Below are 64,616 nucleotides of genomic sequence, written 5' to 3'. Positions count from 1 at the left end.
AAAAGTGATAAATTGTAACCAATATTACCCACAATTTTCCCTCAAATTCTTCAAAACCACACCACCAATACAAAACATAATATTGGTGGTATGTAAATGAATAAATACATAAATAAATGAAGAATGATTTTCTTGTTCTTAGATAGAAATCTGTTGAACAAACAGGGAAAAAAGGATCCCTGACTGGAAGTGCTAGAGACTGTCCTAGCTAAACGTGCTGATAGTTAATCAGCAACATTTGTGATGACTATGAACATCATACGGCTTTAAATGTTTATTTTGTTCACATCATGTTAACATGTTTGATAGTCTGTACTCTGTTGAATGAAAAATTATATGACACGATGTCATTCTCCATAGACATGGGAAGGTTGGATTTATCAACAGCCTTTCCTGATTAATTAAGTTACAGTAACTTCTACATGTACATGTACATGTACATGTACATGTACATGTTAACTTTGATCAAGCCTGACAACACAGAGAATACCTGATGGAGAATAAATCCTTTACTGGTGCCTCTACTGTCAAGAAGGGAATGAAAATGCACCTTTTTTGCTGTGACATCTACACCATTTATTTTTATTTAGTTTTTTTAATCGCCCATTCTTGGCACGTGCCAGTTTGGCCGGCTCAAACCGTCCTGGAGTGTGGAGGACTAGAGGACTGTTCTTATGATGCTGAGATTAAATACAAAATATAAAATCAATTTTATAATATAAATCTCTATAGGCCTATAGTGAAGTTTTTACGTGATATCTATTTTTGGAATTTGAACCATTGCTATTTTTTGTTATTGTTTTTTTCAAATCTCATGCACCCCCTGGAGTAGGTCTATTGCTACGTACTCCCATGGGTATTCTGCTCCAACAGCATAGACTTGTAAACAAGTAGTGGCTTGATGGTTGACTGTTTTATTTAAAACAAACCAATAAAACGTCAAAATTCTGTTTTATTTTCAGGCCTTTTTGTTTTATTTCGTCACATCAATGACTGCTTTTATTATACAGTTTTCTTTCTTAGTTTAATGTGATTTAAAGTATTCTCCAATCTCATTGCTGCTGTACAAACTAAAATATCCCTTATTTAATCAAAAAGGGCTTATTTAGTAGGGGTGTAACGATACACTAATCTCACGATACGGTACAATACACGATATTGAGGTCAAGATAACGATACGATACGATATTATAGCAGTATTTTTTTAACAACCTTGAATAAGGAACATATGACTGGAAAAAATTGTCTTTTATTTGAAAGACACAAAATACAAAACAATACTGTGCATTTGCCCTATTGTTACAGTTTGTAATGCTTTATAACTGTTTAAGTTTTAAAGAGCAAGCCAGGTCAACCATTTTCCACAAACTGAACTAAAAGTACATGTCAGGTTTGCATTTTGCATCTTCAGTTTCATACAAGTAAAAATATTTTGCCACAAACTGAATAGTTTTTCTCATGTATTTAGCTTGCTAAACAGTACCATAATTCCCTTCATTAGGAATGGTAGACCTTACAAATCAAGCCCTCCAGAGACCTAAAATCGTTGCAGGCCTTTAATTGACCAAATTCACTTTTTTTAGATACCTCCAACTTCTACATTTTGTACGGAAAAACTTTTGTACAGATTTCCCAAACACCAACGTAATTGACCGTGTCTTATAATTATCTCAGTTCAACAAAAGGGATTATTTCCACGGTTCCACCCTCGATAAATGTGTATCTGATGTTATCCTGCACTCTCTTGTGGATGCTAGGAGGCTGTGGGATTAACTGTGACAGACGATCAGGGGGAAACTGTGTTGAACTTAATTCTGTGTTAGACACAGTCTGATAGGGCTCAACGTTGTCCTGACGGCACATCTGACCAGGGCATTTATCCAGGCTCAGACAGGAAGGGTTTCAATGCAGGAGCCAACCTGCAGATTATGTGCGTACGTTTTGGTTTTGTCCGAGACTTTCCCACACTCTGTCAATATTTTTCAAGCATACTCTGAGATGTTTAACCCTTGTGCTGTCTTTGGCTCAAAATGACCCAATTCTTCTATCCTTCTTTCCTCCTGCCATGCTCTCTCCTTCCTTCTTCCTTTACTCTTTTCCTCCTTTTTTACCCTCCTTTACTCCTTTTTCTTCCTACCTCCCTTTCGTCATTTGTTCCTTTATTACCTTCTTTGCTTTTCCTTCCTTCTTTCCTTATTTTCCCCATTCCTTCCTTCATCCCTCCCTTCTTTCCTTCCTTTCTCCCTTCCTTCAATCTTTTTTCTCCCTTCTTTCCTCCCTTCCATCTTTTCTCCCTTCCTTACTCCCTTTCCTACTTCCTTCCATCTTTTCTCCCTTCTTTCCTTCCTTCCTTCCATTTTTTCTCCCTTTCCTACTCCCTTTCTTCTTTGCTTCCTTTCTCCCTTCCTTCCATCCTTTCTCCCTTCCTTACTCCCTTTCCTACTTCCTTCCATCTTTTCTCCCTTCTTTCCTTCCTTCCTTCCATTTTTTCTCCCTTTCCTACTCCCTTTCTTCTTTGCTTCCTTTCTCCCTTCCTTCCATCTTTTCTCCCTTCCTTACTCCCTTTCCTACTTCCTTCCTTACTCCCTTTCCTACTTCCTTCCTTCTTTTCTCCTTTCTCCCTTCCTTCCATCTTTTCTCCCTTCCTTCATTTCTCCCTTCCTTACTCCCTTTCCTACTTCCTTCCTTACTCCCTTTCCTACTTCCTCCCTTCTTTCCTTCCTTTCTCCCTTCCTTCCATTTTTTATCCCTTTCCTACTTCCTTCCTTCTTTGCTTCCTTTCTCCCTTCCTTCCATCTTTTCTCCCTTCCTTACTCCCTTTCCTACTTCCTTCCTTCTTTTCTCCTTTCTCCCTTCCTTCCATCTTTTCTCCCTTCCTTACTCCCTTTCCTACTTCCTTCCTTCTTTTCTCCTTTCTTCCTTCTTTCCTTCCTTCCTCCTTTCTTCCTTCTTTCCTTCCTTCCATCTTTTCTCCCTTCCATCTTTTCTCCCTTCCTTACTCCCTTTCCTACTTCCTTCCTTCCTCCCTTTCCTACTTCCTTCCTTCTTTGCTTCCTTTCTCCCTTCCTTCCTTCTTTTCTCCTTTCTCCCTTCCTTCCATCTTTTCTCCCTTCCTTACTCCCTTTCCTACTTCCTTCCTTCTTTTCTCCTTTCTTCCTTCTTTCCTTCCTTGCTCCTTTCTTCCTTCTTTCCTTCCTTCCATCTTTTCTCCCTTCCTTACTCCCTTTCCTACTTCCTCCCTTCTTTGCTTCCTTTCTCCCTTCCTTCCATCTTTTCTCCCTTCTTTCCTCCTTTCCATCTTTTCTCCCTTCCTTACTCCCTTTCCTACTTCCTTCCTTACTCCCTTTCCTACTTCCTTCCTCCTTTCTTCCTTCTTTCCTTACTTCCTTCTCTTCTCCCTTCACCCTCCCGTGACCCAAAGACAGCACAAGGGTTAATACAAACATTTCCCCTCATCCAAAAGGGCTGATCTCTGACACTCCTGCCCTCCCTGGAGAAATGTTGTGATGGTCACATTCTTTACCTTATTGATTACAACGTGCTGCTGGAAGGATCAAAACCTCCCTCTTTTCAACAGTGGATCAGAGATGTTATGTATTTTCTAAAATTTGATAAAAATCAGATATATCCTTAGAAACACCTCCCATAAATTCAAAAGGATCTGATAATGAAATTGATAAGACCATCTTTTTTACCTCTATCGAGTCGTCTTTGTTAGGAAATGGTAGTTGTTCGGACCTAGAAGTAGGAGAGAGCAGGAGGCAGGAGTTCTCAAAAATTATTTATTGTAAACTAACAATAAGCGATGCTTGACAGGATACAAAAAACTAGAACTAAACACAAGAATCAAAAATTGCCAAGCCGGGTTTGGGAAAAACACAGAGGAAGGAAACAATACGGACCAGCCGGGAGCGAAAGGGAAAGACAAGAGCAGATACACACTAGGGATAACGAGACACAGGTGCAGACGATCAGGGCTGATAACAAACAGGAAGGTCAAACAGAACTTAACCCTTGTACTGTCTTTGGGTCAAAATGACCTAATTCTCCTTCCTTCTTCCCTTCTGCTCTCTCCTTCCTTCCTTCCTTCCTTCCTTCCTTCCTTCCTTCCTTCCTTCCTTCCTTCCTTCCTTCCTTCCTTCCTTCCTTCCTTCCTTCCTTCCTTCCTTCCTTCCTTCCTTCCTTCCTTCCTTCCTTCCTTCTTTTTTCCCTTCCTTCCTTCTTTCCTCCTGCTGTCTCCTTCCTTCCCTTCCTTCCTTCCTTCCTTCCTTCCTTCCTTCCTTCCTTCCTTCCTTCCTTCCTTCCTTCCTTCCTTCCTTCCTTCCTTCCTTCCTTCCTTCCTTCCTTCCTTCCTTCCTTCCTTCCTTCCTTCCTTCCTTCTTTTTTCCCTTCCTTCCTTCTTTCATCCTGCTCTCTCCTTCCTTCTTCCCTTCCTCTTTTCTCCCTTCCTTCCTTCCTTCCTTCCTTCCTTCCTTCCTTCCTTCCTTCCTTCCTTCCTTCCTTCCTTCCTTCCTTCCTTCCTTCCTTCCTTCCTTCCTTCCTTCCTTCCTTCCTTCCTTCCTTCCTTCTTTTTTCCCTTCCTTCCTTCTTCCCTTCTGCTCTCTCCTTCCTTCCTTCCTTCCTTCCTTCCTTCCTTCCTTCCTCCCTTCCTTCCTTCCTTCCTTCCTTCCTTCCTTCCTTCCTTCCTTCCTTCCTTCCTTCCTTCTTTTTTCCCTTCCTTCCTTCTTTCCTCCTGCTGTCTCCTTCCTTCCCTTCCTTCCTTCTTTCCTTCTGCTCTCTCCTTCCTTCCTTCCTTCCTTCCTTCCTTCCTTCCTTCCTTCCTTCCTTCCTTCCTTCCTTCCTTCCTTCCTTCCTTCCTTCCTTCCTTCCTTCTTTTTTCCCTTCCTTCCTTCTTTCCTCCTGCTGTCTCCTTCCTTCCCTTCCTTCCTTCTTTCCTCCTGCTGTCTCCTTCCTTCCTTCCTTCCTTCCTTCCTTCCTTCCTTCCTTCCTTCCTTCCTTCCTTCCTTCCTTCCTTCCTTCCTTCCTTCCTTCCTTCCTTCCTTCCTTCCTTCCTTCTTTTTTCCCTTCCTTCCTTCTTTCATCCTGCTCTCTCCTTCCTTCTTCCCTTCCTCTTTTCTCCCTTCCTTCCTTCCTTCCTTCCTTCCTTCCTTCCTTCCTTCCTTCCTTCCTTCCTTCCTTCCTTCCTTCCTTCCTTCCTTCCTTCCTTCCTTCCTTCCTTCCTTCCTTCCTTCCTTCCTTCCTCCCTTCCTTCCATCCTTCTTCTCTTCCTCCTTCTTTGACCTGAAGACAGCACAATGGTTAAACACACGGGCTTAGTTCAGACCATTCTGATGTTACTCATTCTGATGTGTCACAGTCTCTGTGACGTCCACGACGTCGTACATTTGTTTTTTCTAGATGACAACAAAATATGATCTGTGGTTATCTCTCAGATTAGTTTAGTTCTTTTTTTTCACACCCCTTTATCAAATGGGTCATCTTGTTTTTATTTAGAGACTGTTAAGAGTTGACGTTTGTTGTCTGTATCTTTGCGTTCGTCGAGTTCTGAAGATAAAGTGTCTGTCGAGTATTTTATGAAATGAGGTCAAAGAAACAGTTTTTGAGCAGCCAAGCTTTGATTCTAGTATTGTCCAGTATCGTTTGATTTTAGTATATTGTTCTGACTTGTTTTTATCTCATTCATCCATTATCCATCCATCCATCCATCCATCCATCCATCCATCCATGAATTACCGTATCTTTATGCATGATCAATCACAATAAAATGCTTTTGGAGGATATTTCGCAATGTATTTAAAGAATCTAACAATTTTGTTACAAAAAAAGTGATAAATTGTAACCAATATTACCCACAATTTTCCCTCAAAGTCTTTAAAACCACACCACCAATACAAAAAGTAATATTGGTGGTATGTAAATGAATAAATACATAAATAAATCAAGGATGATTTTCTTGTTCTTAGACAGAAATCTGTTGAACAAACAGGGAAAAAAGGATCCCTGACTGGAAGTGCTAGAGACTGTCCTGGCTAAACGTTCTGATAGTTAATCAGCAACATTTGTGATGACTATGAACATCATACGGCTTTAAATGTTTTGTTTTGTTCACACCATGTTAATATGTTTGATAGTCTGTACTCTGTTGAATGAAAAATGATGTGACACGGTGTAATTCTCCATAGACATGGGAAGGTTGGTTTTATCAACGGCCTTTTCTGATTAATTAAGTTACAGTAACTTCTACATGTACACGTACATGTTAACTTTGATAAATCCTGACAACACAGAGAGTACCTGATGGAGAATAAACCCTTTACTGGTGCCTCTACTGTCAAGAGAATGAAAATGCACCTTTTTTGCTGTGACATCTACACCTTTTGTCATAAAAGCTTACTGGAGCAGTTTCTCATTTATTTAGTTTTTTTAATTGACCATTTTAATCCCAGGGGCCGTTATCCAGAAACCAACAATAGTACTGCATACGTTTGGCTTTTTAAGCCAAGTAAATTTGGAGCACTTTCCCCTATATGTTTGATTCAACAGCCAAGTTTCAAGATAGCTGAATCCATTGAGCCCTGGACATTTTTCTTGAAGCGCAGAGTTTGATTAAATTAAACTGGCATCCTAATCACAAATATTGCTTGAGACGTTAAACAGAAACTGAATGGCTTGTTTATCCAGTCCAGTGCAGTGAGGATGGCACAAACCTTTTTTTTTGTGGCCCGCCTGCATTTAAAAAATAAAGTACACACTTCTCGTTTTGGAAAGAGAAGACAAATGGTTTGAAAGACGAGTCAAAGAAGCCCTCTTTGCCAAGCAAAAAAAAACAACTTTAAGTCGAGGAGGAGAACTCAGATTTTATCTATCAAACACTTCAAATGTGACTTTGAATCTCCTACTGTACGTGTTTTCACAACCGCCTTGATTCATGTAGACCAAGGGTCGGCAACCCGCGGCCCTTTAGCGTCGCCCTAGTGGCTCCCTGGAGCTTTTTAAAAAGTGTTTTACCTTTTTTACCTTTTTTTGTCCTTTTTTTTCGTCTTTTTTCTCTTTTTTCCTTTTCTTTCTTCTTTTTTTCTATTTTTTTCTTCTTTTTTCCTTTTTTTCTTACTTTTTCCTTTCCTTTTTAATCTCGATATTTCGACTTTTTTCTCAACATTTTGACTTTTTCTCAACATTTCAACTTTTTTCTCAACATTTCGACTTTTTTCTCGACATTTCGACTTTTGTCTCAAGATTGTACTTCAACATTTATCTTGACATTTCTACTTTTTTCTCGAAATTTCGACTTTTTTCTCAATATTTCAACTTTTTTCTCAATATTTTGACTTTTTTTCTCGACATTTCTACTTTTTTCTCGACATTTTGACTTTTTTCTCGACATTTCGACTTTTTTCTCGACATTTCGACTTTTGTCTCAAGATTGTACTTCAACATTAATCTTGACATTTCTACTTTTTTCTCGAAATTTCGACTTTTTTCTCGACATTTCGACTTTTTTCTCGAAGTGCATAATGAAAAAAAAATCTTCCCCCAGTTATAACTAATATAGAAACATGCAGCATGTGTTTCCTTCATTTTTTGCGGCTTCTGACATATTTGTTTTTTGTGTTTTTGGTCCAATATGGCTCTTTCAACATTTTGGGTTGCTGACCCCTGATGTAGACTAAACCAGGTAAGCAAGTGACATGGGACTGAAGGGGATCAATGATTTGCATATGACTTCTGCAGCTTACACGTATAAGCCTAAAACGCCACACCTACTGTATTTGGATTGACAAAGTCTCTTCTGGAGAGAAGGTGAAACTTCTTCAAGAACAAAATGAAAAGCAAATCAAATTGCCTTGTTTCAGGTCTTAAAGAGCGTGACCTGGATGAGTCTGAATGTACACCAGTGTATTTTATTTTGCTGACTCCTATACATCTGCATTACTGCATTGTCATTTCCATCAGTACAGTATATGCTCTATACTGAGATCTTCACTGTTGTTTGTCATCCGTGTTATTTTTCTCTGTGCAAACTCTTGTCATCTTCCTGTTCATGCAGCAAAACTTGGCCACCCAGAACTTTGTGAGGGAAGGAGAAATCTCATAACTATCTAAATAGGATGCTGTGAAAAAAACAAAACAACTGTTACTGATAGGCTGAAATTACATTGTGTACTTTTTTCTCTGCTTTGGTAATAAATGTTTTCTTCCTTACATAACATGGCAATCCTCTTCATCATCTCGCTCACCCTTCACTCTAACAACACCTTTGTTACCAAAGCACATGCCACTTAAGAAAATAATGGAGTTTAGCAGAATTACTGAGCGTTAACTCATGGAGGAAAACTTTTTTCTCTGCCGAATGTCTCATAAAGCTCGAACACCCAAATACGGCTTAAGAGATTTTTAAATAATGTGGAAAAACATGGTATTCATATCAGAAAGTAATCATGAGCCACAATTAATTTAGAAACACTTTTGTTCAAAGCTTATTCAGTCACTCAATATAACAATACCGCACCTGACCACATGGGGGCGTGTGGGCCTTCTGTTTGAACAAAAGACTCTCATAACAAGTTAAAGTGCACAGTAAAAGTAGAAAAATTCATACAGAAAACACCACGCCAGAATAGTTCAGGAGATTGATGGAACTATATTGTTTTTCGGTCCGTGTACTGAAGATATTCAATTCTGAACACCACAACAAAACATTCAAAACAAAGTATATCTATGTGTCCATATCAAGTCATATCAGCATCATTGTAATCTTAGCAGACACAATTGGAGAAACAAAGCGTGAAGTAATAGTTAAATGATCTCTTCACCGCCGTGGCAATAGAACATGGTAAAGGCTTTCTGGAAGGTGAAAGATGTATTTTACTTTAATAACAAGTCTGCAGAGGTGGGTAGAGTAGCCAAAAATTGTACTCAAGTAAAAGTACTGTTACTTCAGAATAATATGACTCAAATAGAAGTAAAAAGTAGTCATCCAAATAATTACTTGAGTAAAAGTAAAAAACTACTCGAGTACTGAGTAACTGTTGAGTAACTCCTGATTTATTTTTTTAACACAACCATTCAAGCAGACAAAAGTACAAAATAATCATCTTCAGGCAAATTAAATCAATAAAATAATAAACATAAATTAAAATTAATAAAAAATAAAAAATAGCTTAAATTAAAATAATCTTAAAGTAAATTCAAGTACTTTGATAAATAATAAAATAAATAAAATAACAGAATAAAAAAAATAAATTAAGCACAAGTAGCACAAAATGTCAAGCCTTTGTACTTTTCTTTTTTAACCAGGCAAAACTAGAACAAGCCCATGAACCCATATAAACTGTGTGTGTGTGTGTGTGTGTGTGTGTGTGTGTGTGTGTGTGTGTGTGTGTGTGTGTGTGTGTGTGTGTGTGTGTGTGTGTGTTTGAGTCTGTGTAAATGTGACAAAACATGCAAAAACAAACATTTTTCCCAGAGAATCACTCAGTGATGTCATGAGATTGATGCGTACGCGGAGGGGATAAAAGAAAAGTAACGAGTTCAATGTAGCCTAATGTACTCAAGTAAAAGTAAAAAGTATACTGATTCAAAACTACTCCTAAAAGTACAAAATTTCCCAAAACTTACTCAAGTAAATGTAACGGAGTAAATGTAACTCGTTACTACCCACCTCTGCAAGTCTGCTCTGTCACTAGGAAATCTGGTCATGTGGCTGGAGGAAAGCAACCATCAATATGCAGAGAAAAAAAGTCTTCAATGGTCTTCATGAAAGGAGGTGTAAGTTATTTGACCATAACTTGTTGATGCCAGTGAACGTAGTTTTGTAATAGCGGTTGATAGATAGCTACACCCCAAAACAACAAGGTATGTTATCTTGTCCATTTGGTTTGCTGCTGAGTCATCTGGTTTTAAACCAGGTTCAAATATGTGTCTCCAGCTGGTCTGTCCACAGATGGTGGCCCTGCTTGTGTTTGCCGCTATGGACTCTGGATGTGCTCTACATGATATAGAAGGGACAGAACTGGTTCATCCAGTACTGGAGTTGAGGGGGGATGAGGGGGGATGGCATCCCCCCTGAAATAAAAACGGTCAAAATAATCCCCCCTGTAAAACTGCCATCCCTCCTTTCCATCCCTTATGTCATTTCATCAATGGATGTGGTTTTACTGCTATTTCAACATTTAGAGTCATCACCAGAAAAATAAAACCAGAAAAATAACTTATCTGACCATTCTTACCCGTTTCAAGTAATTTTTCCCTTGAAATAAGTAGAAAAATCTGCCAGTGGGACAAAATGTATCTTCTCATTACAAGCAAAAAAATCTTGTTCCACTGGCAGATTTTTCTACTTACCGGTATTTTAAGTCAAAATCTACTTGAAACAGGTGAAAATTGTTGTTTTTTCCAGTGATGAGTCTTGCTTTAAGTGTAATGAGATTTTTTTTACTAAAATGAGACATTATAAGACAAATATTCTTGTTAAGATTTTGAGTTTTTGCAGTGATCCATTTTACTTATCCAGTGAAGGACAGAGGCATATTGATAAGTTCAGAGAACTGTTTTTTAATTGTTGTGTTTTGATGTATTTGATGTAAGCCCAGTGGATATTTAAAGCTTACAGAAGGCTGCATTTAACTGCTGCTATGTCATTCCTGCAGTATTTCTGCAGGTGTTTTGGTCACTGCTATTATTTGTAATATATTATATTATTTGTAATCAGCACAAATTATCCGTCCCCATATGATAAAATCCACCCCCCCCCCCCTGATTTTTTTTTACAACTTGAGTACTGGGTTCATCGGTTAACTGGGGACGACTAAATGGGACTGATGTAATATCCCTAGTTTTTCCATGTTTTAGCCCATTTACGCTCTTGTGTCTTCCTTTTCTTCTGACTTCTGTAAGGTTAGACCCAGCCTCAGCAAAGTACATGTAAATTGCAACATTCTTTGAACTACAGGTCATTCCTGTGTTCATATGGGTGTTACATCATATTCTGTGATGTAGGGAAGTTCAGCATGACAGATTTGTTTTGATGTTTCTTTCCAGTTCCAGCTGGTCTGCCAACAACCGTCCTATCTTTGCGTTGGACTGGGACTACATCTTAGATAACACTATCTTTATCATTTCAATTACCGCTCTTTCTGTCAAGCTCTTATAATGCCAGAACAGTCCCTTATGATGTGTACGTTCAAAGAAATGGACAAAAAGTCAAACACTGATTTCCAGTATCACTTTTATCTTCTTGGAGACCTTTGTTTAATGTCCATGATTTCTACGAGGCCATAAAATAACATGCAAACAGTAAAGGATGCCACTACAGTAAAGTGACAAATGCCTTCTCTCTGAATTTCTTTCAAATCAATAAAACTGTATGAACTTTTGCGCTCATTGATTCACAACCTTTTGCCTCATAGATGTACTATTATTGGTCGAATCCATGTTTATTACTGTCCTTTCTTGGCATTTTAATCAATCCTATGTAGACTAAGCACAGAACATGCAGCAGACGGAGAGATATCGCAGGAAATGCTGTGAAAACTGCTGGCGTAGTGCATTCAGTGAGAAAACTGATTTACTACAGACCGAAGATGCTTAAGCCTTGTGTTTTTGCCAGAATATCTTAACCAATGATAAAATTGTGTATCTCGCGTTGATATAACTGAACTCTCAGTTTGTTTAAATCAAGTGTGGTTCATCACATGGTTTGCTTATACTCGTGTGGCATGGATTTCATTTCAGTTCATCCTAAACTTGATGGCTTTGTCCAAAGTGTGTGTATCCACACCAGCCTATATTTAGCCAATGGGTTCATAGGTGGTGATAAGAGTAGTGTCCACACTATCCTATGCCCAGGATAGTGTAAATAAAACAAATACAATTGTTACATAGGTAGGAGAGGTGGAGGCCCATTTGATTGTAATGCTGATACTTGTCCTGTAGATGTCACTAGAGTCTCCACTCCAAGTTCACTTCAAAAAAGAAAGAGTTTCGTCTGGCTTTGTGCTTCATGGCCAGTTCAGTACAGAAAGTTAGATATGCATGCATTCCTGTCTTTTTTTATCTTGATATAGCAACTTTCTTTTGTTTCTTTTGTTCAGTTTTAATACGTAGCACTGTAGGGTCCAAACTCATTTGACTTTCCATCTGCATGTCCATTTTTCTGACCCTCTACGGCGCCTCTCTCTTTGTCTTTTCTCACACACGGACATAGACGTGACCACCGCGATTCTTCACGGGAGAGTTCTGCCATGCTCTGTAGATTGGATGTCCCAGGGCGATAAACTATTGATACGGGGCTCAGGTAACACACCTGATATCTGGGTGAAGAGGGGAATGAAGCACGGGGAAGAAAGACAATAGCATCGGAAGAGTATAGGGGGGATGAGACAAAGAAAGAAAAGAGAAAATGGTGCACAGAGGCGCTTGAGCAATGAGCAAACGCATATACGCTCGACATCCACATCCAGGCCACTTTTTGGGAGTGGAGGGTAACGGTAATGTTCACGCCAAGTTACCGATTGCTGAGTTGCATATTGTGATGACTCAGGACATTGCTGAGGAAATGGGATAGAGAAGGAAGTGAATGTATTGAAAGAGACTGGCAGTATGTGTATGTGCCTGTGCAGAGAAGATAACAAATGGATCACTGTTCGAGAAGAAACATCCATTTGTCTTTAACCACACGCATCATGGCCCTGCTTTGCAATGCAGACCCCCCTCACCCCCACCACCACCACCAAAATTACTTTGCATTGCCCTTTGTTTTAGTGTGCTTGCATATATGTGTTTACCATATAAACAGAATTACCACTTTGTGTGACGGTTGAATTCCACCTTCAGTACAATGACAAAGAACTCACTCCTTAATTCCTCCTCTCCATGTCCTTTCTGCGTGATAAGCATCTGTTTATCCTCAACCGCTTGCAGGTGGGGTAACTCATCCCCTTTTCCCCATCTGTTAAAATATAGCAGCTTTCACTGCTTCTAATAGTATAGGCACTATATGGTGCCATATTGCTGAAAATGGACAATTTGATTACAAATTATAATATAAACATCAATAATTCATGTACTACGGGTGTTCATTCAGCCACTTACATCGAAGGACAAAGAAGTGTAGTCTGCTATGATTAGGAACTTTACTCTTCAGGAAGAATTACACACTAAAGTGGTTAAAATTGATATTCACTGATAATAAATGGCTCAAAGCTACCAGCACTGGGGTCGTTACTAAAAAAAAAAAAGGAATATTTTCTTCTTTACCCATTACCTTTTACAAAAGTAATATTAGTTTCTGAAGAGGTTTTAAAGCCTCCTAAAGTGCACCACCATGCCCAGGATGCCTATGGAACCAGGCTCACCGCATGCCAAGTCAAAGTTAGTTCTGGCTACCAGCTCCTTCAGCTGATCCCTGCCGAATATCTGCTGAGCTGCCGGCTCAAAGATTATCCTTTTTCACATGATGATTTGATGGTGACACCAAAAATTACAGCTGCATTTAGCAGATACTGGCTTAGCACAAACTGCCGATTGCTTCGGTACCCTTGGTGGCATGATAATTACAGATGAAGAAGTGAAAATGGCAAGTTATTGGCAGAACATTTTTTTTGCTTTATATAAATTCACCCCTCGGTGTGGTGATGGATGTAAAATTAAACGATTGAGACCAAAACAGCTTTTTGAACCAGGTTGTAAATATGTTTATTTCTGCTGTAAAGTTGGACATTTTAACTTAGAAGTCAATGGAGATTCACTTTAGGAGCCGGCCTCCGGCAGCCAATCCAGGACCAGCAACGAAACGAAACGAGTTCCACATGGGATGTAACCTAGAAGCGTGCTGCTAACATGTAGAAAGAAGTAGGTTGTTCAACTACCAAGACGTGCCTATTCCCTTGAGGCGTTGGGCTGACTGACCACGGGGCCGAACTTACACTAGTCCTCTAGCAGCACTTGTTGTTTCAACGATGTCATCTGAAATTCACATGTGTGCGGATGAATATCCTGCGTCTTAAGGCCGAAATATGGTTCTGCGTCAAAACTGCGCCGTGCCTACGGCGTGTGGTTTGGGTCCACGCAGACCACACGCCGTCACCTGTGCCGTCACCTGTGCCGTCACCTTTGCCGTCACCTGTGCCGTCACCTGTGCCGTCACCTGTGCCGTCACCTGTGCCGTCACTGACGTGCACCTCCCGAAAATTGTAACTACGCGTCGAGCGACGCAGACCACACGCAGACGGAGAGGGCTGTGATTGGTTCACTTGGAAGCAACGCATTTCCGGTTTCCGGTTTGAAGCAGTCGTGAACTTTCAGGGCTCTTTTCTTCGTTTGTGTGATTTTTTTTATTTTGGTTTTTTGCACAATAGTTGTCCTTATCTCTTTGATTCACTGTGACTGGAAAAAGTTGGATAAACCATTCAGAAAAAGATCGCTAACTAGCGGCCGCGGGGGGTACTGCACTGCGACCAAATGGAGAGACGGAGAAATCCGAAGGGTTCAATACGGCGTCACGGCTGCGGCGTGTGCTCTGCGTTGGTGTGACGCAGAACCTTAATTCAGCCTTTACATTGTCTATTTCTGTTTTTGACGTCCAATCAATTGTCTTCTGGGGACAATAAAGTGTTTCAGGCATGTCCAACTGGGAGGAGGCCCTGTGGAAGACCCAGAACATGCTGGCTGCACCCTTAACAGCAAGCAGGCCTGGCTCTGGGCTAGCCTGGGAACGCCCCAGTTTTCCCCCAGAGGAACTGGAGGAGGTGGCTGGGGAGAGGGAAGCCCGCGCCTCTCTGCTTAGGCTGCTGCCCCTTCAACCCTACCTTGGATAAGTGGAAGTTAAAGGGGACCTATTATGAAAAACACGTTTTTTCTTGCTTTAACATATATAAAGTGGTCTCCCCTCAGCCTGCCAAATCAGAGAAGGAGGAAAGCAACCAAATTCTGTGATGTGGCTTCTACGAGCCGTTCAGATTCTGCTCCCGACGTTACGTAACGACGTGAGCGATGCGTGAAACCACGCCCACAACTAACTCCGCCGGCCGGAGCTTCCGCCATTTATTCGTAGCCGTGTATCGCGTCATTCGCATCAGGCAGCCAATCAGCACAGAGCCTCATTATCATAGCCCCGCCCACTCAGAATCCTGCATAGATAATGAGGTTAGAGAATGGGAAGATAAAGACATGGCTCAGAGGCTGAATTTCTAATTTATTAAGCAAAAACAATCAAAAGCTTGTTTTTAAGACGTTCAAGGCCTGTTTAAAATAGGTATTACATACCATAATAGGTCCCCTTTAATGGATGGATGGATGGATGGATAGTTAGCATCATTGGTTAGCATTGGCAAAGCCAGTCAAACTAAAATAGCAAACTGAACTGTGGTGGGTATGTTCCTGCAACCTTCCAGGCCTCATTGTTCCATCCGTATTGCCATGCAATAACACACACACACACACACACACACACACACACACACACACACACACACACACACACACACACACACAAACACACAAAAGCAGTCTACAGAAAACCCATGGGTGATATCACAGACTGTTTGTCCAGTTCTTTTTATCGTCTATGCCCAAGCTTAATGCTTTCAAGATTAGATAAATAAATAAAAAACAACAACATTATAATGAGTTATTTTATTTCATAGTAATAGTGCTACCAGTAGTGAAATTCTCGTAGTAATTAATTAGTCATCACTGAGAAATCCAATATTATTATTAAAGATTTGGGCTAGTAACAAGTTAGGCTGCCTGCCCAACACTGAAAGTAGCTATAGCATCTAATTTGTATCTGTGTATAGTACTGAGCTATTAGGGGGGGGGGACCCTGTTAAAACTACAAACTGCAGTCACGTGGTATGTGAATATAAGCAGTGGTGGGACGTAAGAACTTCAGCCCAGTCACTAAGAAGTTCCAGCAAATATCTATTTACTTTATGGGTCATTATCACTATAAAGTGCCTTTGAGACATTGTAATTTTGATAAAAAATCTGTAAGATTTACCATTTAAATTCATAATCCTGTCATTAAGCTACCCCTAGGATGTTTAAAATACATATTGGTCAAGCTTAAACACTTTTTATGAATTAAATACAGAATGTCAAACTATTGACCCTTTGCAAAATATGTCCACCCTGTCAGGGGACAAATGCTAGCTTCAGCTATATATTGTTTATTACATAATTATGATAAAACATACTTTTTCAGAAATATCTTTGGTCCCTTTCTAATTGATACATATCAGATAATGGGAAAAATGTTTGGGGAATAGTGGAATTAGAGTAAAATGACAGTTCATCTACACCGACCGCCATAGGTCTTCTTTGTTTTTAAAATAAAATGGTAAAAACAACTGTATCCAGCAATGTATATGCCAACTGCAGTCATTTCTATGCTGACAAGCTTTTGAAAAATGACCTGTAGTAAACCAAACTGCCTAAAGGTGCACGTATCTGAAATCACTGGTCACTTAACCAAACAGTCATTCACAAATTTATGGAAATCAGTATTTTTATGTGTTGTTTACATGTTGCAAAAGCCCTCAATGTTTATGCAAACTATTCTGGGCTGCAATTTTTTAAATTGTTTATTTTAAACTATCAGTAAAATCCCAAGAGCATGTGAATATGTGGGGGAGATTTGGTTGCAGTTTTGGCTCAGTTTATCTCCTCAGATAGGACATTGACTTCTTCTACTCTTATTTGAGAAGAACTGACAGTAAAAACATTCATCAGTCCCCGATGATAAGAGGCAAAGTACCTGTATGGGCGATTATAAGAGTACTCCCCACCCTTATTTTGTCATTGTCAACCAACCACTCAGCTGGGGTTTTTTTCTTCACCTCTGCCACTCCCTTTCTTTCCATCCTGCAGCAGTTTCCCCGCCTCTCACCGCCTCTGTGAAAGGGACTGCCAGTTTCATGCTTCCTCCGTCGTATTCAATTCCTGGGGATTCATTTTATCATTATAGTCACCCACCCCCCTCCCCAAAGTCAATAGCTTTTTTTTTTTTTTTTTTTTCTTCTCTGTCGACACTTTAAATTGTGTCCATTAAAAGTCAGGACTACTGCTGTTTCAACTTCCACTTTTCCAGACCCGCCAGTATCAAGGTAAGGCCATTTAACCGGCGGACAAGTGCGTTTCACAGCAGGTGTAGCCCGATTTACTCTGCAAAACCCCTCACTCTTTTTATTTTTCTCACTTATACGGCTTGATTAGTAACCTGGTTTCGGTGAGGTTTGCAGCGAGGAACTTTTTTGTAATTGAAAGGTGTGTGGTTGAAACCGTTCTCTTAAACCTGAATTATGGTTCTGCATTAAATCGACGCAGAGCCTACGCCGTAGGGGTACGCGTCTCCGCGTACCTTACGCCATAGGCTCTGCGTTGGTGTAACGCGGGACCATAAATCACCCTTTACTCAGGTGGATGCAGGTTGTTGCGTTCATGTCCTCTGGGAAATTACCCCTGCCGACATTGTCATCGTAAGCAATTATGGAACGATTATCATGTCTTTGTGAATTCAGGTGTGGATAGATTCTGTTACATTTGATCACTTTGGCTGCTTTGAATGTACCTTTAACGCCTTGGGGTTAAATCGATTTGAAATTTCAACCTACTGTGGTATTAATAGCTTTGGAAATGCTTGCGTATTACGTTGGATTAACTATAGTGAAAAATCAGCTTTTTTTAAAAATTAATGCCACATTCTTTGAGATTTTTTCAATGTAGTACAGCATCTATGGGACACCTTAACTCATAAGAAACATTTTATTCTTCAGTTACAGTTGTTAGGTGGTAACAAATTGATATTAAACTCCCTCTCAAGTCAAATAGGATGACCTACAGTATTTCCAAACCAGACAGCAAAAGCACCACCACACCTGTTGAGCAAGTCATGTTATCCAATCCCTTAAAAAAAAACTACAAAAAACTACTACTTTCACACTGCAGTCAGAAATGACCATTACAGACATGATTTCATCATGTCACTGCCAAACTTGCAATTATCAGTCTTATATGAGCACCTTCATGGTATTGCTTAAAACCGGTCTGCTTGTAGCCTATGTGTCATAAGGTGTGCCTTTACTTAAAGTAAACACCTGGGCCGAGATGCCGCTGTAATGGAAGAACTGTGTATTCTCATATAAACAATGTGAGTCTTGTTTTACATAGTAAAACCATCAGAGGCATGACCGCTGTGCTCCTTTGTACTGTGTGAGTATATCTGAAGTATCGGTGTTTCCAGGTTTCTTCACATACATGCGGTGCATTAATGAGACCGTGGCTGGAAAGTCACTGGAAACTTTGCTCCAGTCTCTCCTTTTGATATGTTTATTTTGTGAAACAACTATTAACTCATGGAAAGACGGAGCATGTCAGACCTGTTCTCATTGGTGTGGCATGTTGGTGGGGAAAAAAGGGTATTTGCAGTATTTACATGCAGAAACATGGCAAAGATGGGGATACATGACATAGCGACAGGAGTGAGTGGATTCTAAAAGCTGAAGCCCTTGTAGATAATTTTGCACTGCAATTCCTTTCCTTTTTTTCACCTGTTTGCAAATAGCAGTAGTGCACTGTTTACCACTAAGCTTATCAGTGCCTCATGGAGTCTTTCTTTCAAATGCTGATGAGGCTTTAGCAGATACGGGTCTGCAAAGAGGCCATGTTGCCATTGTAAACAGCAGTCGTTTCTCCTTTTTTTTTTCTTCTATTCATGCTCTAAAGAGTGTAAACTTTACCTGCTCTCATGCTTTGTCTTACCTGAGAGTAAAGTGTGTAATTTTGCAGTACACATACCCGCCCTGATACTTTGGGGAACGTTTCATCTGTGAGTGTCACTGGCATATATTTGTTGCTAATATTGATATGTAGCATCTTGACCTAACTCAGTACTGGCTGTTCGATCTCATTATCAAGGCTTAACTTGTGATATGATTAAAAAAAACAAACAATGAAGAACAAAAGTATGCCACGCTTATTAATGATCACAATGTACTGCTTCTGAAAGGGTATAATTTTGCCTTTTCTGTCATCATAGTGAGTTGTGCAATAAGACTGTGGCTATGGCTGTGGCACACACACACACACACACACACACACACACACACACACACACACACACACACACACACACACACACACACACACACACACACACACACACACACACACACACACACCCAACTACCTCTGATGAAGACCTGCGGTGTCATTCAAAGTTGCACCCAGGTGTTTCCATGAGAAATGAAACGAATGAAACAAGAATGACAAAAAATTAGGACTCAATGAATTAAAACCCCAAGTGGAGAAAAAAAAGAAAAACAAATAAGACGGATAAATCTAAGAACAAGGGGAAAAAAACAGTAATACAAACGCTTACTTGGACTTTTATTTTATTGCAGACAGTATGGGACACAGACATTTCATATTTTGTCTTAACTTAATATACAGGACTGTCTCAGAAAATTAGAATATTGTGATAAATTTCTTTATTTTCTGTAATACAATTAAAAAAACAAAAATGTCATACATTCTGGATTCATTACAAATCAACTGAAATATTGCAAGCTTTTAATTATTTTAATATTGTAATATCTGTGTCTCATCTTTTTTTGTATCAGCTTAGACTAGCAAAGATCTACAGGAGTATTTGATTCTTTTTGGTGTAATAAGCAACTTGGGTTGATGCGTATTAGACTTATTATTAGTTCTTGGATGTCACATCTTCCTGAAGACAAGATTTTTATTTTATTGCCCAGATAATGGTTTTGATTACACTACAATCATATTGGGTCTTGTGTTACATTACTAAAAAAATGTAATAAAGTCCAAATCATTTTATATTATTTCGTGTTCATTGCCAAAGTGAAGTATATTTTCCTTTGTCGTTTTTTTAGTTTTACCCAATACATGGTACATTGGGAAAAAGGAAATCAATTAATTTTATAGTGGGTTGCAATAGCTTTCTGTGGATGAGCTAAATAGACCTTTCATAGCGTTTGTACAGGATGTTCTCCTTGCGTCTATTCTGTAGTTTGCATTTTGTTTGTTGAAGCCCAGAGGCACTCTTGGTTATGCAAAAACTACAAATTATGTGATTTTCTTTTGTTTCTATTTTGCTTTCTATTTACACAACAAAGTATCTATCAGGGGAAGTAGTACTTTTCTTCCCCAGCACGTTTCCATACCTAGCTGGGGATGCAACCACCAATCTTCCGACTGGAGGAGGTTCAGTCCATCACCTGAGCCACTTTGTCCTCACACAGACTATCCCATCATTTCTTAACCATTTAATTCTCTGAATCCAGATACAGCCGTCACTGCGCACAGCGTAACCAGACTCCATACTTTGTAATCTAAGTCATGACGCATCACGGTGCTCCGTAGACAGTGGCTGGTTTCTATAGTAACCGTTAACAGGCTGAAGTATTTGAAACGATACCCTGCGGACACTGGTGAAACAAAACGTTGGCCGCCTTGAGTCCTCTTTACAACACGCCTCAGCTGTTTGCATCGAGGCATTTCACTTTGGCAGCAGCTGGCTATATTCATGCTTATTACATCATGGGAACCAGAAAGAGGAATAGCCCCCCGCACATGATATGGATTCAAGCAAAGTAAACGAGTCACCGGCACCCATTTATTAGGCATCCATTTATAAAAAGTAATGGGAGCAATATCTTGTGGGAGTGATGAAAGGTAATAACTACCTACCTGAATCCATCTGGGACATCCCCTGCTACAGCAGAGGCAGTGTGTGCCTTTAACAGGCTGCCGGTTGCACAAGTGCCAGTTGGCACATAATTATGGACATCCACGTTCACACTCAAGGTTACAGGCACTTAAAGAGCAGGTGGAAGAATTTATCTTTTTTTTTTTTTTTTGAATACCCTGCGAGAAGATTGTTGTAGGCTTTTCTCACTTCTTTTCTCGATCACTTGGTCATGCAGTGTGATGTTTACGTTTCCTCCAAAATGTTAGCACATTACACAAAGTGCAACAAACTGTGCAAGGAAGACATGGGTTAGGAATGGAAAACAGAATGTTCTAGATTATGATATTTCCTTGCAAAGAATTTTTCATTGTTGATTATTAATCCCAGTGAGAGAGAGAGAGAATGAGAGTAGGCAGATAGGGCAGGGCTATGACATGGTGACATTATAATGGCCCTTTTGTATTTGTGTTTGTGAATAGAGCGGCCGGAGGTTCTGAGTGACGTTGGTACTACCCACACCATGTCAGTGATAGTCGCACAAGGATGTATGAAAGGTGGTAGATAGTTTGGTTCTTGGAGGAGATACCCCTTTATTTCAACTAATGAGCTTTATTTTTCCCCAAGGGTTTGATGATGACAATGAAATTGAAGATATCTGTGAAACAAAAGAATGCACATGGCTAATAGGCATCAGGAATCTTAAATCCAAGCACAATTTCTTATTTTCAATACGCAACCAATCCAAACCTAATAAATTACTGTGATTGTGTTGAGATACTCTTATAGCACAGTCACGGCAATGGATTATCACATAGCTCACTTATAGTTTAAAATTATGTAAAGATATGGCCATTTTAAAGTCAAAGCTTTTGGTAAGGATTATCAGTCGCGGTGATGCCTGTCAGAAACTTCTGATGGACATTCTCATTAGGGCTGCAACTAACGACTATTTTAATAGTCGACTAGTCACCGACTATTGAAACGATTAGTCGACTAATCGGATAATTAGTAATTTTTTCTTAAATTTAGTATGTCGCTTTAATTATGTGGCAAATGATAATAAACACGAGAAAGATGGGTACTTCAATGAAAAATACTGGACTGTCTCAGAAAATTTGAATATTGTGATAAAGTCCTTTATTTTCTGTAATGCAAAAATGTCATACATTCTGGATTCATTACAAATCAACTGAAATATTGCAAGCCTTTTATTATTTTAATAATGCTGATCATGGTTTACAGCTTAAGAAAACTCAAATATCCTATCTCAAAAAATTTGAATATTCTGGGAATCTTAATCTTAAGCTGTAAGCCATAATCAGCAATATTAAAATAATAAAAGGCTTGCAATATTTCAGTTGATTTGTAATGAATCCAGAATGTATGACATTTTTGTTTTTTTAATTGCATTACAGAAAATAAAGAACACAATATTCTAATTTTCTGAGACAGTCCTGTAGATATTTTATTCAACTTTGCCGCTGTTCATACAAAAAGTTAATAAAATGTCCTATTTAAAAGTGGTGTATTGTTGAAACTCGTCACCCAGATCCGACCTGCTTTCTTTCCAAATGCTCGTGCATTACCAACGTGCTCCCGTGATAAGCAAGGTCTGCTTTGCAAACCTTGCAAGTCATCTTTTTATTTACCGTATCGAGGCTAAAAGGCTCCAAAACTTTAGAAGTTTTGTTACGCGCAGCTGCTACAGGACGGGCCGCCGTCATTATTGTTTACCCGCTACCGCTCGGCAGAGACGCTATCGCGCATGCGCGACTCTCGGCAGAGATTGTATTGAAGTGAGATGCCTCACTCCGTTGGAAAAACACGTCTGGCGACAATTGTCGACAATGGAATTCATTGTCGACAATTTTGATTATCGATTTTTGTCGACAACGTCGACGAATCGTTGCAGCCCTAATTCTCATCGCTGGTTCTCCTGGTATTGGTTTATTCTCTTGGTGTTGACGACAAACTCATTAGACCTGTTATTTAATGTGTATTGAGTGGTATGTAGTTTCTTGAAGAAATTGACTCGCCTTTGAAATCTGCCCTATTTTTAGTAGCAGGCTATCCAGCAAACAATAAGTACCCAGAAGAGGGGTTTAAGTATGGTAACAGGTGAGATAGGACCAAGCAAAAGATGATGTACTGTACTCTGTAGCATGGATTTGGTTTCAGTCCAGTTAAAATTTGTAATCAATTATGCATTTCTTTGTCCCCTTGAAATGTTTCTTCGCCTATAGAGCAGTATTGAAGTCGACCCTTACTTCCATTTGTTTGGTCATACAATGCTAACATTACCCATTTTTTTTCTTTTTACTTCAGCCATGTTACTACCATCATCACTCCTGGTCCTCCTTGGCCTCCTCACCTGGAGTTCCAGAGCAACATGGGCCTCTAAAGTGATTGTGGTCCCGCCTATCATGTTTGAATCACACCTCTACATCTTCAAGACTCTGGCAACGGCTTTAAGCCAAGAGGGCCACGAGACCCATTTTCTAATTTCAGAGGGTCGCGAGGTCTCGCCCTCTCCTCACTTCCAGTTGCAGCGCTATCCAGGAATCTTCAACAGCAGCACGGCTGACAGCTTTCTCCAATCCAAAGTCAGCAACATCTTCTCAGGCCGCCTGACATTTCTTGAACTGTTTGACATTCTTGACCACTACTCTCAGAACTGTGATGCTGTCGTTGGCAATGTTGAAGTAATGAACCGTCTGAAAGAAGCCAAGTTTGATCTGCTGCTAGTGGACCCCAATGAAATGTGTGGTTTTGTAATCGCTCACATCCTTGGCGTGAAATATGCTGTGTTCAGCACAGGCCTGTGGTACCCGGCAGAAGTGGGAGCCCCAGCGCCATTATCATACGTACCCGAGTTCAACTCATTGCTGACGGACCGCATGTCCTTAATGCAGAGGATCGCAAACACAGCTGTTTACCTGGCACAACGCTTTGGAGTCCATTACATTGCATTACCCAAATACGACCGGATTATGAAGAAACATGGAGTAACGCCTCACGCTGCAATGGCTGACTTGGTGCAGGGGAGCCGGTTGTGGATGCTGTGCACTGACATGGCTCTGGAGTTCCCCAGGCCCACCCTCCCACATGTGGTCTACATAGGAGGCATCCTCACGAAGCCCCCCAGCCCACTACCACAGGTCAGTACCAAGAACACAGGGTGAAGCATGCTAAAAAAACACGGGGTGTATGAAATTCTGACTACGATCAATTAAAGTTTAAATTAGGGCTGGGTGATATGGACCAAAAGTCATGTCTCAATATTTTCTAGCTGAATGGCGATACTCGATATATATCAACATTTTTTCTGTGCCATAATTGGGGTTTCCCCCAAAGCATTATAGCATAGCATCTCTGTTAGCTTCATTTTTTTCTGAGGCAAACCCTTAAAAAAACTGACAGTTTTAATACAAAGCCTCGTGCCAAATGTCACACAGGTACCTTTATTAACAGAGGTCTGCACAATATCAAAATGTATAAAACAAATGAAATAAAAATAAACTGCCTGCATATATAGAATAAAAATGCTTCTTGAATAAAATAAAACAAATATCCCTTTCCTGCATAACAATTAAATTAAAATACACTGTGCAATTAATACAATGTAGACAGTAACAGGCAGACTTTTCCACTGAGGTTGACAGTTGTGCAAATAACAAAACATTTGTGCAAATCTCAAATAAAACATTCAAGTCAATCGTCACAAAATAAGCTATATCAAAATCATTAAAAAAATAAATAAAAAGATATATATATATTTTTTAATCGATATAAACCATATTGTCTCGTACCATATCGCGTTTGAAAATATATCGATATATATTAAAATCTCGATATATCGCTCAGCCCTAGTTTAAATCATTCCAAACCTCGCTAAGGTGGGACGAGGGCCTATCCCAGGAGATGCTGGGGAAGAGGCAGGGAATACCCTGGTGGGGAAAGACAAAATCTGAAATCCAGACATTGTGTAAACTCAGTGTGCTTGTACTTTAGATGGTGTGATTACATTTTAGATCTTTATATTAGAATGGTACTAAATTGCTGCAGTAAAATGCTGATTTTAAGGCAACAGAGCTTGAATGAGTCCAAATGTAAATGCGTGGTCTCCTCTGCAGGCAGGAGATTAATATTCTATCCCAGCCAGTGGAATGACTTAGGAAAAGTTGATCCTTTTGCTTTTTGGGAAAATAGCTTTTTTCCTTTTTCCTTGTGTTTTTTTTTTTTTTTTTTAACCATTTAGACAGTTTTCAGATGTCTTTTGAGTATATTTAGATATGTGTGTAGGTATTCATGTTAAGTATATGTGCACAATTGAGGCAGCAATTGGACTTAAAGTAAAGGAGCGGAAAGGAACTGATTTTTTTTACAAAAAAATACAACAAAACCCCAGAAACAAACAAAATAGTTGGCGACTCTGTTCAGCGGTTTACCAGAGTTATTATCGTTCACGAAAACGAACGAAATAACGAAAACTAAAATGAAAAAACAATTCCGTTAACTGAACTAAATAAAAACGAAAATTAAAAGACAAAAACAAAAACTAACTGAAACTATATTGCGTGTTTAGAAAACTAACTAAAACGAACTGAAATTATAGATACAATTTTTCGTTTTCGTCCCTGTCAATATAAGCCTCTTGGTATGATCAATTTATTCCGCTCTGGCCGTTTATCTCCAACTGGCAGCTACGGCACCGTAACGCCTCACGGTCCGTGACGTCAAAACTAAAACTAAAACTAAAACTAATAAAAACTAAACTAAAACTAAGCGTTTTTGAAAATATAAAAACTAATAAAAACTAGCAAACCCACACTAAAAACGAATTAAAACTAACTGAATTGAAGGAGAAAAAGTCAAAACGAAATAAAACTAAACTAAAATGAAAAATTCAAAACTATTATAACCCTGCGGTTTACGTCTTTTCATTCTATTTCCTCTCTGATCAAAATCCCCACCGATACAGTTTGAATATTGTACACTTTGACTAGTTCTCATTGTCTTTTTTCACTGAATATCGTATTATCTTATCTTCCTACAAAGCGAGCCTTTATAGGCCATGGGTGAGGATGGGTTTGGGCTGAATGGGTACGGTAGATTTTTAACAGACGGGGAGGGGAGCCATGTAGAGCAGAGGCGGGTAGTGACGGGGGTTAGACGAGCGTTTGGACTCTGAGAGCGCGGGCCGTCGGTATCTGCTGCTGGGGGTTTTAGGAATGCCACTCCGGCCAATAGGGAGCATTGTGCTGCGTTGTGTGGAGGGAGTTATAATGGAAGTTGAAGGGAGAACGAAGTCATTGTTCTTGGCAGCGCTCTGCGGACACTGGGACTCTTTTACGGGGTCACTAAGGCTGCGTTGTAGGGACAGTAGTCCTGTGCTGTCGGGACACAGAGCCCAGTGTGCCCATGAGGTTTCTCCGTGCCAGGGCCGGCCTTAGCTGCCGCAGCTGGACCGTTAGCCTTCCCTGCCCCTACTTACCCCACACTGCTGCTACTGCAACATGGCTGCTCCTTGACCACTCTTCAACCGCTTTCAGTCAACGCTAACCTTCCCAATGCACGTGTGCACATATATACACTAGGGCTGGGGATCGATTCAAATGTCAAGAATCGATTCGATTCCGATTCTTAAGATTCAGAATCGATTATCAAGATTTGATTCGATCCGATTCAATTCGATTCCGATATTGATTTGGGTTAGTGTTATTAAAACTGTTTTTTGAGCTGTTGCATGAATTATATGACTGTAGTTATGCAAAATATTACTAGTATTATATTGAGATTAAACAGCCAGTATTGGCAGCTAATGATGCTGTAAGGACCAATCAGCTCCCAGAATGCTGATATGACTGCTTTCAGAAACATCGTGTGGGTCAGAATTACCAAACAGATCCAGGGAGGAAACAGAGACGGATGAAATCAGTTTTATTTTTTCCCACATTGCGTTTTTATTTTTTCCATTTTCGGTCTATTTTGGTTTCTAATTTTTGAGCATTTGGTTTTTAGCATTTTTTGCAAATGTAACCCCAAGACAGTACCGTATATAAAGTAATGAAATATAGACAATTTATGCAATTATAACCTAACACTTTAATGTTTTCATACCTTTAAACATATTTAAAGGCAAAAACATGGCACCAGTTATTCTCGTGTCCAACAAAACATTCCTTTTTTGGGGATAAACAAAAAAATAACCAAAAGTTGTAATGTAATGATGAAAAAAAAAATACATAAATAAATTTTAAAAAAAAATCAAAAAAAAATCGATCTTTAGACATATGAATCGATTTTTAGGAATTAATATGAGAATCGATTTAGAATTGGGAAATCGATTTTTTCAACACAGGCCTAGTGTGCACATATATACCCTTAAAATACCCCCATTTCTGCAGAACAGAGCTGTCGTTTGTTGTTTCACACTTTCACATTTAATTAGATTCAGTTAATTAGCAGCACATGAACGATATTATAGTAACATCCCAGGAGGTCAAGTGACAGGTGTCTGTGAACATTTGCAGTATAACACCTAAAAACATACTTCCTGAAGAACAAATAAATTATTAAAAGGGGTCGTTTGAATGATTGCGTGCACAAGTACAACCCAGGAACATGTAGTCTTATTGCACTGACTGTCTTTATGTTCATTTTTCCTCAGGACTTCGAGGCATGGGTGAATGACTCGGCTGAGCATGGCTTTGTTGTTGTGTCATTCGGAGCTGGAGTCAAGTACCTTTCCCATGACATTGCTCACAAGCTGGCAGGAGCCCTCGCCAGGCTACCCCAGCGCATTATCTGGAGGTAACACATACGCACACGGGCACACACACACACACACACAACACACAACACACACACACAAAGACACAGAGATGTCTCTGTGAAGGATGTGAACAGGACCTGCCAATGTACTGGGCCCAGAATTAGCAAATATACTCAACCAGCAGAGTGAATCTCAGGGTCACAGGGCACGGACCCTCACAATCAGCCACATAGAAGACTGTCTCAGAAAATTAGAATATTGTGATTTTCTGTAATGCAATTACAAAAACAAAAATGTCATACATTCTGGATTCATTACAAATCAACTGAAATATTGCAAGCCTTTTATTATTTTAATATTGCTGATCCTGGCTTATAGCTTAATAAAACTCAAATATCCTATCTCAAAAAATTTGAATATTCTGGGACTCTTAATCTTAAACTGTAAGCCATAATCAGCAATATTAAAATAATAAAAGGCTTGCAATTTTTCAGTCGATTTGTAATGAATCCAGAATGTATGACATTTTTGTTTTTTTTAATTGCATTACAGAAAATAAAGAACTTTATCACAATATTCCTGTAGTTACCAAGGCACTTTTAAAAATAAAGGCAGCACTTTTTTTCTCTCAGGTAGACTGTCACTCAGATCAGAGTTTATCCCCACCCACATGTGTTTCCAGACTATTACCGTAGGTCATCCAGAACAAAGTAGTTTTCTCAATATCTCGACTTACAGAACTTGATTATTAAACATTATAAAAAGGCCTTTCTCCACTCTATACTGCGAGGTCCCAAAACATTATTATTATATACAGATTGTTTATGTAGTTAAACGTTTGACTTTATTGTCTTGTCTTTTTCTACTTCTGCCAGTAATACAATTCAGCCCCACATTGGTCCTTTATCTGTTGAAGCCATGTGATCAAGGTTAAATTGGAAAGTTCAAAACAGGTTTAGGTTTGCAAATGCATCGGCTGATGGGTTAAGGCACATTACTATAACAAGAAATCCTTAACAGAGTAATCCTGGTGGAAATGTTGTCTCTTTGGCTATTAATTGTGCGACAAATGCTAAATATAAGAGTAAATGTTATAAATTGAGAAGAGAAAAAGGTCAAGACCTGGTTCAGAGAAAGTTTTTCATCCTGTTAATCCTTAACTCTTGCTTTGGCATTTTTAAGAATCTGTCATTCATTGACCACGGGGAGCAGCGTTGCTTTGTGACATTCTGGTCCCATGTGTGATGAAGGAATTTCAGAGCCAAACTGAACTGTTTGAGGTCATATGAACTGAGAAAAGAAAAAAAAGGAGAGTAAAGCTCTGACCTGAGCACATACGTTGGATGTTTTTTTTCTCCTTTTTTTATGAATTTGCTAGGTTAATATTTGAATGTCTCTGTTCAACTGTTGACCTTAGCTAAAACGCTGCACAATATAGCCCCTGGAAATGCATGATAGATACAAAACAAAAAGATGTGCAACATAAAGTTCAAAGGTACTTGTCATTGGACAAACTGTTCATCCGACTTTAGCAGGGAGGAAAGAAAATAAGGATTTTGTCTTTCTTTGCAGTAATGTTTGCTAAAAAGTTCATGTGCTGTGTGAAATGTAAATAGAAGCAGAATTAGGCGATTTGCAAATCCTTAACTCACTACAGGAGAAACACAAGAATGTTTTTCTTTTCGTTGAAAACAAAATAGTTTTCCTACAGGAAAGAAAGATAATAGTTACTAAAGTCATATGTGAGAGACATAGACTTGAGGCCGAGTCGTGTGTTTCAGTTCACTTTATTTTATTTTTTAAAGACTAAATGAAAGATTGATGAATGAACACTTACCAAAATAATTGTTTCTGCATTTAAAACATGTCTTATTGACCATTTTTAATATACAAAACAGGTGTCCAGAAAAGTCTGTGAGTTTCATAAATCAAAAACTTGAACATTTGCAATTTATATCTCAACGGTCAAGTCTTTTACAACACATTCCATGATTTACACGCTTGATCACTGTCTTGTTTTCTCTCCATCATCATTCACTTTAGTGTCTTAGCCATGATGTCTGCTGTAACTCTGTTAACTAGTTTCATTTGTGTCCATGTTGAATATAGTGGCATAAAATTATTTCCAGTTTTTGAAAAGATGTGACCAAGAAATGTCTTTTTGGCGATACTTGGGGAAGAGACCGTGAGAGGCAGACAAAACATCCTAAAAAATAATCAAATATACTTTAAAATGAAATTAAAGCCGATAGTTTAACAGAAAACAACATCCAGCTCCTTTAAAATATCATTTGTTAAATTTAACTTTTAGTTAAGAGACTTCTCTGCGTGAACTCCATCACTACTACAGCTATCTAAGGAGTATCTGGGAAGACCGGTGTCCTTCAAGGCAGCCCCCTTCTGTAACCGGAATGTGATTTAAAACTTGGGCCTGGTTAAAAAATGAAAAATAAAAATGACACGTTGGGTTGTACATGCTGAATCCTATGACCTCACCCTGCCGCAACAATTGATATCCTCCCAGAGAACGCGTAGTAAATATCAGTTCTTCGTTCGCAACATCATTGGTAACTAATTAAGGAGCAAAACGTTCTGTATTTATTATTATTTATAGAAGCTGGAGACAACATTTCTCCTTGAAAATCCAAGACTTAGGGCCCGATTTACTAAGATCCTAAATAAAGAGTACTAAATTGCATGTGCACTGAAAAAGTTTGCGCGTGCTGTTGTTGTGTGTTTTGCGGGTGATCAACTAAGATTGCGTGCGCAATTGATAACAGGTGCAAACCTCAGTATTTAAATGAGGTGTTGCGCGTCTTTGCGGCGCAAACTTTGCGCCATGGAGAGTCTGGATGGAAAGCAGGATATAGTCGCAAGCGCAAAATGAAATTTGACGAGTTGGAGTTAGAGATAGTAGTGGAAGAGGCAAATTGTTGTGCCGTATTCAGCACCCCTGCCGTGAAAAGCACCCCCTCGCATATTCAATGATAAGTAGACCAAGAAAAAAAACAACACACTGACACTTCAATATATTTATATATACACACTCACACAAACACATACTTAGGAGTTTATATTATATATATTTACAAATATTATGGAAGACAACACAGTAAGCAGGCTATTAATTAATGACATCAATAACCATTTACCCGATTTTTGTTATGTGTGACTGTGATTGTGGGAAAGTATGACTATTGTGGAATCCATGAGCGCATTTAAACATGAATCATTAACACAAAACTGGACGCTAAACAGAACGTGACACAGAATGAGAATATCATTTTTGTCAGACGAGGGGGTGCTTTTCACGGCAGGGGTGCTGAATACGGCACAACACCGGGGTATGACAACTGCAGAACATATAGGCGCACAATAAGAAACACTTTTTTCTCCATTAAAACACGTGATTTATTTATTATCACAAATAAAAAAATGAATGTGCCTCCTGTGGCAACCTTTTGCTGAATAATACTCGATTTAACATTCAAATAAAATATTTCTCCTTTTGCATGTGGAGATTAGCACCTTCCTTTCGAACGTATTAAATACAGACGCAATCACAATCCACGCAAAAACTTTCAGGCTTGGTAAATCTCATTGCGGTTGGTAAATGGAGATATTTGCATTTTCCCCTCCCAGTATTTAGCGATTTCTGGCGGGTACGCCCCATATTGATTATTCATCAAAAGTACTAAATGAATAGCGTGTGCTATTTTGCGCATTTGAGAGGCGCAGTCCTCTTTGCACGCTGTTAGTAGATCAGCTGGCACTTTGGTTTGCGGGTGCTGTCAAGTTTGCACACGTTTTTACGCACGCAAACCTTTAGTAAATCAGGCCCTTAGTGTGGCAACAGTGGTTCTCTTAAACGTTGAGGATGGAAGAGGAAGAGGACTGATGGATTGACAGGGATCAAGCCAAATGAATTGTGTCATTGCTTAATGGCTCCATGAATGGCGGCTTTGACCGGAGGGACAATGAAGTGATGCTTTGTTGACGAGAGATGAAAGGGGAGGAAATGGAGGTCGTAATGCAGCATGCATGTGCAGTGTATTTGCTTCATACACAGACTGTGAATTTTGCAGTTCTTGGAGTCCCACTTTATTATTTAAGTCTTCTGTTTGTCACAACTGATCTACACAGCATGGGAATGCGGTGTCCTGGGAGTGGTTGACGCTACTACAAATTGTTCTGACTGTAGGTTGAATGAAAACCAGTTTCAAGGAGCGTTTAAGTCAGGGGTCGGCAACCCAAAATGTTGAAAGAGCCATATTGGACCAAAAACACAAAAAACAAATATGTCTGGAGCCGCAAAAAATTAAAAGTCTCGTATAAGTCTTAGAATGAAGGCAACACATGCTGCATGTATCTATATTCGTTATAACTGATTTTTTTTTTCATTATGCACTTCGAGAAAAAAGTCAAAATTTCGAGAAAAAAGTCGAAATGTCAAGATTAATGTGAAGTACAATCTTGAGAAAAAAGTCGAAATGTTGATAAAAAAGTCGAAATGTCGAGAAAAAAGTCAAAATTTCATGAAAAAAGTCAAAATGTCGAGAAAAAAGTCAAAACTTCGAGAAAAAACTTGAAATGTCGAGATTAATGTTGAACTACAATCTCGAGAAAAAAGTTGAAATGTCGAGAAAAAAGCCGAAATGTTGATAAAAAAAGTCGAAATGTCGAGAAAAAAGTCAGAATTTCGAGAAAAAAGTCGAAATGTCGAGATTAAAAAGGAAAGGAAAAAGGAAGAAAAAAAGAAGAAAAAAGAGAAAAAAGAAAAAGGAAAAAAAAAAGGTCAACATTTTTTGAAAAAGCTGCAGGAGCCACTAGGGCGGCGCTAAAGAGCCGCATGCGGCTCTAGAGCCGCGGGTTGCCGACCCCTGGTTTAAGTAGTATTCGTCATATAAAATGCAGAGTCCTCTGAGTTTAAAAGAAGCACTTGTTTTATTAGCTTAACGTCACGGGTGTAGTTCCTACTTTGGTTTACAATTATAAAAGTTTACTGAGTTGACATGAGGTTTTTTCATTAGATGTGTGTTGTTTTTTTTTATTTAGGCCAGTGTAACAATGTCAGCATAGATATAAACATGGTCTGCAAGCGTTATAACTCGATGTTTTGGATCTAGATGAGTTCCACTGTGCCTGAGAGCAGCTGTATTGGAAGTTCACTTATGCAAACTTAACAGTTTGTGATAATGTGCTCAATTGTGAACGTTAGAAGGCGCTGATATGAGGGCTGGATTCCTCTTTCTGTGTGCTGAGCTAACTGGCTGCTGACTAAAAGGAGATTACTGTAGACTTTAGAAACTCACCATTTGCATTATTACCCTCGGTAAGAGAGTACGTTATAATCATGTTATCAAAAATGCCAAAGAAAGTTGCTGGCATGTTTACTGCCTGCATTCACCAATCAACATTTAGAAACTGTCGTCAGCTGTTTTGGAATCTATAATGACAGAGTCCAAACTATCAATATTACATATTTTATTTAAACAATACTCCAAAGTTATAACAACCTTAGGTGTATTATTACTGTAGATGGCAGAGTATAAACCTTTCAGTAATTAAATAATTGTGTGAATAGGGTCCCTATGGACAAACTAAGGTCATTTTAACATGGCATTGTAGCAATCGACAGATGGCGATATCTTTACAAACACTCATTTTGATACAATTTATGTACATATTAAAGAATAAAAGGACCCCAGTTTGTCTTTGGAGAAAATATGCACAGCATCAATTAAGTGGAATGACTTTTTTGAGTCCTGTCAGCAGCTTAAAATAGCAGTTTAGCTCCTTTAGCTCCCCTGGCTAAACATTAATTGTCATTTCGCTGCAAACATATTATATATTTATATATATATATATATATATATATATATATATATATATATATATATATATATATATATATATATATATATATATATATATATATATATATATATATATATATATATATATTAGCATTCTAACTCAGAACTGCTTTGACTTATGTTGACTTTTCTCCCTAACGAACGTTTACGCTCTTTACCATCTAATGATAAACATATATAAAAGATAATAGAATTGTAACAGGCTACGTTTGAGGACCTAAGAAAGGCTGTTTTAAAAAAGAAAAGCAAAGCTAGCAACACCCACTTGTACAGGTCTTGTGCTTCCTTGTTTATGTTTCTCCAGGATGTTGCAGGCAGTGTCACCATGGCAATGTGTAACATATCCTGACTAAGTAGAAGTGGTAGTAGAAGAATAGTAGAATGAAAAGCCCGAGCCATCCTTAGCTGTACTTTAAACCATTTAACGATACATGTCCATTAGCCTTCCATGTCATGGTCATTTTGGGAAGTCTTCAGGACTCTTTTGGCTCCTTAAAGTTGTTTGATGAAGGAGGCTTCCTCAGATGACAATCACCCTCCAGGTGGTTTTACCACCATTTGAACTGTGTTTAAAACCCTGACGTCTCACTGGTGACCGAGTGGACAATAACATCATTTACACGGCATTAACTTTATCTTCAACATCAATTTTATTTAATGCAAAAACGATTTGTAAGACTGGCAACTTTTTCTAACTCTACGGACATTCATATAATACTAGACAGATTAATCATCTTCATCTTCCTTTTTATAAAACTAAACACGGCCAGTATTCCCTCAGATATCGCGGTGTACAGATATGGAATTCCAAATCTCACATTATCAAAAGCTCTGCTTCTCTAGAGATTTTTAAAAGATATTTATCATTTCATTTAATTCACATTTAAAGTTTTCTTTGTTGATTTTTTTTTTTTTTTTTTTTTTTTTTTGTGTTGATGATCTGTAACTATGTAGTCTAACCTTCTTTGTTTTTGGTTTATAGTCTTCGTCTTGTTGTGTTTTTGTCTTAGATTTTTTGTAATGACTGTTTTACTTCCTAAATTGAGGGGAGGTCTGCTGCATAAGCCTGTTGGCTTTTTGGCCTCTCCTGTCACATTTGTTTTACTATTTTGATTGTAAGTGTTACTTTTATTGTGTGCCAACTAATAAAATAAAATAAAAAATGTAATGACGACGTGAGATGTTCAGCTCCTGGATCACTCCACCAGCCGGTTAGATATGAGGAGAGGTCAAATAGCAGCAAGAAAGAAAAAAAAAAAAGACAAAAAGGTTTTTCTGCCCTCTGGTTATGCAGTTAGGTTTGCTATGTGTGCATTTCCGTCTCTAATCAGCGTCAGTGTCACTCGGGAGATAAATGTGGATTTCAATGTTGGTAGCTTTTGTTCCCTTGAGATTAGAGTTCGGGATTTTCTTCGTGCTCACACATTCCTCAAACTAAGATAAAGTGTATCACCATTGTTTGTCTGCCCCCTTCATATTTTCCTTTTCCTTTTTTAGATTTTCTGGTGTGCCACCCAGTAACCTCGGCAACAACACCAAGCTTGTTGATTGGATGCCTCAGAATGACTTATTGGGTAAGTCCGTCATTAGCATATCCCATAACCTCTGTGTCTCACTCCTGTATAGATTGGTTTAATAAATGATATGTTTTATAAAACTATCCAACTCTTCCCATGATGCTTCTGGCTTTTTGAAAACACCTGCATTGAAACAGGGGTGATCCGTTTTGTGTTTTGCAAAAATCATTGCCGACTACGTTAAATTTGGGACGGCTTTGATCCTTCCACCCGTTCTCATCACCCACGGTAGCAACAGACTCTTAACTGTGTATCCCACTTCAGTACTTGCAAAAACCGTGTGATATTGGCTGTAATCAGCTCTGACGTAACACGATTTTAGCTAAGACCGCAGAGACTCCGCAAGTGAGAACCATTTTAAAAGAACTGTTCCCATTAGAACCCTTATATTTTTTTATGCACTAGTTTGTCTTCTCATGCTGTTGAACCCACCGAACAAAACTTACCAAACTTTTGGAGTTCAGTAAACCCACACAAATTAAGTTACTGTTCACAAACTTGTCTTTTCCATATCCTATGTTCAAAGATAAGACAGATATTTTTCAATACAGATGTTGGGATATTTAATTTTCAAGACGATTCTGTTACCTGGGCTTTGAGAATCATCAGATATATTTTCGACCCACCTGACTTTCTACTGTCTTTCAACTACAATGGCGCTTTTACACTAGTACCTACTCAGCCCGACTCGACTCGCCTTGCCCTCGTTTCTTTTCAATACCCAGATCAGAAGTAGGAGGGTTGGAGCAAAGCTGCTGTGACGTATTTGATTGTGTGATCCAAACGAAGAAGACAACAACAATAAAGATGTAGAACCTGGAGGAGATGATAGATGTCGATATCAAGTTATAAAATGAGAGTGAAAGAAGCTTCAAGCGGCGGCGCTTTTTTTTGTTAGTTTGTCTCGGCGCTGCTGAAAAGTCAGCTTGGAGCCGTGAGCAGCTATGAAGTGACAGAGCTCCTGGTAGATCTGGTTGTTCCTTAACGCCCGTCTAGATCCCTTTTTAATTCTCTCCTCAGCCACCAGGTTTATGAACATCTGCACCTCAGAGTTGGATCATGAAACAGACTTTTGCGCTGCCGTTGCTGGTCGAGTAAAATGAACAAGAAGCCGCCGTCAGAGTCGCTCTTTCGCTGATTTCCGCCTCCTGACTCAGACGTCTGACTCCAACCCCCCGACCAATCGGTGGCCTGTAGTGTGATGACGTCAGATTCAGCCGACTCAGCCGCTTAGAACCTCGGCAGAATAGATACAGAAAAAGTATCTACTCAGCACGCCTCCACCCGCCTCGACCCCTAGTGGAAAAGCGCAAAACTGAGGGAAGGCGAGGCGAGTCGGGCTGGGTAGGCACTAGTGTAAAAGCTCCAAAGGTGAACTGACAGTCTGGTCATTCAGCACTATGAATTTTACAACTTTACCCATTACTGCATTGGCTTTCTGGTTTTTAACTCTTTTCTGAAAAGCACTCCATAATTAGCAGTTGTGGCTCCGCCTCCCTCTGACCTAATAATCCCCTCCCACTCCTTCACCCAATGGATCCTTAAATGCTTCATAAGGCCACTCATTTTACAATTTAGTTGCTCATTTTGATCTTTAGCAATACTCGTTTCACCTCTGGAGGCCGGAGCATAAAATAACACCAAATTGCCAGCGTAATACTAATACCAACAACTCAAGATCCAGCTGCTCCTGCTCCTAAAACACCTAATCCACAAACAAAACGTTCCCTTATTGTTTTTTCTAGGCCACGCTAACACGAGGGCGTTCCTGAGCCACGGGGGGCTGAACAGCATCTATGAAGCCATGTACCACGGCGTGCCGGTGGTGGGCGTGCCTCTTTTTGGAGACCACTATGACACTATGACTCGTGTGGCAGCCAAAGGCATGGGTGTCATGCTACACTGGAAATACATGTCAGAGGAAGATCTCTATGTCGCCCTGACGAGCGTCATCAAAGACAGCAGGTTAGTTCTGTTTTCCTCTTGTTTTCTGTGCACATGAAATATTTTTATATCAGTGTTATTGTTTTTCAGTGCCATGTGGTGATCCTTTTCCGCGGACCCCTAGTGGTCCGTGGTGTAATTGCAAGGGGTCTGTGGAACCCTGATTATAATTTTTTTTTTAATTTTTAAAAGGTCCTCTGGCTACGGAAGAGTATTAGGGCCAGGCAGGAGAAAAAATATTTGAGAGGAGAAGATTTTTTTTTATTGTGCACTTCGAGAAAAAAGTTGAAATGTCGAGAAAAAAGTCGAAATGTTGAGGAAAAAAAGTCGAAATGTTGAGAATAATGTTGAAGTACAATTTTGAGAAAAAAGTCGAAATGTCGAGAATAATGTTGAAATACAATTTCAAGAATAAAGTCAAAATTTTGCCTTTTTTCTCAACATTTCAACTTTATTCACGAAATTTTGAATTTTTTCTCAACATTTCGACTTTTTTCTCGAATTTGTATTTCAACATTAATCTCGACATTTCGACTTTTTTCTCGAAGTGCACAATAAAAAAAAATCTTCCCCTCTCAAATATTTTTTCTCCTGCATGGCCCTAATACTCTTCCGTATCTGACATTTATAGAAATAGATTATTATTTTATTCAAATGTGACCGAGACCTTTATCTACCTAAACTACAGAGGGTAACAGGACCTTCTTTTTCTCTTTCACAATCATCATTAATTGTATTTTAAGAAGAAATATTGCACCCGTTTGCATTCTTGAGGTTACTGCATGGCACCGTTAATACAAACGTAACACGATCTGCATCCTTTTGCAATGAAGAGCCCCCTAGCGTTTCAGTGGGTGCCATTCAGTTCTCAAAAAAAGCTTTTATTGTGAAATATATGCAGGAAGCTGTTGGGGGAACACTCATTAACTCGCGAAGTTCAAGTTAGTGCTTGAAATTGCAATAATGTAAAAAAAAACAAAACAGAGAAGAACACGATAAGCACAGTAACACAAAGAAGAAGAACAAGAAAAAAAGAAGTAGATGATGTCACGATTTAAAAAAAGACCTTGCAGGGGGTTCAGGACCCCAAAAAGGTTGAGAACCACTGATCTTACGGCAGGACACTTCTGGGATAAAGCTGATATTCACTTAGTCAATATTTAAATCTGTACCTTGATCTTTCTTCACCCTTTGACTTCTTCGTGTGCAGAGGTGGGTAGTAACGAGTTACATTTACTCCGTTACATTTACTTGCGTACGTTTTGGGAAATTTGGTACTTTTAGGAGTAGTTTTGAATCACTATACTTTTTACTTTTACTTGAGTAGATTTGTGAAGGAGAAACTGTTACTCTTACTCCGCTACATTAGGCTACGTTGAGCTGTTACTTTTCTTTTATCCCTTTTATCCGCGTATGCGTCAATCTCATGAAGTCACTGGGTGATTCTTTGGGAAAAATGTTTGTTTTTGCATGTTTTGTTACATTTACACAGACTCAAACACACACAGAGTTTCTATGAGTTCATGGGCTTGTTCTAGTTCTGGTTAAAAAAGAAAAGTACAAAGGCTTGAAATGTTGTGCTACTTGTGCTTAATTTATTTTTTTATTCTGTTATTATTTTATTTATTTTATTATTTATTAAAGTACTTGAATTTACTTTAAGATTATTTTAATTTAAGCTATTTTTTATTAATTTTTAATTTATTTTATTATTTTATTGATTTAATTTGCCTGAAGATGATTATTTTGTACTTTTTTCTGTTTGAATGGTTGTGTTAAAAAAATAAATCAGACGTTACTCAACAGTTACTCAGTACTTGAGTAGTTTTTTCACCAAGTACTTTTTTACTTTTACTCAAGTAAATATTCGTGTGTCTCTGCAAACCCAGGTACCGCCAGCAAGCACGTCTCCTGTCCAGCATTCACAAGGACCAGCCGGGCCACCCGGTGACCCGAGCCGTATACTGGATCAGCTACATCCTCCGCCACAACGGCGCCAGCCACCTGCGCTCAGCTGTATACAACGTGTCTCCTTTCCAGTACTTCCTGGTGGATGTGATCCTCAGCATAGTGGCCGCCGTGGCTCTCACGGGCTTTGCGTTCCGTAGACTAGCGCGACTCCTGAGGGGGAAAGTCGGGGACCAAAGCCGAAGAGGCGTCACCAGGGACGACGGGAGCATGACCAACGGACACTGCCATAGCGAGACCATAGCCAACGGGAAACACAATCGCAACGGCTCCTTGAAAATTGAAAAGAAGATGAATTAACGCTTTGAACGGCACGGAAGGGAAGAGGGAGAAGTTGCCCCTGAGGACACAGCTCTAGGTGTGGTTTTGTAGTTTAATGAGAGCTTGGAGGGGAAAAAAAAAAAATGTTCTTAGATCTGCTTCAAGAGGCAACTGCTACTCAGAGCGAGCGTGAGGCTGTGGGAGGATACAGAGCAAAGGCATCGGGTGCTCCAAATCTGTGTGTATGTGTGGGTGAATGTTTATGTGTGCAACGAGGCAAATTTAACAAAAAAGAAAACTATAACAACTGCAGCTAAAGCAAATACAGCACGACAGTGGGAAGCCTTCGAGGATGAAACACAGGAAAGGCCCATCGGAGGACGCTGTTTCTACGGGAACGCCACCTCTCCGGCGTGTTGTCCGTTGTCTTCCTGCCGTCTTCAACCAACGGAGGTGACGATGAAGAGGGGGAATGCTGATCGCCAACCCCTCATCCTCAGAGCAAAACCAGAAAACAAACAGCTTTAGAAATATTTAGATTTTAATGTTTTTAACTGCAAACTTCCAAGTGTCTGGTAAACTGTAAATACAAGATAGGTCTATTTATTGCTGTACAAATGCATTTTAATGACAGATCTTTTTAAGCTTATCTTAATTTAAACTTATGTCATCCATGGGTCGAATGACAGCATGTTGGTAGATGCGCTCTTCCTTTTCTTCCAAGTCCGTATCCTGCAGGTCAAACAAACCAAACATGTACTGTTAGTTAGGAGCATTGATTCAACATGTGATTGCATTGGGCAGTGAGGCTCTCCCACTGTCTCCCGTCTCTCATGGAAAGTGAGCTCTTTTTGGCATATCTGTGCGAAAAGGTGCTTATATCAATAATATACGTTACAGTAAAGATAACCAGTGAGGATACTGTGGATAGGCGGAGCCCTGTAGGGGTACGGGCTTTGGCTCGTCTCAGCGATCAGGGACGAGCCGGAAGATTATATATTCATGACTGTTACTTTTTTTAGTCCAATTCTGCATCCATCATCTATTTATTACAACTGTAAAGATTCCTGCCGTTGCCATTTCCAGTGCTAGACTTGACTTTCATTCATCTGTGATTGATTTGATTAATTATTTGATAATGTATGTAATAATTCTAACGTATGTCGGCAAAAGTTTCAGGAAGCAACTCCCACATAATGTCTCACTCCTTTTCATGTCTGTTTTTTTTTCAATTTTTGCTGTTTAAGTCCGCGTCCAAACTGACGGACCTGATGTAATTTATATTAATTTTGAGCATGAATGATTCACAACCTCACAGGTGGCTTTTTATAATGCAAATACACACGTGTGCAGTATGCTTGAATTCAAGAGTGCATGTGTGCTTGTTACCGTTACAGCGCCTGAGTGTTTTAGATCATTATACTGCTTTAGACTGAGTGTATGGGAAAGCAGTTGAGATATGTTTTAGCCCATCAAAATAAATGTACAGAAATTTGAATTGTTCCCTGATATCTACTCATAACAAGTAAAGAGTTACCTTTTCTTTTCCTTGAACGAGGCAGTCATTTTTTTTAACGTCATTATTTTAACCTTACTTTCCTTTCCTTATCTGCCATGTCTGTTAATTTTCAATAGAAAAAAAAAGAAGAAGGGTGTAAGCAGAAAGAAGGAATGCCATAGTTCAGAAATAAAGGCGAACCCCACTACTTCTGCAGTTAATTGTTTTGTGACAAAGTGACACTGATCCCTGCAGTGGAATTTTCTTTTCTCTCAGTTCTGCAGGCTCAAAGTACAGAGCTGCGAGGTCTGAACACTAGGCGGGGATTAAGTATCTTGCTCATGGATATTTCAGAAAGCCAGGTGCTTGTGGACATAAAAATGTCATGAACATGTGTTTTGCAGGCCGCACACACAGAACATCTGCTTTTTTAAACTCACCAACTGTTTTTTTTTTTTTTTACATCCTTTACAAAGGAATTGTTTACCGACTAAATAATTGCTTCCCAGGCAAAAAAAAAACAAAAGAGGAGGAATAATTGCAAAGAAAACAGAGCAAATGTTCACTTACCTACTGAGACGTTTAAAACTTAACATCGACATGTTCTCAGTGTTCACAAATCATTTTTTTAAAGTGAAAAAAAAAAACCCCAATCTCATTACCTTTCTTTCTCTGTGAGCTGCGATTACACTTGCACAGCACAACCCAGTGCTGCTGAAAATGGAAACCAACAAAAGATAAAAATGAGATGATCTTACTCACATCTGGATCATTAAAATCATCAATAACATCAGCCGGCGGCTATAGCTGCTGTTTAGTTCGGCCTGCAGGTGCTACACAAGCTATGAACAGGGTCTGAAGTGTAAAAATGTTTATGAAGATTCATCTACTTTTTGATATTTTTCAGTATTAATGTTTTTGGCCCGGTCTTTAATGTCTCTAGCATTTCTGCACGTGATTTTACAGTCTGACCTGTCTTCAGTCTCGTGGTGTTTGTACGTCGTCAGCTTGAATGTCGTCCTCATCGGTGCGCTTGCTTCTTCCTGTTGTCCAGCTCATGGATTTAGTTTTTATTTTGGTCTTTTTATTCCTCCCTCCTCAAATGTATTAGCTCTCTGTAGTAACTCCATTTGTTTAGATTTTATTTCACCTTAATTGCGAAATGATACAAAGCCCTTGCTTTTTCTGTTATGTGTCTATGTTGTAAATAGATTGTAAACAAAATACTAATGCTGAATAAAATTGCATATTTTGTTTGCAGATGTTATTGATTTGTTGTATTATTAGAATATTAGTTTTCCGGATGTAGAGGTGTTACATGAGATGCACTTCCTGACTCAACCCTCCCCGTTTATCTGAGCTTGTTACCAGGTGACGTAAGTTTCCAGCTCAGGGACGCTGGCACGTGAAAGGATTGATCATCAGCCGGAATAGGTGACCTTTGGTTTGGAGGGCAATTGACTCCACCCACTACTTAAGTGCAAAATTAAAATGATTAGTAATGCTTTTTACTTTAAATCTAATTAGTTTTCGGTCGGTGCCGATGCTATAGTTGCTCCACTACTAGATCCACCTGCAACTAAAGCTGTTGGATCCACAAGCAAAAACTGTGGATACAAACTTTTATTTCACTTGCATTTAAACACGGGCTTGAGTGCAGAGAGCAATGTGTTGATTACAAAAGCATTCTACTTGGTAGCAAAAAAATCATCAAAAAAATATTTAAAGGAGCATGAGGCAGGATTGAGGCAGGATTAATTGAAAAAAATGTGTATACGTTTTAAGTTTTCTAGTAATAATGTCAGATGAAGCGTTCTAAACCAAAAAGAATTCAATTCAATTCAATTCAATTTTATTTATATAGCGTCTAATACAACAGAGTTGTCTCTAGACGCTTTCCAGAGACCCATACCCAGAACATGACCCCCGAGCAGTTATTACATAAACAATGACAATTTTTCTAGTGGGAGAAAAACCTTAAGCCAAACAGTGGCAAGGAAAAACTCCCCTTTAGGAGGGAAGAAACCTTGAGCAGGACCAGGCTCATAAGGGGGGACCCTCCTGCCGAGGGCCAGACTGGTGGGTCAGTGAAGAATGAGCCCTCTAGTGTATCTCTCCGTTGCCTTGAACAGGCTGTGTGCTGCAAAATGTGCTGCAATTCCGGGCCCGAATTTCCCGCGCTGTCCTGCGGATGTGACGTCACATTACGCTGCATGCGCGTTCTCCCGTGCCGGCTTCACTGTTGGCTGCAGTACCCCCGACAGTCGTCGTGGCGCTAATGAGCCTCATTTCTTATTCTTGCCTCAAGCTCCTTTAATTTGTTCAGTTTATTCAGTTATTGGGCCTTGCATGTTTTCAGCGCTGCAATAAAACAATAATGAACCAACAAGCACATTCATTTTATTCAATATTATCTGACATTATATATATATATATATATATATATATATATATATATATATATATATATATATATATATACTGTTTGTGACAGTAGTAGTTGTTGTCAGTCTCAGTTTGGTAGGAGATGTATAGCCTTTCTCTCAGGAATTGTTACCAGGCAGCAAGAGGCTTCTGCAAGTATCAGATGGTAGAATCATCTAAAGTAGACAACTGCACACACACACACACACACACACACACACACACACACACACGCATGAGTTATCTAATGCTGTATGCCCGTGCTGAGTGAAGCTGGGGTAACAAAACACCCTGCCTGGTACCCTACTTCACTCACTGGCCCTGTGAATTATTCACTCTGGCTGCAGGGGCCTGAAGACCTCACACACACACACACACACACACACACACACACGCACGCACGCACGCACGCACGCACACACACACACACACACACACACACACACACACACACACACACACACACACACACACACACACACACACACACACACACACACACACACACACACACACACACACACTCTCTCTCTCTCTCTCCCTCTGCCTCTTGCTCTCTCTCTTTCTCTCACTTGCATATTCAAAGGCATCTGCAGTGTGTGTAATTTACGTTCCCTGAAGTTTTCTTCTGTTGCCGCTGGAGGCCAAATTAAGCCCCGTTTTGCTAACTGAGACAGGAAGGGGGTGGGAACTGCTGATGAGGAATGTGATATCACAGAAAGCACAGTGGAAATCCTTCACACCATCCTTCATTCATTCTTGGCCACACCTCCTCCCTCCTCGCATCTTCTAAGTGCCCATTGTCTGCCTTTTCCTCTCCAGCCCAAAGGAGAGGCAATTAAGCACTTTGTGCTGGACTAAGTGGGCACGTCACACAGTGCACAGAATCCCCAGTCTTTGCGGAAAGTCTGGGTGATGGATCATCCAATTGTTTGACAACAGGGTGTTCTCTAATCTTCTGCTCACTGACATCAACAGGCTTTATGCAAGAGTATGTCTGAAAGAGGATGTCGGGCCTGGTTTGAAAGTGTGCGTGTTCCTGCAGAGTCTGTGCCAGTTTTTGAAAATGTTGACTTAGCTTGTTTGAGCCTAAATGAATGATGGCTTTCCCTCTGAGTTTATTCATCTCTGTCACAGCATATTCCAAGAGCTCTACCTATGGATCTGCCCACAGCATATAATATTTCTTCTAAATGGTTTGACAAGGGCTGAGAGACTTTCCAAGCAGTAAATCAAGCCAGCGCTAAACTGACCATCGCATATGTCACCGAAGAGAAGGACACATAGAAATGCTTTATTTCAATCAAAAATAGTCAAGATGGAAAAAGAGCTTTATTTAATTTCCCTAGCAAAATGTTTCACAACACTATTACCGTATTTGATGTACAATACCAGACATTAGGCCTCTTTTCATGTATACAGGACTGTCTCAGAAAATTAGGATATTGTGATAAAGTTCTTTATTTTCTGTAATGCAATTAAAAAAACAAAAATGTCATATATTCTGGATTCATTACAAATCAACTGAAATATTGCAAGCCTTTTATTATTTTAATATTGCTGATTATAGCTTACAGTTTAAGATTAAGATTCCCAGAATATTCTAATTTTTTGAGATAGGATATTTTAGTTTTCTTAAGCTGTAAGCCATGATCACAATATTAAAATAATAAAACGCTTGCAATATTTCAGTTGATTTGTAATGAATCCAGAATGTATGACATTTTTGTTTTTGTAATTGCATTACAGAAAATCACAATATTCTAATTTTCTGAGACAGTCCTGTATGTATCGATAATAAAAACTAACATTCATATTTCCATATTAAAATAATATTTCTGTGAGTCCATGTGGAGAAAGGTCACATTTCTTCAGAAATAAATTGCTGTTGTATGACTGTAATGTTAAAATCCACGGACCTGGATATCTTCGTTGACTTAAACCTGAATTTGACAAATCATATGAAGTTAATTTTGAAGTATCACCTCAAGAATATTTCCAGGATTAGAGGTCTAATGTCCCACAGGGATTTTAAAAAGGTGGCGTGTGCATTCATTCATCGGAGACTTGATTACTGTAACACTTCTGCTCAGTCTTGGAGATCGATCAGATAGCTGCAGCAGATTCAGAAGGTTGATGCTGGAAAAATGGATCTCCTGTTCTGAGGTCTCAATACCGGATTCCTGTCCATCACAGAGCTGAATTCAACATATTGCTGTTGGTTCATGGCTTACATGGCTCACAGCTAAAATACATTTCAGAATCTTTGGTTTGTTTTGAGCTTTCCAGGCCATCTCACTGTAGCTCACACAGAACAGGCTTTCTGTCCCCGGAGATGAAACTAAACATGGAAAGGCTGCTTTCAGCTTTTATGCACCATTTATCCAGAAAAACTCCCAAAATCACTGGTCTGCTGCTGCTGTTTCTTTCTTTTTTTTTTTAAAGCATTTCTTATAACTCTCCTGCTTGCCTCTACATTTGAATGATCCGCATATTGATCACGGTACCTGCACTGTGTCTCTTATTGCATTCTTTTACACTATCATCTGTTTTATTTTATAAAACTGAATGAATTATTTACACATTTTGATTCAACACATATTACTATTTCTGCTTTTCTCACCACAGCGCATTGGTTTTTCCTCACCAGGTGCTTCATTTCTAAGCTCATGCAGATATCAAGTACGAGTTTGCAGTCTTCATGCATATTACAAAAGGATCCATAATTATCTCAATCTGTATTCTTTTTGAACAGTTTTACTTTCATTGACTTGTCAACTCTCCCCCCCTCCCCTTTACTTCAGTCAGGTTTTTCATGTTCTGAAAGGTTAGGATCAATACATCCAAGGACTCAACCTGCTTTATGAAAAGATGGCCAGTGCAAAGCGTACTCTCAGATTGTGAGGTGTGTGTGTGTGTGTGTGTGTGTGTGTGTGTGTGTGTGTGTGTGTGTGTGTGTGTGTGTGTGTGTGTGTGTGTGTGTGTGTGTGTGTGTGTGTGTGTGTGTGTGTGTGTGTGCGTGCGCGTGTCTGTTTGTGCGTGTGTGGAAAAGAAAAAAGAAAGAAACTTGGATCTAAGAAAAACCTTGTAGGTTACTGCTGTGTACACTAGAGGGCAGAATAATTCCATAATTGCATAGTATATATACATATATATATATATATATATATATATATATATATATATATATATATATATATATATATATATATATATATATATATATATATATACTATGCAATTTTCCTTCTGTGAGTCTTGTTCTATTTATTTAATTTTTTGCAGATCTTCTTTGACCAACAGATGGGCCTGTTAACTGCAGTTCCAAGTCTAAAAAGCTTCTGATGCAAAGATCTTGCAATAGCTGTTGTGTGTACGTGTATATATGTGTTTGTGTGTGTGTGTGTGTGTATGTGCGTGCGTGCGTGCGTGCGTGCGTGCGTGCGTGCGTGCGTGCGTGCGTGCGTGTGTGAGAGAGAGAGACAGAGAGAGAGAGAGTTTCATGTGTCAGGCCAGACTCCTATTGTCAATCTCCTCCAAAATATCAGCAGCTGTAACTCCTGTTAAATCTCGCTCCTGTCAAGTTCTCTGGTCCCAAACTCTGCGTGACAGATGTGGCCGTCACTAGGTGAGGAGAAGCCTTCAACATCAAGGGGGCCTTCAAGTGTCTTTTATGTGAGTAAGATTTCAAATGAAAGTTAAATGATCCATGTGGATAAACAGGGCCCCTTCAGCGACTTCAAAGATAAGATGTAGCCAGAAACTGATGGATTGAGGTAATGAATTATTGCAGAAAGCAAATATAATTAGCTTGTGCTATATTTGTGCTATATATGCGCATGCGTTCAAATGCATATTTATATGCATGTGAATTTTTGTGTTGGTGCACGTATGTAAGCGCGCGTGTGTGTGTGTGTGTGTGTGTGTGTAGGGGTGTTTTGGATAGATGGAACCCTGTCACTGTGTCGCCATGGAGATAAGAGCCCGACAGCCTGGGAGAGAGAATGACAGCTTTTATATCAATCATGCTGACTTATTACTGCGTGTGTGTACAAGTGTGTCTGAGCGTTAAGGGGTTAGGAAAGGGTATTAGGCTGGAATCAAAAATAAATCAATGTCATGTGGTTTGTATGCCAGCAGCTGTTGTCAGTTTGGCCTCACCTCTTGCTATAATCCCTAAACTCCAGTGACCACACTCTCATACATACAAACGCACACACACACACACACACCAACAGATCCACACACACCGCTCACGCACAAGCAGACGGATGCCAGCGTGTGTCACCCATCTCTAAGTGCCTGGACAACGCCCAGAAGCACAGCGTTTGCCAAATGTTGTCCTGGCACAACAATCTACATCTTTCAGCTTCTCTCTGATCCCAGTTCTCTCCATCTGATTTACTTTCTCCTCCCCAATCACTTTCTCATCCTCCTCTGCATTTTCTCCCGCTTTTTCCACGACTCCTACGGTGCCTTCCCGCTTCTCCCCTCTCTCCATCCTCTCTCCAGTCTGTCTCCAAGCGCCGTCCAATCCGGGGCCTCACTGAGTCTGTAAGCTGATGCAGCGTATCTGTGAGAAATTAGGAATTCAATTGGAGAAAATCAGGCTTTTGAGTTTTCAGCCAGATATTTAATTATGAGAGTGAATTAGAGCTATGGCGCTGCAGGAGCACAGCAGAGAGGTAATGGGACCAAATAAACAATAAACAAGCCCTAAATAAACACAAAGTCAATGCAAGGCCTGGATGGAATCTCAACACCTGCTGGTGCCTTTGCAGGAACTCACAAACGTGCTCACTTGAGCCAAGAGAGGAAAAAACAGACACCTTTACTTTACACCTTCTGTAGGTCAGTCTGTGTGAATACATGGAAACGTTTCATCCATATCATCTGGGTCTTTTGCCCTGGCACAGATCACAAACACAGGGACCATCGGTGAGATAGAGAGACAGATAGAGAGACAGGTACAGAGACGGACTTGGTAGGTACCAAGATAGAAATCTAACATCCCATTTGATTGGATACTAACCCTCATGGTCCTGTGTTGCTTATTTCAATAATTCAACTAGAATATGGTGTAAAAGTTAACTTATTTCAATAATTCAACTAGAATATGGTGTAAAAGTTAACTTATTTCAATAATTCAACTAGAATATGGTGTAAAAGTTAACTTATTTCAATAATTCAACTAGAATATGGTGTAAAAGTTAATTTATTTCAATAATTCAACTAGAATATGGTGTAAAAGTCAAATCAGAGAGCAGCGTCTTGCTGGTGCAGCAAACTGCTGGACGCAGATGCGTGACGGACACTGGCTGATTTATGGTTCCGCGTTGCACCAACGCTCATTTGTTCATTATTGTTAAATTTAGTGTTGATGTGTGTGTGACAGACGTGTGTATGGGGCGTTAATGAAAATACGGGACAAATTGCGTCCCGTATTAGTTCAATACGGGACGCAACATTTTTTTCTCAAATAAAGGACAATTCCGTATTTTACGGGACGGGTGGCAACCCTAGTTGTGCGTCTGCTTTACCTGTTAAAGGAGCTTGAGGCAAGAATAAAAATGAGACTCATTAGCGCCACGACGACCGTCGGGGTTACTGCAGCCAACAGCGAAGCCGGCACGGGAGCGTGCACGGACTCCTCACAGCACTGCAGGTGATGTGACTGAGTTGTTTACGGTGTTTACGTGACGTGTGCAAGACCTCTTCAAGCATCATGTCAAGCGACGAAGTAAGTAACTAACAATGTTCATTTTAGTCTAACTTCAGTAAACAAGTACGGCGTCAGCAACCATTCACTGTCTGCTACACAGCTGTGGACTGAGTTACTGCTTTGCGGCTAACGCTACTTAGCACGTTAGGCCACTTACAATGCCATGACTTACAATGTTATCTTACCTGGTCAGTAGGAAATGAGCCATGTCAGCATCTGTTTTCAGTCCCAATTCAAGTTGAAGCTGCCTCCATGACTCAAACGCGTATACAATGTTTACTCGTGTGCCTGCCCGTTTTTGCTCATAATTTATTTTCGACTCGCGACTTGTTTCTGATAAAGGCTTCGTTTTCTTCTTGGTAGCACTTTTTAGTGGGCTTTGAGTGGCGCTGGGTCGTTTGCCGGTTGTGGAAGAATCCATGTCTACTCAAACAGAAGTTTGGATCCACCACGCTCGTCTTCTTCCTGTATCCAAGCCGAGCGCCGTCGAGAACGCGCATGCAGCGTCATTTGACGTCACATCCGCAGGACAGCGCGGGAAATTCGGGCCCAGATTTGCTTCGCATTTTGCAGCACACAGCCTGTTCAAGGCAATGGAGAGATACACTAGAGGGCTCATTCTTTTTGGTATGGAACGCTTCATCTGACATTATTACTAGAAAACTTAAAACGTATACGAATGTTTTTTCATAAATCCTGCCTCATGCTCCTTTAAGGTACAGAATGGCTCAGAATGATACACATCTGTGTATAAAGGCTGGTTCTTGTACTTTCCCTCTGTCACATCCAAAAGGCCTTGTCTCACGTGAAATTTTGCAGGATACAAGATGGTCATATCCTCTCACGTCATAATCTGTGGCACATACATACATACGGGTCCTGGTGCTGCGCACGTGAAGACACACAACTCCACCGAGTCATGCAGCAGGCCCCTCCATCATTGCCAGCGGTAGCCCGGTGCTCTTTGGTTGGTTGCAGGTTGATGGATGAGTCTCCCTTGAGCAGCTCTGTTAAAGCGCCTCTCTATCAGGCTGCAGCCCGCACGGGCCCTCACATTTGATTAGATCCCAATGGAAGCCAGTTGCTCCCTGTCATCACTCATACGGCGCAGGCCCGAGATGCAACAGCGACAGCCGTCGGCGCGCTGAGCTTGACACGCTGAGGAAGCCATTTCGGCGCAAAGAGGAGATATTATGTGAGACGTGTCCTACTCCGTTTTACATGGGTGGCAGTGGGAGCACACTTGGATGGACAGGAGATATAGTGTGAGGGGTACTCAGAAGAGCTGAGTACGATGTTCATTCTTCATGGTTTATAATCAGAGCCTGAGATCCTATCAATAAAATCTCCCACCTATTCATTTGAATTACGCATGAAAGTGAGCGAAGACCACTGCATTGCAATCGAAATTCAAAAGACTTCTGCTCCTTTGACTCTGTCTTGACTCCAACTCATTTTTCCTTCCTCTCTCTTTCATCTTCCATCTCTTTCTGTTGGTGTTTACATGTCAATGACTTCTGTGTAAGTGCCTTTCTCTTTTCTTTTTTGTCGTCTGCTATTTACATGTCATTGGCTTTTGCTGCTTGATGGTGCCGCGCTGAAATGAAAGTAATTTGCTCTCTGACAGTCAGGCCATTTTACCAGCTATTACACTCATCCATTCTGGTCAGTGAATAATAATGACAATGAAACCAGGGAGCTGTGAAGACATTTTGCAAGCTCCTGTGTTACTGGTGTGGCTTTGCTGTGGATGCTGCCCCCCATTCACCTCTAATAATAATTAAAAAAAAAAAGTTTCTTCATGATATGCAGAATCATTGTCCCGTTAACTCTGAGTTTTTTAATATGCAAGTTAATCCATTCAGTGAAATCCATTTATACACACATTTATATTCTAACATCTAAAGTTGGAAGAAGTTTTAAGATGCTCAACATGTGCCAGAAAATTCATACAGTTTCATAAAATTGCCTTAAAAAAGAGGCATCTCAGCATGAAATCATGGTACTTTCCAGTGAGGGGCCTGGAGATATGTCTTAACTGATGATGCAGTTTAAAAATAAAAGACTAATTTCCTTCTAATCAGCAAAATGAACTGTGCCACCCCGAGTGTTAAGCCACGGTTGCAGAAATGATTTGAGGATAGCTGCTCACAAATCTTGCAGGAAGAGGACAACATACTGTACATGAGAGGCCACGGATGTGCCCGGTGTCAGCAGGTCTGCAGAGACGCGGAAACACACCCACAAATGCATACACATGCACACTAACTCTCCACTGTGTTGTTTTTAAGAGTTCCTTAGATCATTAATGATTTAGTCTTACAGGCAGGACAGAAATAAGGCTGCTTATAACTGAAATATTGATGGACCCGCATGAATTATTAACCAGGCTGATTTCTGAAATAAAGATGCAGTTGACCTGCTGTTTTCAGAGGTGAGGCAGAATAGTCCCAATTTTGTGCTCAATGAATGGCGCTGGCATTTGTCCTCCTAATCTTCCCATCGATGCAGTTCGTATAAATTTCACAATCTTTTTGTCTGCGAGTGAGAGACGCGTTTGTGTGCAGGAATGTGTGTCATCCATCGACTCTGTGAGACTGCAAGAAATAATCTGTGCCACGAGACATGCATTTATGAATGAGAGCGAGCTGTACTGAGGTCATTTAGTCTACGATGTGCTTATTCTTAAACACTGTGCACAATTTTTAGTTAGTCATTTAATAAAGTAGCAGCTGGAGTACTGTGCGCAGCATTCTTTGCCAGAAACACATTTAAAAAAAACCCAGTTTTTGCTGATGCAGCCTCAGTCTAATAAGCACACATACTTTGTGTAATTCTAAGAATACTTTTAGACAGGTAACAAATCTTATTAGAGTAGATACATGACACATTTAGCAGACAGCCAAAACTACATCTAACAACAAAAACAGCTTCTACCTATGCATCATATATATTTATCATAATTATATATACTGACTAACTCTGACTGACTAATTCTTTAGAAATTCCTCAATACCAAGTATGCCAAGTTCAAACTTGGCATACTTCCTAGTTCATATTTGGCAAGTAGGCTTAAGGAAAATGCACTTCGGAGGACAGGAGGTCACAGTTCGGTCTCTGCAGCTGAAACAGCAGTTTGCTTGTGCACTTGAAGGCATCACAGCTCAGATGGCAGGTGAACATGTGTTCAAAAATGCCTACAACTTAATTAAACATGAACATTAATACTACTCAAACTGGACATTGAACTCTCTTTTGTTTGTGATCTCCTGCAATCAACTTATCCACAGGCTCCCGCAGCTCGCCATGACCCTAAGCAAGTATACATACTGGATGATGGATGGATGGATGGATGTTTTATTGTGTGGTTTTATGCTTTTGTGTATGATGGAAGCAAAAAGAAAAAAATAAAAAGTCTAAGGAAAATTTCAAATAAGCTCTGAAGTTAGAACCATATTCTCACATGAAAACATGACTACATTCTGTATAGAAACAAAGTTAAAGAGCATATTGCAGGTTGGAGACCCCTGTGAATCAATGTGTAGGAAAATAATGTAGGAACTGAATTTTCATTGAAATACGCATAAATATATACTACAGTGACATCCGGAGTTGTTTTGTGAGAGTATTTTACTTCCGCATCTGAAAAAGCTGAACCGGAAGTGAAGTAGCACCAGGGAGTGCGGTGAATTTCAACAATAGGAAAAATAATGGATCTTAATGTTAGTTGTGACATTGAAGAGGTTGTGAATGTGTTTTCACACCAATATGACAGGCCACAGCCTTATAATTACGAACCCGTTAGGCCCCCTGTTCTTTTGATTGACAGCTGAAACTTGCTTTTTAAAAGGCTGATTTATGGGTCCGCGTTACACCAACGCAGACCCTACGGCGTAGGTTACGCGGCGACGCACCGAGCGCTGCGTGCGCCGCGTACCCTACACCGTAGGCTACGTCGTCGATTTTACGCGGAACCATAAATCCGCCTTTATTCACTGCAGCACCACATTGTATCCACATTACATCGTTGTCAAAAAAAAAAACCTTCCAAACATAACTGAAGATCTGCATTTTCGACCACATTCATAAGCATTCCAAACCTGTAGATCATCTGGTCTTCCGGCCTCCGGGCCGCCTCTGCGGCGCAGCTTCCCCGGGGGCGGCGTCTCCTTCTCGGGTAACGAGCTCGAGTCCCCCCGTGTCCCACCACGGAGCTGCCGCCTTAAATCGACGCAGCCCTACGGCGTAGGGTACGGCGTAGGGCTGCGCGTCGCCGCGTACCCTACGGCGTAGGCTCTGCGTCGGTGTAACGCAGTAAACGGCTGTCCAGAGCAGAGATCATTTATTTAATAAATAGCTTGGAGGACAGATGGTGGATCATCTGTAGTTCTGGGTCGCACATTAGACGTCAGACTCAGAGCAGATTTGTTGTTGTTTTGGAGCATAATGTGACGTTCGAAAACGCAAAACTGCTCTCTGTCTCTGTCTACACGCATCTACATAAACGGAGTTTTCAAAAATCTTCACTTTGCCCGGAGTTTTTTTAAACATTCGTTTATTTGCGTTTTCATGTGGATGACAGGTCCAAACGTAGGAAAATATCTTCGGTTTAGCAGATACCCGGCTACGTGTGGACGGGGTCTGCACAGTCAGATGGGGCAGCTGTGGAGACGTCTCCCTGGTGTGACGTCATATGACACGGTGTTCGGAAAAAAAAAGCGTTTTGTAGGAACTTGGCTAAAATCAGCCACTTTTTCCTCTGAATACGTGCCCTTATGTCTTGTAAAACATATTAAATCCTACATTAACTTCTCACATAGTCATTTTCACATAAGGTCAGGTATAATTTTTGAAAAAATTCTAACCTGCAATATGCTCTTTAACATCTGTTGGTTGATGTGAAATGCATGCTGCGATTCTGTGGTGTGTCATGTCCACGCAAATCTCCACCGGATGTATCCTTGATGACATGTGCAGAGAAACATCTCCTAGAATTGGAAACAACCCCATACTGAAAGATTACGTACTCATCCAAGGGTGAAAGTCGGCCAAAACTGCCCAGAACTACGTGGGCAGTTTTGGCTCATGATCGTGGGGCGTGACAAGATCATGACAGAACACATAAGTGAAAGTCATCAGTAGCTTCATAACTTGGCATGCAAACATTTTCCCACAGCAATCCCCAATCAATGTTTTTAATATGGCTGTGGTTCGGACTTTGCATTTTCGGAAATATGACGGCAAAATTAGTAGATAAGGAAGTTTAAACTCAGTACAGTCCAATTGAACTTTATTTATATGGCGCCAAATCAGGACAAATGTCATCTCAAGGCACCCTAGGCACTTTGTCTAATTAATAAAAAGCCAATAATGATTATTGCTTGGGTAAGGAAACCAACAGCTTTTCTTTTCTTCGACAGAATCCCCCGTCCTGAGCAAGCTCCAGGCGACTGTAGAAAGGAAAAACTCCCCTTTAACAGGAGGAAATCTCTGACAGAACCAGACTCAGGAAGGACATACATCTGCCTTGATCGACTGGGTGGTTGAGAGGACGGGAAAGATGGGAGAACAGCAACAAACACAGAGCAAGAACACCTGATCAGGAAGTGGATAAAAACATACAAATCAAGAGGAATGAGTCAAAGAACCCAAAAAAGAAAGAAAAAAAACAATTACTTTGCTTGTTCTTTTTTTCAGAAAAATAATCTAGGTTTATAATTACCTGACATGTTATTTCGCTTTCATTAGAGCGTCCACTCTGACACTCTGATGAAGAAGAAAGGATTCGCCGAAACATGTCTGGTAATTAAAAACCTAAATTATTTGTCTGAAAGAAAAAAAAAACGAGCAAAGTAATTGCAAACCAGAGACAAAATGAACGGAGAAAGAAAAACAGATGGAGGGAAAATGGGCAAATTACAAATCGGTTTAACATGATGAGAAATCCAACAAAGCTGTTATTTAGAGAAGAATGGTTTAAGAACATAAGACGGCATAAGAGCTGACTCTGCTAAGACGATGGAGTGTGTATACAGCCAAGCAGTCCGGGAGTTACACGTCTGTTGTCACATGTGCAGTTTACAAATGAATGAGCGAAGAACTTACGAATCTTCGAGCCTGCGAGCTCTTCTGAAACAGTCCCTTAAATTCACAAGTGTGGTGAAAGATGTCTTCTTTTTGCTCAGGAATGTGCTTTCAAAGTCTTGCAAAGTCTCGCCTGATGGCATAAACTAATGTGCACATTGTTACAAAACTTATGTAGAACGGCTTCAGTAAGCATGGTAGACAAATGAAACTCTAAAAAAAGTGAAAAACTGAAGAGTTGTGCAGTAACATACGACGCAAACCTACAAGTTAAACTGTTTTGCATGAAAACCTTTGAGTAAACACGGTAAACGGCCATGCTGGAACCGTTCCCTGTATGTGACAGTAATGTGCATTTCTGCAGTCCTGGCATTGTTGTAGACTGCTGGGGCGGAAATACATTTTCTGCGTTCTCTCCTGGACCAGATAACACTTTGCCTCCTGGGGTCCTCATTAACTGTACATCCACTCTCACTCATGGTAGGATACTCCTCCTACAGAGAAACTGTTCAAAACAAAGACAGAACAACTTGTGTAAGTAACAACATCAGTAACAAGAACAGATTACAGATTAGAAACAATTATCTTGAACTCATGTCAACAAACAGTATCTAGGCCATGTTGGGAAACAACATCCAAGCATCCCAAACACGCTACAATTTTAAGACTTTTTATAGTAATTGGAGCAATTCTGGGAGGTTCTGGAAGGAAGTCAAATCTAATTTCACCCCTGCACATGTCTCCACAACACCACGGTTGACTAAACTACAGAACGACTGAACCATTGTTCTGTATGATGCTGCACTAAGCAGAAGGACTCTCTCCTGGGTTATGAATGTCAGTCATTCCACAATTTTGCGTCTGCAGCAGCGATATAATGCCATTGGGACTCCTGCGGGCCACATCAGCCACACATGGCTTTGGCTCTTCGGGATCTAAGGTCTGGCTTGTTCTCTTGTGAAATTGATTTCAGGCAATAATGCAAATGTCTGCTGTCAGATCTGTGACTGGAGGAACAGACACTGCTACCATCCACTCACCAGATGAGGGACAGATTGGAGTGCTGCAGCATTGTTCAAGTTGAATCCTTCAGCGGTGATCTAATGAAATTGGTCTTTCAAGAGAAGGAAAGCTCGCGTTTTTCAGAGAGGTGGTCAGACACATGTATACTGGAGATGTGATGAAGGATTTGCTGGTGACTATAAGCAAAGATCAGCCTGTTGGTGCTGGTATTACTGTGGATCTTCACAGTTTAGTGCAGGCAATCTTTATGCACAAAACTACCACAATGATATATTCATGACAGTTATACACAGTACTCGAGTTGTAAAGGGGGGATGGTGGATTTAATCATATGGGAACAGATAATTTGTGCTGATTACAAATAATATATTACAAATAATAGCACTAACCAAAACACCTGCAGAAATACTGCAGGAATGACATAGCAGCAGTTAAATGCAGCCTTCTGTAAGCTTTAAATATCCACTGGGCTTACATCAAATACATCAAAACACTACAATAAAAACAGTTTTCTGAACTTATCAATATGACTCTGTCCTTCACAGGATAAGTAAAATGGATCACTGCAAAAACTCAAAATAAGAATATTTGTCTTATTTCTAGTTAAAATGTCTAATTTTAGTAAAACAATCTCATTACACTTAAAACAAGACTCATCACTGGAAAAAACAACAATTTTCACCTGTTTCAAGTAGATTTTCACTTGAAATAAGTAGAAAAATCTGCCAGTGGAACAAGATTTTTTTGCTTGTAATAAGAAGATAAATCTTGTCCCACTGGCAGATTTTCTACTTATTTCAAGTGAAAGTTTACTTGAAACAGGTGAAAATTGTCAAATAAGTTATTTTTCTGGTGTTATTTTTCTGGTGATGACTCTAAATGTTGAAATAGCAGTAATACCACATTCATTGGTGAAATGACATAAGGGAATGAAAGGGGGGATGGCAGTTTTACAGGGGGGATGATTTGGACTGTTTTTATTTAATCCCCCCTCAAATCGAGTACTGGTTATACAATCATTAAATGAGATGCCAGGTTCCAATCATATAGACTGTATAAGAAGAACTGGACAAGCCCACACTGGCGTCACCAATAGTTGTTCTGAGGACTACTTTTCAAGCTTCTTATTCCTTCTACAGTGCCGCACCATGTTACAAAAGGGTGAAACGAGCAGGCCCAGAAACAGCCTGGAATACGCCAATGTGATTTTAGTCACAGTTAGCTATTTCATATTGCTTACCTCATGCTAACCTACAGTGCTAATCAATATTACTTTATATTTCTGTTGAAATGACATTCAAAACAACTGCGGCCAGAGCTGAAAGGAACACCAGCAGAATTCTGCTACCCACCATGGCTTAGCTTACCACTTCTGTTGCATCAGCCTGATTGCAGGTCCTAAGAGACTTCCTTTTGGATGTGTCCTAAAAATATCCGCTACCCGCCTCATTAAGCCGTACCACGCCAGAATAACCACAGAGTTGCATTCGCACCATGCCTTCCTATTTCAAATGTCATTTCGGGGGCGAAATCTGAAATGACTGCTTTGTCACAGTTAGCACAAGCTGCCTGCTGCTTGGTTAAGCTTCTTCTTTGGGTCCTTCCACACGAACTGACAGCTACTCACTCTGTTAATACAACTGATAGAACAACAAAACAGATTCTGTTAGCTATATTCTATAGCTATACTCATAAGTCAGTGCAATGCTAAGCGGTACCCAACACAGCCAATCAAAAGGCCGTGGCCATAATTGCACATACATTTGTAGCCTATCAGATGTGGTACCGAAGGAAATGTATCACTTGTACAGTTGTCAGGGATGTGGAATCTAACAATGGAGCCCAAATCAGGCGGTAACTTTGTTTATATCTGCTGAAAGGTTGAACATCTAAACAGGATAGGAAAATGAACCAGCTTTCAGAGCCAATCACAGTGGTCAACTGAGGAAATGCAGCTTTTCTTAGCTCCACATAAGCTTCAACCTATAAATTGAAAAAAAGAAGAAGAAAAAAGTTGCTGCTTGGTTCCAGGATGACAATTTCCTGTCGCAAGTGGTTTGAATCTGCTGGGGATGTTTTGTTATCTACAGTCTCATTTGTCATATATCCATTCCTTTGCTTGCCAGAAGTCCAGATTTACACTTTTATTGACAATTTCGGGTATTACATGAGAATGTGTGTTTGGCAGCATTCAGGTGCACAGAAAATGCAGCTGTGGACTGACTATGAAACTGTTTGTCAAAACAGATAGGACTCAGTCTTTTCTCTGTATGAAGACACATTATGGCAATAACTGGAACAAGGAAAGGATGCGCCTGTTATAAATTATATCATTATTGCCATGAGCTTTTTCCAGCTTTCCTTTGACCTGAAACTGGAAGTATGACAAATTGCGAATGGTTATTGGTTTTGGTGACAAGGTAACGATCTACCAAAAATAGCTTCATCATGAAATAAATGTGAGCATTTTGTTGAGTTTAGCTCAATTTTTTGTCTTCGTTTTTTTCAGCGCACTCCTTATAATTTATAAGCCCTCAGGTTGTCTTTCATCAGTTTAAATAGTGACAGTCTCTGTTTGTATCCTCATTTCCTTATACTAAACCATCACGCTGGATGAGTTCTCAGGTTTTGGACTGTCCTCTGTCAACACCTCAACTCATTCCCATTCCTCCGTCACATATTAGTGGGTATTGGTAGGATTTTTCACCCTATTTTCTTATTTTAACATGATCCTCAGCAGACTGTTTGATGATTCTTTTTTCTTTTTCTTTTCTTTTTTTTACAGAGCTGTGATACGTAGATAGAGAGTTGTGGAGATGGGTTTGACTAGGAGCTAAAAGCAAAGGAGACAGTAATACAAGTTAATGACTCGCAAAAATGAGGCCCCGGAGGTGCATGTAGAGTTTGGGCGACAGGAAAAATGTCCACCGAAGGCATGTTTCAGTGAAGGACAAAGAACAAAAGGGTATTATTCTTGAGGGTTTCGGCCTTCGTGAAGTTTGCTCGCGTGGGCTGCTTTGTCCTTCACTAGGGTCAAGAAGACAGGGAGTGGGGGGGCGGGGGCTGGACGAAACAGATAGGATCTTTCTCCTCGAGGGATGAAGGGAGGTGGAAGGGACGGAGGTAAGTACTGCGAGGAAATGGGAAGATGAAGGGATAGAGATAGGAGTGAATGAAGAGGATAGGCTATGGAGTGGTGATACAGAGGAGGGGAGATCGAACCAACCTGTAACTTTACTTCAGTTACAGGAGTTTGTGTTTCTGATTAGCTTTGTTTACATTTGAATTCAGTCCAATATTAATGGGGCATTAAATGAGCTGGGTGGATACATGTGTTTTCTGTTCCTATTTCTGTTTCTGTTTTCAACTGTTGAGAGACAGCATCTATGTAACCTGGTTTAGACACATATGAAACAGAATCAAGGCTGTGAAGATGTCGGCCAGTGTGTACGGTACTGTATGCGTCCGCGTGTGTCTCTAAATGATGAGGTCGAGTCTCGGGCCACCAGCTAATGGCTCCCGTAGATTTATTGGCAGCACTGGGTGTACTTTGTTTTAGACCCATGAGACGAGCTGCACTATATCACCAACTCGATACAGCTGTCAGACTTTACATGTAATCTTTCTGAGTGGCTGTCAGACGAACACGGGAATGTGTGCACGACTGGAATAAACATGGAAACCACAGAGCACCAAAAGACCAAAAAAGTGTTTGCTAATGGTTGAGAGAGAAGATGGCTGTTGTGAATGTCTCGCTGTGTCCACCTGCGAAATCCCAGCACAGAGTATTTGAAGCCTTTAGGCGAAGTGGCTGTCTCTCCAACAGTAGTGTTTTCATAACCAGCCACCTGGGAAGAGATCTAAAGAGAGAGGCAGGAGTGCTAATCAATAGGAGAGGGCGGAACAGTGTCAAAGACTGAATAAACAAACAAGTCATTATCCTGATGCACGAAACATTCACATACATGCAAGGATAAGCTCTCATTTTAAGTTTGTGACACGTAGAGACACAGTCATGCTCAGTGTGTAGAAACAAGTGGTTTATTTGATTGATAGTATGTGACACCATTTTGTTTTATCTTAATGGGGGAGTCTCCACTGTCATACTGTATTTTATATCACTTTACCGTAAGACTACAATACACAAGAGAAGGACCAAAGCAGCTCTCATCTTATTCTTAACTGAAGTCCAACCCTAATGCTTATGAAATGGTTATTAAAGCAGAACAAATGTTTATTTTTCCTGGTTAAGATGTCAGTTTCAGTTTCATTTGAAGAAACATTTGATTCTTTTAAGGAAGTGTTGTGAAGCTTTTACAGCCTCCTGTCCCTACAATAAGTAAGAAACCAGCCAGTAACTTTCAAGTCTACAGTTACTTTGGGCTACAGTCCTAGTCTTCTTTTGGGGCAACTGTGAATCGTTTAATACTACACCAAGAACAATGAAAGTGGCCATGAAAAATATTTACAAGCGAATTAACCTCTCCACATATAGCAGTTCCTCCTGTGCTAAAAATGCCTCTTTACAGGAATATTTATTTTCTTCTCTAGCTAGTAGCTTGATGTGTCTTTGTCCCCCTTTCTAACAACTGTCTGCATATAGATCAATGGTTACTACCTAAACCTTTTAAAGCATGTTGACCTTGCAGAAGAGGTTATTTTTAGTCAATTTTTTTTTTTACGAGTAATTAATATCTAACCTGAAGTAGGCTGCCATCATCAGAGATTGGTTTGGGGTGTTGGGGAGCTAAAAGCTTCTCAGAATCCGGGCTATGGAGGAGGGAATTTTTGCCACTTGAAGGTCCCATATTATGCATATTCATATTGATCAAGCAATTCACTGGAGTCGTTTCATTCTGATCACGTCTCAAATACTCTCCAACTCTGTTACATTGTTCAGCCTAAACCTATTTCTCTGTGTGCTGGGTGCATGGTGATGGGCTTTGCCCTCCTCCTGCTCTCCCTCACTCTGCTGTTATTGGTTACCTTCCTAAACCACCACATCAGACACTTTATGGCTTGTCAAGTACCACGGCGGCGAGTGAAATTTGTCTGGAGGATGCCCCACTGGGGAAGGCTGTCGGGGTTGGGTTCATCAACGCTTTGAGTTTAAAGGACCTATCTGCAGGTGAAATTAATGCTTACAATTTTGCAATGCCCTTTTTTAAATTCTATTTTATTAGGGCCCGAGCACTTACAGTGCGAATATTGTATATTGTATGCAGTGCTTTAAGTGGGCCGGTACGCAGCGGTACGGAGTACCCCCACTTCTCAATATTAGCCTCTGGCGTACCGGGACTTTTTATGGCGTACCGGGACTTCTCAAGAGCTCACAGTACTCTGTTCTCTCCTTGCGATTTGGCTACAGTGGCGTCGCAACGCGACTGCCCCTCGTGAGACGTTCACTCGTAAAGCCTGATTTATGGTTCCGCGCTAAATCGACGCAGATACTACGCTGTATGGTACGTGGCGACGCGCAACGTATGTGCGCGTCGCTGCGTACCATACGGCGTTCGGTGTAACGCAGAACCATAAATCAGTTTACGGAGGTCCCGGGAGTCGAGAGTGTGCCAGAAAGCAATACAAAGAACGTGAAGAAGAACATATTTTAATCTTTCTTTAAAAGTGGAGAGGAGGAGAAGTATTCAAGGATTTGGGGAATGCAAGGAGCTGAGGGGATCCCGGACACCAGAAGCTCTGAAGCCTCTGCTAAAAGCTGTCCATCAAAATCAAAATCCCCCCCCCCCCCTCCTGAAATAAAAACGGTCAAAATCATCCCCCCTGAAATAAAAATGAATGTGGTTTTACTGCTATTTCAGCATTTAGAGTCATCATCAGAAAAATAACAGCAGAAAAATAACTTATTTGACAATTTTCATCTGTTTCAAGTAAATTTTCACTTGAAATAAGTAGAAAAATCTGCCAGTGGGACAAGATTTATCTTCTTATTACAAGCAAAAAAATCTTGTTCCACTAGCAGATTTTTTTCTACTTATTTTAAGTGAGAATCTACTTGAAACAAGTGAAAATTTATGTTTTTTCCAGTGATGAGTCTTGTTTTATGTCTAATGAGATTTTTTTTTACTAAAATAAGACATTTTAACTAGAAATAAGACAAATATTCTTGTTAAGATTTTGAGTTTTTGCAGTCATCCATTTTACTTATCCTGTGAAGGACAGAGTCATATTGATAAGTTCAGAAAACTGTTTTTTATTGTTGTGTTTTGATGTATTTGATGTAAGCCCAGTGGATATTTAAAGCTTACAGAAGGCTGCATTTAACTGCTGCTATGTCATTCCTGCAGTATTTCTGCAGGTGTTTTGGTCACTGCTATTATTTGTAATATATTATATTATTTGTATTCAGCACAAATTATCTGTCCCCATATGATAAAATCCACCATCCCCCCTGATTTTTTTTTACAACTCGAGTACTGTCCACCAGTGAAACTGAGCGTTTTCTTGTGTACACATAATTTGTTTGGAAAATTCAATAAAACAATTTTCTTTTTAAAAATCAGGATAATGTCCTAGTATTTAAATATATCACTTAATCATCTGCTGTTACCCACCGCCTAATTTACCTGACATCAGTTGAATAAGGGGAGTACCGGCACTTATTTTTGTCCACTTAAAGCACTGATTGTATCTGTAGGAATTCTTTCTTTCTTCTTTCTTTCTTCCGACGAAAGGAGGGCCTTTTTGCCCCCTTAAACGTGCCCCAAAAGTCACCAAATTTTGCATTTTAATGGTTCGCATTAATGGGCGTGGCCTAATGGCTCAATAGCGCCCCCTAGAAAACTTTGTGCCTCAAGCCCCACAATACGGTTTGACGTACATGAACGAAAATCGGTACAAACTTGTATTATGTCGCAACTTAAAGAAAAGTCTCTGGGCGCCATGGCCGAAACCGAACAGGAAGTCGGCCATTTTGAACATTTTGAATTAATCGCGTAACTTTGGCGCAATTTATGACATTCCTTCGGCAGTTAATACGGCCCGAACCGTAATGTGCACCCAGGTGTGTTATACATCAAAATGTGCGTCTCGATCCTGCAACGACATCTGGCTGGTCCATATTTGATAGTTCATACTTTCTGCCATAACTTTTGAATGGTGTGATATAAAGAGTCATGGGTGGTGTCATCGGACTCGGTATTGAGTACTTGACCTTCATTGGCATGAATTAGCCCCGCCCCTTCTTCTGATTGGTCGATATGTGATAGTTCCTATTTTCTGCCATAACTTTTGAATGGTTTGACATAAAGAATCGTGGGTGGTGTCATCGGACTCGGTATTAAGTACTTGACCTTCATTGGCCTTAATTAGCCCCGCCCCTTCTTCTGATTGGTCAATATTTGATAGTCCCTATTTTCTACTACAACTTTTGAATGGTTTGACATAGAGAGTCGTGGGTGGTGTCATCGAACTCGGTTTTGAGAATTTGACCTTCATTAGCATGATTTAAACCCGCCCCTTTTTTTGATTGGTCGATATTTGATCGATCCTATTTTCTGCCATAACTTTTGAATGGTATGACATACAGAGTAGTGGCTTGTGTCATCGGACTCAGTTTTTAGTCCTTGAACATAATTGGTGCAAATTAGCCCCGCCCCTTCATCTGATTGGTCGATATCTGATAGTTCCTACTTTCTGCCATAACTTTTGAATGGTTTGATGTAGAGAGTCGTGGTTTGTCTCATCCGCTAAATGTCCAGGCCTGAATCTACATGCAAGTCATACAAGCGCTTCCATTGCAGCACGCTTGAACGTGCACAAGGGTGTGAGGGCCCGTTCATCGCTGCTTGCAGCTTTAATTGTCTTTTATTATTTCATGTTTTTTTTCCAAGTACTTTTTCTATTCAGCAATTTGGTCCACTGTGGTTGTTTTAAAATGATTTACAAATAAAGTGGGACTGGATTGGATTGCATCTCTGAAACTGACAACTAGAAAGTCTGAAAACTTGGTATATAACAGCCGGCTGATATATTAAACTTTCTAAAACTTGGGATATTACTTTGAGCTTCAGCAGCCAAATCAAGGCTGTAACCAAAGCAGCTTTTTATCACCTCAAACAAAAATCAAGTCAGAGCTCTGATGTCCAGAGCAGATTTGGAGAAGCTCATTCATGCCTTTTCTCGCCATCAGACTTCATTACCCTTACGTTCTTCTGTCAGGTCTTCCCCAAAACATGATGAGACAACTTCAACTCATCCAGAACTCTGCTGCTAGAGCCTTAACAAGAACAGTCCAGGGAAACTGAAAACATTACTCCTATTTTGAGATCATTGCATTGGCCACCAGTTACCAACAGAATCGACTTAAAAATGTTGGTGTTAGTTTACAAATCAATAAATAATATGAGCCCAGAATACATTTCTGGTATTCATGTAGAATATAGACCAAGGAGGGCTCTGAGATCCTTAGGAGACAGTTAGCCGGTAGAAGCGAGTTAGAACCAAACAGGGTTTGGTATCAGTGACTGTCCCATTTTCTCCTGAGTCTTAGGTTGTTCTTTCACTGGCACTATTTAGGTCAACCCAAAAGATTTCACATGTTTGAGTTAAAAATACATCCATAGACAACTGGGTATGGCATTGCGCTTTGTGGTTGGCAAAGGAGCACATAATCAAACAAAACAAAAGATCCTGCCGCAACACACCCTGATGCAAATGACTGTCACCAAAAGAGTTGTGGAGACCTTGATGACAAGTTGGTGATGACCACTAATTAGAATCAGGTGTGTTGAA

General features: G+C 39.9%; 1 protein-coding gene across 1 annotated transcript; it reads left to right on the top strand.

Moving 5' to 3' along the window:
- The first annotated feature begins 16,896 nt into the window (after nt 1–16,896).
- Nucleotides 16,897–41,845, top strand: ugt8 (UDP glycosyltransferase 8). The gene is made up of 6 exons (XM_061744302.1): nt 16,897–17,105; nt 23,039–23,871; nt 27,384–27,526; nt 34,862–34,938; nt 36,687–36,906; nt 38,775–41,845. Exons 2-6 carry the CDS (start codon nt 23,041–23,043, stop codon nt 39,151–39,153), a joined length of 1,650 nt encoding a protein of 549 aa, XP_061600286.1. The 5' UTR covers nt 16,897–17,105; nt 23,039–23,040; the 3' UTR covers nt 39,154–41,845.
- The last annotated feature ends 22,771 nt before the right edge of the window (nt 41,846–64,616 follow it).

The sequence above is a fragment of the Cololabis saira genome, chromosome 1, assembly GCF_033807715.1.
Source record: "Cololabis saira isolate AMF1-May2022 chromosome 1, fColSai1.1, whole genome shotgun sequence".
NCBI lineage: Eukaryota > Metazoa > Chordata > Actinopteri > Beloniformes > Belonidae > Cololabis > Cololabis saira.
Note: the sequence above shows the minus strand (reverse complement) of the source record. Positions and strands in the feature narration are given on the sequence as shown.

Bases quoted from the DNA above. Each gene is read 5' to 3' on its own strand.
- ugt8 (XM_061744302.1), top strand. From the start codon at position 23,041: ATGTTACTACCATCATCACTCCTGGTCCTCCTTGGCCTCCTCACCTGG. The intron at 27,527-34,861 runs GTAACACATACG...TTCCTTTTTTAG, and splicing joins CCCCAGCGCATTATCTGGAG to ATTTTCTGGTGTGCCACCCA. The intron at 36,907-38,774 runs GTTAGTTCTGTT...CTGCAAACCCAG, and splicing joins AGCGTCATCAAAGACAGCAG to GTACCGCCAGCAAGCACGTC.